Genomic DNA, 72,089 nt, shown 5'->3' on the forward strand with positions numbered 1-72,089 from the left:
CTCTTATCCCAGGACTCACTACATATTGTACCCATGATATTGACTTGGGAGACAGTACACCTGTGCAAAGTAAACTTTACAGTTTGTCTGATAAGGTGAGATCCTCTATCGAGGAAGAGGTCTCCAAGATGCTGGAGTTCGGGATTATTGAACCCTGAAACAGCCCTTGGTCCAGCCCTGCAGTGTTGGTCCCCAAGACTGCCACTCCAGGTGACACCCAAGAACTTAGGTTCGATGTGGATTATCAAGAGTTCAATGCAGTCATCAGACTGACACCCAGCCGTTCCCTGAGCTGATGAGCTCATACATCGGTTGGGAGCATTCAGGTTCCTCAGCACATTTGATTTAATGTCTGGGTACTGGCAGATTGCCTTGACCAAGGGAACCAAAGAGAGGTCTGAGTTCTCTACCCCAGAAGGGCACTTCCAGTTCCAGATGATGCCCTTTTGGTTGAAGAACGCCCCTGCCACCTTTCAGAGATTGGTCAACCAAGTCCTAGCTGGGTTGGAAAAATGTAGTGTTGTCTATGTAAATGTCATTGCAGTCTTCAGTTCTAGCTTGGAGCACTGCTTGTGCCACCTCAAGGAAGTGCTTCAGGCTCTTACAGTGCAGGCCTCACTATCAAGGCCAGTAGGTGCCTGATAGGGCAGAGTTCAGTGGTCTACTTGGGTCACCAAGGTGCAGCCTCTCCGGGCCAAGATTGAAACTATTCTGGCTTGGGGACCACCACAACCCAGACATAAGTGAGAGCCTTCTTAGGTCTCACAAGTTATTATAGGAGATTTGTCAAAGGGTATGGCACCTCTGTTGCATCCTTGACAGAGCTAACTTCTAAGAAGCAACCCAACAGGTGATATGGACAGAGGTGTGCCATAACTCTTTTGATACCCTGAAGGAGGCCATGTGCACACCTGTCCTCAAGGCCCCTGATTAATCAAAAGAATTAATTGTCCACATGCATGCCTCAGAGCAGGGTATATAGGACGTGCTCCCACAGCTAAGGGAACAAGGACAGGCCTAAAAGTGGAACCACCCTCTTGTTTTTAGTGTAGGTAACATTTAACGCATATCTTGCTATGTTAAAATGCACACGATGCAATACACTTCCATCATTAGGGTTACAGCTTTTCATATATGTATTTTAAGCTATGTTTAATGTGTTTTTGTATTTGGTATTTTTAAGTGTGTACGGTACTTGTTTTTAAGTCATAACTTGCAAGTGTTCTACTTCTTTTATTTGTTTCTGAAACTAATCTACCCTTTTCGTATTTAGTGCTCAAGATTCTCTTAGCCCATACCCCCTTGCATTTCTCAACCTGCATTGTGCTTGGCTACACATTTGTAGTATGCAAAATGTTTGAAAGAGAATACACCTGACCATCTGCCTTTTGTGTGTAATTCATATGCATATTGATATGGTTAGGCTGCTTTTTTGTTCATTTGTGAAATCCCTATATTTCGTTTTTTATGCCGTGCATGTCATTGCTATTCTTACAGATTTTGGACATTCTGAAATAATATAGATTGCAGAACCTTAAATATTCACCTACAGTGTTTCTATATTTCAAATCAGAATATGTTTTCTCTTTTCTGAATTTCTGAAATATTACTGCGTTTCTGTTTATGAAGTACAATTCTGTGTTTATTTCCACAGCTAAAACCCAGTTTTGATGGTAACTAAATATTTTCCTAAGTTGTTGTATGCAACTTGCTATTGTATAAAACTTTGTTAAATAAAATACGACTATTAAAAATAAATAATACATATTATAATGCATCAACCATCATTAAGCAGTGCACAAAGTACCGCTGACACTTAAATATTGCTGCCAAAATAGTCTTTATGATCCAGTCAAAGATGTTTGGTGTTGTTTGAAGCTTGTGATACTGCTCATATTTGAGGTCTAAGGATACAATATCCTGGTACCTATAAGCCTCTGTGCTAGGGCAACAAATTACAAAGGAACAAAGTAATACATTTATTGTAACATATCGTCCCTAAGCTAGCTACCAAAATAATGATGACCAACTGGGAAAAGGTCAATTTCATACCGATACTGTCATAGTGTGCTTGATTGGACTCTGTGAGTAGGTAAGGTGCCTGGAAACATGGATCAGCGTGAACACTCAAATTCAACAGGTCAAATTTTACATGTTTATAGATCTTAGGGTCTGATTACAACTTTGGGGCAGCGGCGACGGTGCAATGCCACCTCCGCTGCGCCAAAGTCCAGCGAGCACCACCGACCGTATTACGCAAATTTTCAACTCATAATGCGGTTGACGGTCCTTTGGCCTTTTCCATGGCGATGCCTTGAAAACAAGCACCGCAATAGGAACAGCCAAAAGGTTCCAGAGCGGCATGGACGTTGACGTCCATGCCATGCTAGAACTGTGTTGTGCCTCCCTGAATGTATCCCCATGGCAAGGGGGACATGGGGGCCCTGTAGGACCTCCTTTGTTCTTGCACCACCAGCTATTTCATGGCGTGGCTCAAAATATGCAGAGCGGGACTGCGTTGTAGCGCTCCTGTTCCTCGCCAAGAGGTGACTGTTCCCTGGCGCATCAGGCGTACCACTGCCAATATTGCTTTGTAAATCATAATCGGCAATATGGTGGACCTCCACTCCTGCGCCACCATGAGTCTGGCGGTCGCAAGACCGCCAGACTCATAATCAGGCCCTTAGCTCCACGTGAATGGTTCTAGCAAGAGCCCTGGTCAGTTGTAATGCCAATTGTCTTTTTGATCTTTATCTTTGCTGCCTATTTTGAATTAAATACAATTTGGACTTTCGGCTTCCCAATGTGTTGTGCTTTATTTTTTACACATCCCTCACTAAAACATTGCATGTGAGATGTAGCGAAAGAAAGACTTTCATATGGGCAGAAAAATAACTTAAAACATTTCAATGATGGCTGCAAGAAATTTAACAATACGCAATTTGTAGGCCAAAAAGAGATGTTGAGACATAAAAAGAAGGATTTAATGAGAAATAGACATGCCTTAAAGCATATTGTACTTTTAGTACTTCTGGGGTTAGTCAAAAATAAGCTTACCTTTTACAAGATTTTACAAACCCTGGTGTGCAAACATACTTTCAGGTTTACCATAGAATGAAACATGTATCACTCATTACGACAGCATGATGTTCTGTTTATTCTCTGATGAGTTGAACTTGGCAACATTTTCACACATACTTAAACAATAAAAAGATTTTTCTTAACTAAGCCACTTATTAAAGGTGAACAATTCTTAGGATGCAAACTGTTGTCAATAAAAGGTGCCTCTATTTTTATACAAAGCATTGTTAACAATTAATGGAATTAACACAAGTAAATTAATACTAGTCTTTATTCTCAATTCTGATACCAGTGATACTATCTGATTATTTCAATAGTTCCATTTCTGCTTCACAGACCCGCATTTGGAGTCCTTGAAACCGATAAGTATGATGTGTTTCTCCAAAAGTTCTAAAATGCATGTGTACACATGTGTGGCACTCTAGAACACAGTAATTATTTCTATCGCAGTTTATGATGAGACTTCTAACAACTTGTGTTGACAGAACAATGGATGGCGAAATAAAGAGGTTTAATATGGCATCAACATGACATGAAAAGAAACCAAGAATAAAGGGACATTGCATGAGAAAATCTGCATATGTATTGCATTGTAAAGTTTTACAAACAAATTTACATCAAGTACATAATAAATATATTATAGAACACTTATTTTTAAAGACAACTAATTATGTTTTTTCTGTACAGAGAGGGTGGTGCATGTTGGTGAGGGGCATGGTCTTTCAGGAGGAGTATTCATATTCTTCAGCACTGCGGCGTCCAAAATCCATCCAGCCCATGTAGTCTCTGTCATTTATCCGGTGGGTGGGGTCGATGATAGGCCGGTTTTGCACAATTGCATATCTACCAGATGGGCCACCTAAGAAACATAAAGACAGGCATCATGAACAATTGCAAAGCAAGATGAAAGCTACTGGCATGTCACAATGTCATTTGTGAATGCCAATGAATACTCTGGGCCTAATTCCCCGAGTCATATACAATTTTGAGTCAACATTTATGGCTGCAAATGGCTCCATTGATGCCTGCCAACTGTCCCCAAAGGATACCTGACAGGTATAAATGGTTTTATACTGCTAAACTATATGCCCGAAACTGTGTACAATAACACAGTAGTAAATTCCCACACAAAATGTGAGAAATGGTAGTTTCAAGGCAATCCTGCTTTGAGAGTTTGTGAACATCCACAAATGCAAGAGCTTGTCATGATTTACAAACTATCCTTCTCTCTCTTCCTATCCTGGAAATAGCTATAGATTTACTCCAACAAAGAGGTGGAGAAACTCCTTTTCCAGTGTGTGAAGGCAACAGAACACCATCAAAGTTTATCGCGTTGTAGTGAACAGGCTTTATCCACAGGGGGGAAATGTTTTGGGTGTGAAGAAAATGAATCTTCATTTGCATGTTGGATTGCCTTTACACAGTGTTCAATTATAAACTATGTACAATTACACATTGGTGAAACAGCAGCCTTCAAAAAAATCTAATGATTCACCTAATAATACATATTAAAAAGTGCAACCAACACAGACGTTGATGCGCAGTACTGCTGATTTGTGGGAGAAAGGAAAAATCGCAAATCAGGGTCTGTGAGAAATAGCACTTTTACAAGTGCAGATTTACGATTCAGTTTATGAGCAATTCCTGCAGGATGTTCTGCAGATATTGTAGTTTGTCTCACTAGGTATTCCCAGTGTTTTGCAAAGTACTTTCCTGCCCTCCAGGTATAGGCCTTCACAATAAAATATATCTCAATTAAACTGAAAAAATAAAACAAGGATCAAAATTACTGTTGCTGTGACAACCATCAGACGTCTCTGCATGCGAGAATTAGGACATTTTATAAATTCCATGTTAACATTGGGCTACCGTTTCCTGTCTTGCTATTTCCAAGGAAACAATTTAACAAACATCGCAATCTAAACCAACTGCCAGACTTGTTGCGTAAAAATGCTGAATTATAATAATGATACTTCACTAGTGCATATTCATTCTCTATGCAAGTTTCGTGCAAGTGTTTGTGTAGCTTTTCACAGATCCAGTGCAAGACACACTGTGGGCACAGTATGCAGCAGTAACACGGTCTCCACCCAAAGTTACTTTGTGGACACTTTACATTACATTTGATTCTGTTTTAGTGATCCTGTAAACCTGGATAGTTGTTGTTGAAATCTGATGCAACACAGCACAACAACCAAAGGTGCTACGCTGGGTTTTGGCAAAGGGAGAGTGAAAGACAGTGTCATATATATTAAGATTTGTAACTGACATGTTCTCCCCAGCACTGGTGCACTTTAGGTTGCCATTCACCAACGCATACCCCTGCACATTTGTGCAAGGGTGTATGCGTTCTGTCAAGCATAGTTTTTGTACTGGTAAAGGCACCTTCCAGTACAAAAACTTAAGTTTAACACTGTTCGCACTTTTTATGTGTGCTGTGCAATGCAACACACATGCAATGTTTAAAAAATATGAAGAAATGAAAACATTTTTCCTCTGTTATACCTGCCTCAATGAGATGTAAGGTTTTGGAGCAAATCGCTGTCTCCAATTGTTAGTAAGTAGAGATTTGTGTGAAAACGCATGGGTGGTTACATTGTAACACAATCTACGACCCATGAAATACCCACTGGTTTTAGCTTGAAAGTAAATACTGCCACAATAATTTGCACTGGGTTTACATTATAAAAGTAATTCAAACCCAGGGGGAAATGTTAGTTAATATGTGCCCTAGAGTTGGTTCTGCTACAGTGTTTTGTGCCTTTTGTAGTCATTCATTTAAGATTTCAAGTACACTACAAAAAGCATTGGCAATGTACAATCTGCTTTGAACTAACATCACACAATGGAAGTGAATGTTTTAATATATGGTTGAAGGGATGACTATATTGAAAATACCTGCCAAAGGAAATGTTAGACCTGTCCACCTTTGGCATGGTATTCTTTTTGCCTTCACTACCCTGTTTTTTCTGAACCCCTTTTTGTTGACATTAGGAATCTACACCCTTTACTGCCGCTAAACAGTGGTAAAGTGCTTGTGCTCTCTCCCTTAAACATGATAAAGTTGGCCTGCCCATAATTAGCACATTTAATTTACTTAGAAGTCCCTAGTATATGGTAACACCTGTATTGAGTACTGTAAATAGAATTCTACTATTGAGCTGCAGCTCTCATTGAGCCACCCACTACAGTAGCCCTATAAAACATGTCTCAGGCCTGCCACTGCAGCCTATAGTGCAGTGCAAAACTGCCATTTTGCCGAGCCAAAAAAAACCTTTTGCCAGGCCTAAAACTTCCTTTTTAAGACGGACAAGTTACCCCTATGGTAGGCCCTAAAGGCTCACAGGGCAGGATGCATGGAATATAAATAGTAGTGCATGTGTACTGACGTATTTTATGTATTGGCAGTGAAAAACACCCAAAGTTGTTTTTCACTGTAAAAAGCCTAACTCCCACAGACAATAACACTGTGTTACCTTATTACACTTAATTGCTCTTCTGTGGTGTGATGTGCAGTCCTCTCAGATAGGAGACAAAAGGGCCTTAGGTGTGGAGAAGAGCATTCCTCTCCTGAGCAGCATGGCCTGAGGGTTTGTTTTCAGCCCTTCCTGAGCTTCTAAGAGCAGCCTAAGGGTTGTGCTCACCAAATTCCTGACTTCTGTAGCTGCTTGCCCTGTCACTGGCAAATGTAGTTCACACCTGGGCCTGTCTGCACTTTGTTACCCTAGACAGGTTTGAGCCACACACAGGTGAAAGGGAAGAAATGACGACAACTAGTTAGGGTTAGATAAAGTGGGTGACACCCAGAGACAGGCTGGCACTGACTATAAAAGTGGCACCCTCAGAACCACTTATCAGAGCAATCCTGGACCTGAGAAGATTCAGAAGAATACTTGCTCTGCTGTCTGAAGAAGGAACACTGGACTTGCTTGCCTTGAACTCAGGATCCAAGAAGTGACTCCAAGGGTCCGTTGGCTGACCTTCTGTTTGAGCTACAGGGGCACAAAAATCTTCCAGAGACTTTGCCTGCAACTGGCCAGCACCAACTGGACTTGCCTGAGCCCTTCTCCTGTAGTGAGTTCTGACCCTTAAGAGGCACCTCCCCAGGTCCTCAACCCTTGACTGGTGCCAAAGTGTATTCTTCCAACCTGTAAACTGCAAGAATTGATCTCCAGGTGAAAATCCAGAGGTTCTGGCCTCTTTGCATAGATAAAGAACTGCTACTGTTCTCCAAACAAAGGCGTGCGCACCTAACGGAGGCCAATGTGGACATGCATCCAGCGTAAACGCATCCTACTTGGCTACTGACTCTGGACTTCATCTGTGCAGTGCTCTTCACATCAACAACAACCACCCTATGTTTCTCACCAACTCAAACCTCCGACTGACACCCAGCTCTTAGCACCGACAATGACCTCACCACCAGAGCGAAGATCTGACTTAGGCTCCACATGTGGAACTAGACTAAGTTAGAATGTAAACTCTCCACTGGCATGCACTTGGTTCCTGTATCTGACAAACGTTCCATTGCAGTCTGCCTGACTGTAGGCTTTGACCTGCTCTAGATTTGACCAAATAACCTTGATTAGTGCTTTGTGTTGCTATTTTCAAATTCAAACTTTATGAATTAACATCTCTGGTTCGACGCATTTTTGATTTTGTCATTTTGGTGTCATTTTATTTATTAAAATGTATTCTATTTTTCTAAATTGGTTTGAATTTTTTCTTTTGTTGTGTTTTCATTGCATTAATGTTTGAGTGCTGCATAAATACTTCACACATTGCCTCTAAGTTTACCCTGACTGCTTTGTGCTAAGCTTCCAGGAGTTTAAACATGGGTTTATTTTGTGACTAGTGATTCACCCTGAAAAGAATTGTGATTATTATCTTAAATCAGTCTTCGGCACGTAATACTCCAATTTTCTTCGACTACCCAACCCTGAGCCAGTAAAAAAACCTACTATTCCTTATCACTACCCATCCATGAACCTTAAATATTCCTACCTACCTCTTACCAGTACGCATCCCTGAACCCTGAAAATCCATTACTAACTCTTACCACTATCTTACCTAAACCTTAGAACCCCCTAATACCCTTTACCACCACCTATCCAGGAACCTGAAAAAATCCTCAACTACTCAATGATACTACCCCTCATTGAACCCTAAAATAACTTTACTACCTCTTACCTCTAAAGATCTCTGAACCCTAAAAACCCCTTTTACCCCTTACCACTACCCATGCCTGATCCCTAAAAGCCCCTCTAAACACCACCAACCACCATTAAACCCACCCACCCTTAATCCTTAATTACGTTTTAACTGTAATGTGTTGCAACTTATTTTATTGTAATTTACTGCGGTGTAGAAATAAATGTGTTGTAGTGCTTGGCATGCAGTGGCCTCTCATTATCTGGATGCGTTATAAAGGTGGGCTACAAGCTATACTCATATGTTGCAATTTCTCCTGTCTCAGTAAGTATTATAATATTTTCACCTTTAAAGTGTAAAAAATGTTTTGTCCTATGATCACTACCACTTGCATGTATTATCCTTCTTTTTTTCATCAGCTTAGTAACTCTCTTTGAGATGGTCTGCTTTTTTATTTGACAGATAAGGAAGAATTTCAGGATATACAGTTTTAAAAGGTAATTCATGTTATGATGGATAGAATGATTTATGAGATAATACCAATGTCCAATCTTAGGGATTATTGGTAGTGTTGTGGACCGTAGAAGTCAGAAAATGAGTGTCATAAAAAAAATTAAAGACCCAAACTTGGTATCTTTACACACTGTAGTAGACACATCAGTTTTTACTCTCAATGTGTGGTACCACATTTCTAACAGTGAGCACAGGATTCTCATCCAATGTGGACGGATGTTCTCATACTCTAGACCAGATATTCATGGTCCCTCTGATGTGGCTCATTAAGGGTCATTGTCTGATAAATCAACTAAATGCTGATGATATGAAGACTATTCTAGATCTCCAAGAAGACTGTGCTGACACTCAACCATTTCAACCCCCCTATTATCCATAAAAGAGTGGATAACAAACAACTACTTATTCCTATTGGCTAACAAAACTGCGATTGCTGGGTCGCTTCAGAATGTATAAAAATAATGCAGAAACTTGTTGTTATGTTTGTCTTCGGTCCGCAAGTCTTTGTAACAATGTAATAGGCCTGATATTATCTGCATGACGTATCTAAAATGTGTCCATTGCTTGGTACCACCCACTGCATCATATGGATCTAAATAATAATGTTCTCTGTGCTTTTCTGTTGCTCATTTCTATATCTGAATATGTCACAAATACTAATGGTTAAACTGAGTGCAAAAAATAGATTGATTAGATTTGTATATACCCTGAGAGGCCACAACCATGTTCCAAATATATGGCTGTTTGTTGGCTGGATGAGCCAGGTTAGAAGACCATATTAAAATCAATGTGATCAGTGGTATCTGAAAGGGTATTCTACAAGAATATCAGTTTTTACATATCATCTTACAGTAATAGTGTAGCAAGAACATCAACCACCACAATGTTGTGGCGGTCAGAATCTATACGTAAGTATAGATTCACTATTCTCAACTCCACTTATATGAACTGTGACATGAGATATCTAGTTATGCAGATGTGGCTTTAAGAATACAAAATCTGTATTTACCTGTGAATCCTTATTGGAGCTAATCAATATTCTGGCTACTACATTTTTGTAGTATGATATTTTTTCACTCAATATTCTAACCATGCAACCTCTGGAATATCATGTATTGCCTGAGACCTAATTACCAAACTTGTATTTGGCTTCCAGTTTGTTAAAGCTCGGATAAACCTGACTGTCAGTTAGTAATAGGAGTAAAACATGTCTCTGTCTTCCAACTTCGCTGAAAGCCCATGTTGGCAGGAGCATTGCTTTCTTAGAAGAAGTAAGACAGCTGCTTAGCTACTAGTTTCTGAAAGAAGTTGAACGCAGGCGTATAAGGCAATCGGTTTTTGCCTCTCCTGCATCCATGTTGAATTTGTTTGTGAAGGGAGCAAATTGTTCTTCCTTCCACTTAGGAACCACCCTAGAGAGTAAGGATAATAAACCTGGTGACCTAATCTGTAATAGCCAGAGTTGAAGACCCAAAAACTGTCTCCAGATAGAATGTTTCTGATGATCAAGATTTAATAACAACAGCAACAAGAAGACCAACCCGTTCCCCAGTAAAGAGTGTAGACGCAAGCCAATCCAGTCCCACCCTGGGAAGCAGGGAAGGGTGCAGTCTTACTTCCTGAGGACTATGGTTGAGGTTTATTCTTGCAACAACAGATTTAGGTTTATCTATGAAAAAGCTAGCGAGAAAGTCACACAATCTTTGGAAAATTGGACCATTACTTGAATGTCAGTGTAGATTAAGGAAGTTGTTGACTTCAAACAGCTGACATGCAGAACTTTGGCTTTGATTACATATGAATTGATACAGATGGTATTGGCTACCTTCAGAGCTATTTTGGAGGTTTATAATTGTTGCTTGTAAATGCAGCATTTGGACGCAGAATATGTATTTCCCCGTCTTCCCTGTGTTTTACTTGTGCTTAGTTGCTCAGTTTTCACAGCATCATTAAACTAACGTTTTGAGGTTCTGTTTGCTTTCTAACCAATTTCCTTTAACTCTATCTCTCGATCACGAGCTTCTCATACACACTCGCCCAGCAATCGAAAAGGGTTGGATATCAGGGCTCTATTGAACATGCAATGATATGTAGAAGTGAAGAGAGAAGGTTATGCCAATTGAGAGTCCTGAATGTGTCACAATCGTATTGTTTGTTGCTTTTATCAGGCATATGAAGTAAATGTTGGAAAACATCAGAATAGCTGAAACATTTAAGAACTGGTGCCACTATTGATGTACAAACAAGCATCCTGTCCCTTCTCCTTGACCTTCGCGGTGCCTCATTACTTGAATCGTTCTCATGATCTCCTTTACCTGAGCCTCTCGCACCCCATGTACTTCTCACTTCCCTTATCATATACATGTAACAACTAAAAAACAATCTCCTCCATAGTAGAATAATCATACATTTCTAATGACGGCTTCCCTAACACTGTCACTGTCCTTGCTGAAATATAAGGTATTTTGTTTTCCTATTTTAGTTCTACACATTTTTCTGGTCGGAATTAGAACTGACCTGACAGCGCATCTGTCTGTAAGGTGTAGTGTTACTCATTCTTTAAATAATATTGTCAAAAAGGGGGTTTGACCTCTCTGATCTTGTGCTGTTGGCTTTTTGTTATATCATTCTGCTTTCCAGGAAGAGCGACCGTGGAATGCATGAGGGACTATTTTACATCTGAAAAGTACACTCAATCATCACATTGTTAAATTATTTTCTTCATCTGCTATATGCATTCTCTGCAGAAAGCAATCTATTTTGGTACTTTTCCCCAGCATTGGAAAAGTCACTAGAATAGGTTTTACTGGGATAAACAGCCTTTGTGAATGCAACACATGTAAACTGCATATATGAATGCTCGAGTTTATGTGCCTTGGCACATTTAAGCCAGTCCTATTGACTTTGTTGGTGTTTATTTTACGTAGTTCCTGTGAAACATAACATAACTAGTTTTTCCTGCCAATGCGCTATGCAACACCCCCATATTTCTCAATAATGTCTATGGGTATGCCATGGTTAGGCTGGTTAGCATGTATGCTTACTTGACCTTGCAGTGACATTCATTTCCCCCACAAATTCATTTCCACTGCAACCTTTAATGAAAGAGTACATTATTTGTACCTTCTATTCCATCATTAGGCACACACACACATACACACGTCATCCCACCTAGAGCGAGCACACTTTTTATCAGCTATAAATGATATGTGAAACATTTGAAAGTAAGACGTGGTTCCTATGCTAGCAAAACTATCGCGTCACCTTGCTACAGGGCGGGGTTGATTCAAGATTATTTAGAGAAAAAAAGTGCCCCCCAAGCATATATATAGAGACATGAGAAAGGGTCTTCTTAGGAACAAATAAAATAGATTAAATCAAAACTAACTGGTCGCCGCACGTTTTGATCGACCTTCTATAGTGTTTGTGTATTCAGAAGTACGGGCATATTCAAATAGTGTTTTGTTCCCAGAAAAGGGCACTTATGAGTTGAGAACCCATGCACTGTATTAGTTTTTAATTATTGTTCTATTTATTTCGCATACTTTTACAAACCATTATTCTTTATATGCCACACAGAAACACTCATAATTACCATCTACTTAGCCTGAAACGTGAATTAGCACAGCTTACTCCGAAATTACATATGCAAATGCTTACCTGAAATGTTCTATCATCAAAGCACACGATGATGTCTCTGGGACACTTGATAAGTTGAAAGGAGGACTGACAAAGGTAGAATGTTTCAGATAGTCGGAAAGTATCTAATGAAAACACTAGATTTGTAAGTTTACACTATAAAAGTTTGTTTTCGGAAAATAGAAAAAATCACGAATGAACCGAGGGAAACGTGAAAACACAGCAATGAAACACCAAGGAATCGTGTTTTGAAATTCTAATCTTAGTTAATTGTTGTAATTATGCAAGAAATTGATTCTACTAAAATGTATCGTTCCTGAGTATAGTCGCTGGAGTACATTTTGGGAATTCACCAAAACACTGCACATCAGGATTCAAATCACGTTTCCAGCTAATATAGCATTTACGGTACCAGAGCTCATGTCACCGCTGCATCAGCCGAAGGATAAAAAATTCAACTAAAGAAAGTAAGACTCTTTGCCTCGGGCGAAAAAATGCACGCAGGAGAACCACTCACATGAATATATCTCTAAATAATAAATATGCTCCAAAAATCGGACGGTGCCAGGCAGTCTGCGTAAGTGGAAAATGTGAAGCGCAAACAATATCTGCCTGGAAAACGAGAGGCGCGTGCATGACAGGTGAACAAATGACATGCTTTCAATGAAATAATAACAACAAACAAAAACGCATATCTCCTCAAAGCACTGCCTAAGCCGTACCAAGTTTTTTACGCTATTACAATATTGTGTGCAGTGCATCTAAATCGAGATTGTATTCTTTCTAGCGCACGAGTAATCCAGACCCCGTTTAATCCAAATGTACATCATCATTCTGAGTTGGAAGGTGTTCCTAAAAGCATAAACTAATCGCAATACATCCTTTTAATAAGGAATGAGTACAACTGCAGCCCCAGTGCCGTAGATACTGCTGCACAGTCCGTGCTTAATTTGAGCAGGTGGTTGCCAGTGGGGACCACCGGAACTTATTTTACCTGATCGTACGTTTCCGAGAGCATGAGAGAAAAACAGGCAGAAAGGAAGGGAGGAGGAAGAGAAAGACAGAAAACCCGTCACACAGGGAGAAAGAAGGAACCTGCAAAGTTAGGTAATGGGGAAGTCTGGTAGTGGATTAAAGAGGTATAAAGTGGATTGAAGACTATACATCCTTGGTGTTCCCCGCACAGACATGTAATACGCCGGCAAGGACTTCAGAACAGAGCTTTGGGCACCAGCAATGATTCTCCTACAGATGAAGCACTGACTGCGCTCCAGTTGGATAACCAAGAGCTAGCTCTCTTTGTATTCCATGCTCAATAATAGAAGATTGAGGTCACATTAAAGGCTTACCGCAGGAGGTGTTGGTAGCCCTCAAAATCAGGTTCAGTGCTGTGGAAAGGCACAACAATCACACACGATTAAATCACAGCCCAATTAGACGTATTACTTATGAAAACACAAGATCTGTGCTGTTGATAGCAGTTCAATTTGGAAAAATCACTAAACATCAGAAGGTCTGAATACATTCAGGGGCTGCAATATGGATCAAAACGTTCATTCAGATCCTTGTCAAATGGGGACATTTTGTAACGAGGGAAGCATTGGTAGACTCAATGTACACACTGGATTGGTTATAGCCCAGCATGGGACAGTAGGGACCTTAGATTCGTTTTGGTGTGAAACCAGACATCCCAACCAGAATACCTCAGGAATTGTAAGGCATACAACAGAGGTGTCGAAGGTTCTCCGCACAGTACACATACAGTCCCATGAACACACAGCACAGCTAAATGGTGCAACGGCGAAAACTTAAAATTGCTATTGGTCTTAGAAGAGGGCAATATAGCATTCCACCTTCGCCAGACCACTCTCCTGTCACTCATTTATAGACCCTGGGGATCAATATTGGCTGATACAGTAGGTTTCTTGTTAGGAGAAAGAGAGGTTCATAAGCAGAGCACTTATCAGTTGTCTCATGACACAGATTACCATTTTGCTACATGTTCAGCACAAGCACTAGCTGTGATGGGCTTGAGATGTTCAGTCAGATTAGCTTTATTCGATTTTGGTTTAAAAATCATAAAAGCAGCAACAATACAAAAATAAATACCTTAACATTTCATTACAAACATTAATTAAAACAGGATTAAATGGATATGACAAAACAGCTAATCAAAAAAGGACATTTCATAAGAGGTCTAAATAAAAAACGGGTCATGTATACAGTGCCACAGAATAGCTAATGTTAAGAGGAAGAGCGTTGGGTAAACCTATATCGATGTTTTACTTATTAATTGCTTACATCCGTGTCAAATCAGCTTTACTCATGAGTGGCCTCTTAAAAAAAAAAAAATTTGTGATCAGAAAATACAATTTTTAAGCCGAGGTACAAATCTGTTAAAGGCTAGGTGGTTAGTGGCGCTAGATGCACAGGGTCCCCTACCCCAGAGGTAGCGTTTCTTTGTCATTAATCTGGGTAACGGAAAGTATAGGGTACTTGGGTAAAAGTCATGCAAGTCACAAATGCAGATAGGGCAATCTCCTTCCTTGGGCTGGTAAGATCGTAGATATGGGGTGGTGTTCTTATTCTTAAATTTAATTAACACCAGGTCCCCAGAGATGTTTTTGGGCAACGTGCCCATCCACCCCACCCTCCTGACGCTCAAGATTCCACCATCTAGATCAGGTGGCAAAGGTCTTTTATTCTGTAGCCATGAAATAGTCTTATTTAGCAGGTCCTGGTATGTTTCAAGATTTCCCTGGCTAAGTGGGGGAACCCCAGAGAGGACAGTCACGTATGGGGCTGCATCAGGGGGTAGGTTAATGTGTGGCGTTCTTGCTGGATCTGCTCTGGCCACTGTATAGTTAGTTAACAATGGTTTCAATGCCACTTTGGGGCCTATTACGGTGGGTGAATTAGGCGGAAGTATGTTGGTTTGAACAATCTTGCGAGTGGTTGAGTTGAGCTTAACCGGGGTAATAGGAAGATTAGGGTGGATGGGCAATACCAGCTTCTTGGTTGGTGAAGAATTCCTTTTCATTTGTTTCTCAATACTAGTCAGCCTGTCCCCCAAGTCATTAAGTTTTGTAACCAAAGGTGAAATAACAGATAGAAACAATTGTTCGAGCTGCGCCAGCAAAGTCAGTTGGGTGGTTGGTACAGGGTCGTCTGTTATGTCCACATCCATAACCGCCTTAGGTGTGGTTGGATTAAAGGGGGATGAAATGGGGCTGGTGTATAACTTTTGGGTTTTAGGTGGGTTCTCATTGGCCTTTGCCCCATCATGCTTCCTTTTACTATTGGAACCCCGAGACAGAGCAATGGACTCGTTTAGGTCTTTGTTTAAGGGTAAGGGTGGGTCCCGCGAAGTGCCGTTTACATAGTCAAAGTTATTGGCAGCGACTGTAATGCTTGGGAGGGGTGATGCATCCGGTACATACTTGGTACCACACAAGGCGTTAAGCTCCTCCCAAACGGACATATTTAATATACGTTCCCCTGCAGTAACAACACTAAGCAGTACTAGGCAAGTCAAAACGTAAACGTAAAGTGCATCTCAGTACCTCATCCAGTGAACAGATCCAGTGGGGTAGCCCGTCCCGGCCTCCTCTGGCCTCTGAGGGCCCGCCCTTTGCCCGGGCTTAGCCAGGCGCTCCCGCGACGCGGAGGGCAGTCCTTCTTTTTAAGCGCCTCCGGGCGCTCCCTGGTTACTGGAGGCGGCGTCCAGCCGCTAAGGATCCTGGGGAATGTAGTTCCCTGCCCCGGCGGCCGCGCTGCGGTGTCCTGGCAGCTTCGGCGATGGCGGGGACAGAGGGTCGCTGGGTTGAGGAGTGCGAGCAGGTGAGGGACAGCACAATGGCCCCACGGTTTCAAACAGGAAAGCCTCCCCTTGAGATGTTTCTGGGCATATCCGGGAGGAGAACAGACCGGGCAGCAAAACCTAATTAAGCCAGAGCATTGTTGTTTCAAGACAGGGCTCTGGGTTATTGTGCATTCCAGGCCAACAAACAAATAGATGTGGAGCTCCAATGTGACCTCTGATGTGCATGTTCCAGAGTCATCCCCATAGGAGAGTAACTTCTGATGCTTGGAACCATTATCTTGAGTGACATGTAATGTGACCTCACGGATAATACCGTTATCTAGTACAAAGTGTCGATGCATAACATGCATAAGCACAATCACAAACATACACTTATAGGTAACTGAATGACCGCTGTTATGTGAGACTAATATTATGTTATGCATATATTATGTTATGTTATATTGATATTTCTTGAGGGGATTGGTAGATTATCTTCCAGGAGTACAGGTTAAAGGCCTGTGCCACTCCGTCCTTAATCTGTTTCCACTAGCTGCCTGTCCCCATGGTTTGGTGAGAGGGGATTACTTATCTTGCATTATGCGTGCTGATGGTCCACTTGGATTCACTCCATTCAAGCAGAGACTGGTACTTCCTTGAAGAGCACACAAACACAAGTGATACACCACAAGGGAGCTTCACATCCACTATAAGAAAACCATAAGGGAAGCAAACAAGCCTTAATAGGTGTAGAATGGTGCAGTCCTTCACACAGTGTGATGACTTTCATTGCTAGAAACAACATGAGTACAATAAGTTACCCCTGTTAGTCTCCTTCATCCCAAGCAGATGATAACAAATGAATGGGTTTATCAGTCTCCAATTTAAACAAACCAAGCACAAACAACTAACACTGCAAACATATCCTAACAACAACCTAGCGCACACCTGTGCACAAATAACATGCAGTGTATGTTGACATATTTCCAGTCACCCAAGAAGTCTGTGAAACAGGCACAATAGTTAGGAATCCATCCACGCACCCTAAAGATGTTTGCAAATAATAGGAGTCATATGTCTTTTATTGGCAGTATCACCACCAATACACATATCATATGAGGATGAGGCCTAACGGCAAGAGTGGTCGACCATGAAACTGGAGAACGGTGTTCGAGTCTTGGCAGGGACGCTCAACATGCTATGATTCTAGGCAAATGACTTACTCTACCTGTGCCTACAAAATAAATGTATCTGTCTGTAACACAGCTGGTGCTCATGTAAAGCGCTCTGATGCCTTCGGGTCGAGTTCCCGCCATATAAAATTCCCCCCAAAAAACATGACGGCTGCTGCTGAATATTTTATTTATTTAATTGGACGTTTTTTAGTGCACTAGACGTCCTGGTGAAGCTACTTAAAAGTGCACTACAATGAAAAATAAAGCTGTGGATTCAGAGGAAATGTGAATTTGGAGCAGAACGAGTCCAATTAGGCACCCTTTATACTCCAAGCTGATATTATGCAGCCATGGACTCGGCACCAGATAAAAGTCACACAACATGACAGTGGCCGCGGTACTCGCCATGTACCATCTTGAGACCTTAAATGACATCATAGGTGCAAACCAGCCAAATATTGATATCTATACTTCCAACCCTCTGATGGCCACATTGCTAATGAGACTCCCTTTCTAGATGCCTCTCGTATTCCAGCACACAGTGTCCATGGCACATGGGTTATCATTACCTACGGTTTCAGAAATAATCATGGTCACACTTCTGTTGCATGTTGACCTGTAACTTATATTTCTCATTGATTGTCAGACAGTCTGGATAAATGCTTACATTATGCTAACCTCTCAAATTACTGCATCCACATCACGCTTGTCTCCCCAAAGTCTACCCTAATCCTCTACCCTGAATACGTTGTTGACTTGCGATGAGATCTCTTCACAACACACTGCAGTGACATATCCCTGTATTCATGAATGCTTTGCTCCAAAAATAGTTCCCCCAAGTTTATGTCAAACAACATGTTTATCTCTTGGATTAGGAATTAAATCAAGCCCCAGACTAGTGGAAAAGTTTTACGTTAGACATCTTGGTTTAATGAGTCTTCCCTAATGTTTATGTGATGATGGAGGGATTACAATGTCTCAATTCACCTCCAGAGCCATTTCCCAAAAAAACATAGGGTCATATTTACGAGATACTGTCAGAGTGCGGAGCTGTGCCAAATTTGGTAGCACCACGCGTCAGCATTTTCAAAATGCAGGGATGCGCAGTTTTCACAAGTATACAGTGCACCCCTGTGTTTTCCCTGGCACTGGTGGTATATTTAAATGCATTGCACCAATGCAAGCACCCTAGCACTATAGTGCAACGGTGCCTGTGTTACAGGGAATTATTGTTTAAGTGCAGGCTGGTGTCTCTTCCTGCGCATAAACAATCACTAATGGTGATGTTTTACTTCTGTAGCAAATCGCCATTATTTAATGAGTGTTTATGTGCTGTAAGGGACACCTTCCTACACATAAACAATCATTCATGGCATTTTACTCTTTCTATGCGTGTTGCAAAATGCAGCACAAATAGAAAGAGGAGAAATAAAAGTATTTCTCCTTGTTTCACCATTCTAACGCCTGCTCCTGCATGGCGTTAGTTTTTGGCACTGCCTCAGATTCACACCTCCTTGCAAATCTGGGGCAGTATCACAAATAATGGGTGTTGTGGTGGAATGCCCACAGCAACAGCCATTGCATGCCCTTTTCATGCTAAGTGATGCATATAAAGGGGCATTATTTACAAGGAGGTATTAAGCCGCAAAAAGTGGCTTAATGCTGCTTTGTAAATATGGAGAGGGGCATATTGCCACCAGAACATCGCTAAAAATGATGTTCTGGTGGCGATATCCCCTTGTAAATATGTCCCAGAATTTGTTAAATAACACACTCTGGGCCCAATTCACAAAGAATTTGCTTTGACGTACTCTTTGATTAGTCCTGGGATACATCAAAACTCCTTTTGTAAATCAGGATTACTCCTGGTTTACTCTTGGAATTCAGTTGTAAAATAGGAGTACTGCAAAAGTAAATTAATCCCACTCCTAGAAAAATCTTTGTAAATCAAGCCCACATTGTGCCCTTCTCTGTGACAGAGGGCTAGCAGTGAGAAACGTTTGTAGCATGTATCAAGAGGCCCCCTATTTGTCTTTAGGCAGACATGCTTTGAATTCCAATGCCAATAAACATTTGAGGTCAAGACAGCCATTAGTAACTTCTTGGTTGAAGACTATGGCCCTAATTTTGAGTTTTTAGGGGGAAAGCATTCCACCACAAACATGACAGATATCCAGTCCTGTTTATTACAAGTGCCATAGGGTTAATACACTTCCAAATAAGGTGGGTGGGAAATCCGTCTGTAACCTCTCTGCCAAACGTTACATCAAGTCCAAGTTTGAATTTCAAGAAACTCTAGTAAGGCATTTCACTAACGTTTCAGACTTATTGTACAATTATCCCTGTAAAATGGTTTTTAGGAAATCTTTTGCTCCAATACTGATAGAAATCAGATCCTTTGTTAATGGTGTCTGCTGGAGTTTCAACCATGGACCATGTGCCCTACTGCACCTGTTTTTGTCCTCCAAGAAAGTCTCTGGTTTCAGGAAACAGTCCACCCAGAACCTAGGATCACTACTGGTCTTGAAGTACAGAATTCCACTGCTCCAACTTTTTACATCAAGACGCACCCCTATCCTTTGTGCACATTAATATATAAAGCTAATTTAGCATAAATCATAAGAATGGAAAAGTATTATTTTTATGATTGTAGGTAGTTTCATTGTATGGCATTCCGTTGATTAGATTATTAGCTAAAACGTCCACACAAAAGTGAGGGGCATAGACTTTTTTCAAACCTCAAATACAGTGAGGGACACGTGTGTATGTATACATGTGTATTGGGGCATGGGCATAAATAGCTGGTATGTTCTTTCTACTTTATGGTTTTCATTAATGCAATGCCCTGGGTCGTCTCGTCATTAAATTGTTATACATTTTTAAAAGAGGAAGAAAAATTTTAAATAAATGCAACCACCCATAAATTTGTATTTCATCTTAATTAAATATAATAAATTACACGGTGGTAGAAGAAAGGTGTTTAATCTATTTGTTTTTATTGCTGATAAAAGGTTTAGCCATGCAAATCTTGGGAAAATTACTACCTCAGGAAAACATTAGGATATCAAATAAGTTAGCTTGACTGGTGCATTATCTCTACTCCAGGTCTTTTTTATTTGAGAGGAAACTGGATAATAAATCACCAAATTCTGGGAAGTTTAGTTAGGGTGAATCTAAAATAATTCAATTATATTTGATACTGGTCAACATCTCGTCGTAATTTTGGGATGTATAAATATAACAGGAGTAATTCTGGCTTACTTTTGAAATTCATGAGCAAGCAAGGATTACTACAAGAGTAAGTCACACCTACTCAAAAATAATTCTTTGAGAATAAAGTCAAATGTTCAGAACCCAGAATCCCATTCAAATAGTCCCTCAAATCTCAGTCGATGCAGTGACTGCACTTTTTTCTCTTCATAAAATGTATTTATTAATACTAATGATGTATAGGGCATCAACTGTTAGGCAAAAGGGTACAGTCAATGGCAACAGCTACGAACAAAAAACAAATACATATTTAACAGGTTGCTTATCCATGTTAGTTAACATATCCCTATCCCCTCAGCTCTTGATAACATAGCAACAAAGTCAAGTGCATAGTAGATCTTTGGTCCCATTCTTAAAATGCAGAAACTAAGTTGAACGCAATCTCTCAGTAAACTAAATTAAGGAATCCGTCAAATGAGCTGTGGAAAGTTACAGTTTGTGATCTTTTTACTACATACCCTCATAAGCCTTATCTGTAAGAAACATTCCAGAATGGGATATTGCACCAGAATATTGTAGTCAGAATACTGTCTGAAGTACTTCTGGCTCTAAATGTTGCCCCCTTTGAATTAGTAATAGAAAATCTACACCTGTAGTACAATATTGTTGTGAACAATATTTTTATATGATATTCCGACATGTAATCCCCTGAAGGTAAAAGGTGTAGGCTCAATCAACACACTGGGTACAAGTGGGGGTCAGTTTCCCTCATAGGTATAAATTGCTCCATGAAACACTCAGTCCTGTCCATGGACAGACAAAGTACACAAGGGTATTAAATATCATTACTCCCATGCAATCTAATGTGGCTTCTGACAGACAAATGGAAAAATTAAACTATTTGAGTGTCTTATCCATGGAGTGTGAGTTCACTCCTCCAGGTATGCAACCCTATCATCTTAACGCTGGGACAATGAGTATGTACACAATTCCTTAGTTAAGAGGGTTCCTTCACTATGCATCAAGGTTGAAATATGGAATTGCTTGGTAGGAGCCATAGCCAAGAGATTGAAGTTATGAATATTGAGTAGAAAATATCTAGATACCAGAATATAATAGCCAAAAAACTGAAGATCAAAATATCAAGATGTATATATATTTGCGTTGGTATGGGTTTAGTATACTAAACTCCACATTTACCTACCATGATGATATACGTACTGTCAATGTGAGTAGATGTGGAGTTAGGAATTTTAAATCTATCTTTACCTATATGCATTTACCACCTCAATATTTGGGTCTTCAATATTTTGGCCACGGTATTCTGGTAACTCACCATTCCTTATTGAACACATCAAGAGATTCAAAGTATTAAACTAGCACATTACAATTGGACTTCTTGAGAAAGTATGGTTGCCTCACTATTATAACGCTACACTTCGCAGAAGTTATCATCGGATCTTAAGCAGTACAAAAACCGATGACTAAATGAATAAGACTGATGACTGTCTCCGTTTTTTCCACGAAGGCTACATTGTGTGATAATCAATGGGACAGTCTTAGCTTAAACCCTACTCACATCTGCTCCAACAACCACCACTACCTATGTAGACTAGGGCCACAGGTCTGTTAACTAACATTGATATCTAACATTCAATATTTGTATGTGCAGACTCTTAGATAAGCCTACCACTGCTCTGTTTGTCTTGTGGTGTGCTACCTTGCTCGAAGTGATCTTATTGTTATGTTATTGTACCACAATATTGTGGACAAAAAAGTCTGACAAAAATATTGTGTCTACAATATTGTTCATATAAATATCAGCCAGTAGAGCTAATAATAGAAAACTTACATCCAATTGACAATATTTTTGTGAACAATATGTAGTACACAATATAACCATTATAGGGTTAGTGTTTAGTGGTTTGACAACAAAGAGGTGTTTATATATTGGATGAGGTGTGACAGCTCTTTTATATAAGTGTAAAAAGTGGGTTAGTAGGTGAGAAGGATGTGAGTCCCTCAAAATTGAAAAGTCTGCAACTCCATCTTTACTGGGAAATAAGTGCTCTGTTGTAGCACATGACTCTCTCAGGGTAGTGAAGCAGAGCAGTTCAAGGCCTTCTTAGGGGAGGTGGCTTGAGCTAGTAACCCCAGCTTGTTGGTGAACAATAACAACTCTCAATAAATAATTATCCAGTCAGTTCTTTTTCTCATAAAATGGAAAACTACGTCTATCATACACACACAATACCAAATGCCATGAATTAATTGTAAATATATACAATCAGGTAGATAGAAAGCATTTGGCAGTAATCTCAGAAGAGTTCAGACCCCTAGCTAGCCCTGAACCCATAAGCACCATTCCCCCACCTATACTAGATATATATGACAATATAAGGAGGTGTCAATATGAATAAGGTAGGTATACTGACTTTGTCAGGGTGTCATCACATTACTAAAAAAGAAAACATTATAATCTACCATTGCAACAACTGAAATCAATGAGGATAGTACCAACACTAACTATTATTTATTCTAGTATAAAACTTGGCATTGTCAATACAGCATTGTGTTCAATAACACATCCTAAAGTCGTATTGTACCTTTTCTATGCTGTTACAGCAGCTTGAGAACTTTTGAACCAACCAACAGGAATCCCTACACTCCAGAGGCCAAGTACAAAAGTACAGGCTCAGGGAGCACTTAAAATGAACCCAACCAAAGAAACAAAGGGCACCTTTTGACAAAGCGTTTGTGGGACTCTAGAGAGGGCTTCTGCACTCCTGGATGCACCCAAAATATTTCATTAAACATTGGTTGTGCTTCTGTCATTTCTGGGGCACCACAATAAAGGAATTTGAAAATTCTAAGGCCTTCTCTGGGGTTTTAGGAGGCTCTTTCAGCTGGTACTTGAGATTGAAATGAGTGGCTTCTCTGCTCTTTCAGAAATGCTTTTTTCAGACTTGCAGCACACTTTTTAAAAAAATAAAAAATACCGGGTACAAATTTCCGCTAGGCAACCAGGTGCTGCCATTTTGTTGGGGCATCACTGGGAACCCACCTCCGTTCTGCCCAGCTGTCTCCCGTCTCAGTCCACCCTGTGCTGTTGCATTCTTTCTCCATTGCGTGCTGACCACAGGTGGGTTGGTTCAGGGCTGCACCTCTCAGCTTCACCCAGACAAGGGGAGTGGGAGGCGGCACAGTCAGGAGGTCATAGAGCGGTAGTGCTCATCTTGGTGTCTCCTGTTGCCGCGGGAGGATGGTCCTCTGGTACAGTTTCACTTGTGTTGGACCACAGTGTATGGGAAGGGAGCTCCATGACTGCCCCCATCCTATTTAAAAGTAAAAAATGACATTGCGCTGACCCCCGGGGGCTTAGCCTTGCCAGGGTGCAAATCAAATATTTGCAGTGGAGTGCTACTTGCTTCATTTCTCTCTTTGCCCTCCCCACCTGGGAGAATGCGCAGCAGATACTTGTTTCTCCTGCCCTACAGGACCAATTTCCTTCATTTGTGTGCAATTTGCTCCTTATGGTGAGATCTAGCCTCCAGGAGCAGGAGGCCAGGAGGTCTTCTGGCCTCCAAATGGTATTCTTGTTGGTGAGCTTAGTTTTGCTGCTCCTGTGCCAGACCTGTCTTTTGCCTGGTCTCCTGATGCCCTCTCCTGTTTGGGAGTATCTTCCACAGCCCCTCCACAGGCAAACAGCTGAACACCCCCTGGGTTGCACTTCTCAGTCCCTACAGTTTCATGGCTGCTTGAAGGGCCTCTTTGTGTCAGTGGAGTCAAAGGTCAGTTCACAGATGTCACGGGAGAACCATCCAGGGTCCTCCAGCAGGCCCATTCTCTCAACTATTACTCAGGGGGCACAAAGGGCCAACAGCACTGGATCTGGGGAGATACATCCCAGTCCCGGTGCCAGTTGGAGTTAAGGTCCATCTGTCCATTTTCTCAGTGGGGCCTGGTGGCTCCTCCTTCGAGCTGGGCATTCTTTTACGGTCATCGCTACCAGATCCAGTGTCTTTTTAAGTGTTTCTCCCTTGTGCAGGGGATTTTAAGTGTGGGTGGATGGTTCTGTGGGGTAGACATCTATGCCCAAGGGTGTCACATAATTTCTCCAACCCTGCCACAACCCTCTGGCACATCCTTCTTGGACATTTAGAGATTGCGAGTTCAAGTGGTCTGTAAAAAGGCCTCCCCTCCATCCACAACTGACACAGCTGACAGATCCCTTCCCAATTAAACTTCAAACTTTTTGACCTTTGTTTCTGTGGGCTTGGGTGGCTTGCTCAAGTCAGATGCACATGCAGAGTTCCTCCCCACCCCTCCCTTTCTGAGAAACTGGGCCAAACACTGTTAATGGCTCTATTGTGTAAAGAGGCCTTTGATCATCCTGCTGGCCAGCAGACTAATTAACTTGCCCATTAGGGGGGACACAGGCCTAGAATATGACAACGTCTGAGTCAGGGAAATATGGAAAATTCTCAAAGTACTATAAGGAGTACATCTATCACAAAAGTGACAGTGGATCTGCACTCCATATACATGATAACTATAAAGTTGAAAGCTGACCGGTATGTCTAGGCCTAAATATGGTGAAACTGTGGGGGCACACATTTTGAGCATAAGATATAATGCTGTGAGCACAAAGGCTTTCCAGAAACCACTACAGACCTACACTATGAATGCTTACTTGCATTATAAGATCTACACCAGGCCGGCACCATTCCCTGAAGGGTCCCCTCTACAACAGGCATGTGGGCACATCTGTGCTCACGTGTTGGCACGTAACCAGTCCAGATTCTCTTAGGCTAGCTGTGCAGCAGTAGCCTTACCTTAAACGGCAGACACTAGTGGTCATCACTGCCAGTCCAGTTCCACAAATTTAACGTGAGTGAGACTCAGTTGATGAGACTCGCAAAGAGTAAAGGTCTAAAATTGTGCCATAAAAAAGGAAAAACCCCAGTGGGATTTAATGGGTGGAAGCCACAGTGCTACAATACATAGCTTTATTACTAGAGGCGTTTCTATTAGTGATTTAAGTACTGTGGCTGCTATGAGTAACACAATTACTATGGTTGTTTTTTAGTTGATTTCATGTAATTTTAATTATTATATATGTGTACGACTCATGCCCATTGATAGCCTCTTGAAAGCGGATCACCAACAGAATATCGAAACCAAAAACATTGTGTGGCCAGAATATAGTCGAAAACACATTGAGGACCACAATATCAAGAAGGTAAGTGCAGATAGGTAAGTATAGATTTACTAATCTGAACTCCACATCTGCATACCTTGAAGGTATATATATTGTAATAGTACATTTATGTGGAGTAATATATATATATATATATATAATAAAACTTTACTTACCTATAGAAACTCACCTTCACAATATTTTTGTCCTAGATATTCTTGACACAATATTTTGTCCCACAATATTTTCGTTTCGATATTCTGTCTAAACACCCTTAAAAGCATCCTAAAGATATCTTATCAGTCTGCTCTTTAAGAAAGAAGATAGGCAGGAACAGGGAACACCTCAATGTATTTATGTGTGGTGATGAATTTTACTGTTAGGGTTTCAAAGTTGTTAAAGATTGAAAGAGATATTGAGCCTTGTGAGCTTTAAAAAAAAAGAGGGCTGCAAACATTTTATAATACAAACGAGCCAGTAATATGTGCTTAAAAATCTGTCTCCAATATCCTTATTATAGAAGGATTCTGACATCTTTGGTCATCTGTATTAAAGAAATGGCATAGCTGCTTAACTATATTAAGTACTGTTTAGTTCTCATGTTACAATGCCTGCTATCAGAGCCACAGTAGAAACGTTGAAAGGCAGACCACAAAGCATAATTAAAGCTCAAGTGTAAACAAGAAAACTAGCCTTTTCTGGTTCTGATCTGTTTTTCTAAAACATCAGTGTTCCTCAAAAAGGAGATTTTTATGGTATCAGGATAACTTTTTGCATGCTGTAGGTCATTAAACGAAAGCCACAATCACTCTGCATGTTTCTACACATTCTGAGATACATGTTTTAGTCTGATTTATATAAAAAGCATTCTAATATCTACTTGCAAAAATACCAACTACTTTTTGGCATGTGTAATTTCACAATACAGATCCTGCTTTTATTATTCATGTCTTGAATGAAAACGAAAGCAAGACACCAATGATTTAATGGGTTTGTGGAAAGGGAGATGATGTGGCCATGTATTATTAGGAATAAAATACACTCTTCTGTACATTAAAAGGATATTGCAAGCCATCTCTAAATTCCGTGACTTTATAAAGGAATTTGGCCTCCCACCTCGTAAACTCTTTGGTGACTCCCAATATCTTTGTAATGTATGGCATGGGTTACTTTATCCCATATATTAGATTTGCTATAATCTATTACATTTGTTTTGAGGTCGGCTAGTGCTGCAGTAATGTTTTCTATGGTATTATTGATTTTTTTTGTAGAGTTTAGCTCAACAATTTTTGTACTTAGAAAATTGCTGACCGTATTTGAGGTTTGACATTATTACCTGTGTTATGATATGTTGTTCTGGTATTTTAAGATATATGATGTTATGCTAAATGAACTTTCCCATAGTGTGACTAGTGTCAACAAGTAGGCTCTTGGTACTGCTCCTAAACAGTTTTTGTTACTAGCAAGAACATGATAGAGTTAAGCATGCACAGCAGTATTTTTAATACTTCACTTACGCGGCAAAGGGCAAACTTTGAGTACTTTCCGATTGGTGCATGTTCAATTTTTCTGAAGGTTATTGGCAAAATATCTGAAGGCATCGAATGCATAACTGAATATGTATAGCCTCTTTTTGGGCTTTCCTGAAAATTCTGAATGTCACTTTCAGCAAGTTTGCAGAATGTACCGATCAAGCACTGTATACTTGGAATCCAAGTAATGATTGCTGTGAAGCTCCCTCATACAATCTGATTTCTTTATTGGTTGAATGTGTAAACCGCTCCCCTTTAGCTTAGCTTCCCATTGAAGGAAATGAAGAATACTTTATATGATAAAAGCAAACTAAATATGGTAATGACTATTTACAAATGTAAGTTACACTTGTGAGCAACTTAATGGTGTAACATTACTGTTACTACTTTTGGCTAGTCATAAAATCTGAGTGTAAAGCTACTCAAAAGGGTAGACTTACATGCCTCTACCCCCTGAAAAGGGTTATGGGGCCAAATGTATGAGGGTAAGTTACTGCTAAAGGGGAAAACAGTAGTAAGTCCAGCACCACACATTTCCAACCACTGGTACTGCAACACGTTCACACAGAAAAAATAAGATCAGATACTTAAATATGAGCCCTATAGAATTTTGTTTAATAAATTAAATAATGTAAATAACAAACACATATAAATGAATACAACCTTATGTAAAATATTTTATAAAAGCAATGTAATTATAAATATTTTAATAATCTTTTTTACTAAAAAAAATAATGTAGCAATAAATGTTATTAAAATAAAATTACATTATTTTTAACTAACTGTATGCAGAACTTGTAATACTTATTAATGCATATATATATATATTTTTACTTTAGTTGTGAATTTATTTTTTAATTTAAACTTAAGAACAATGTTTTGAGCGTACTTTGAAAATCAAATAGCCACATATCTCAGGTTTAAGGAGTAATTTTTAAATGCAAATATTATATATTAAATTAAAAATATTTACTTTTTAAATATATTTTTAACATTAAATTAGGTTTAGTGATATGTTTAACTATTTTATGTTACTTAATTTAAGTTAAGATGATTTCCTTTGGGGTTTTATTTTAAGTCCCTACCTCTATTACTGTGGCAGGCTGTTGAAGTACTAGTGGTTGGTCCTGTGTGGTGCTGGACTTATTTCAGCCTTGAGCTGGAGTAATTTACAACCATTCTGGGTCTCTATTTGAAGGTCGAAACTTTAGAATGGCAATTGGTGAATAGCAATGAGCTTACTCTTTTGTAGGTAGATACACATCCCTCCATCCCTTAACCCCGCCTTACTCTTCCCTAAATCCTCCCCCCTCCTAACTTCTCCCTAAAAAGTTATAGTCCTAAAATCATGTTTCCCAAAGTAATCATTTTAAGGTCTATAGCTAAGTATATATTTACTGTTGCTTACTCTAGTGGTAGTTGATATAGTGGATGAAATATTTTATAGGTCCATATCTTAACCCCCATATGTCGTACATTTCACAAGTTCACAAAAGTTCAGCCTGACACATTTAGAGAATGGCTACCGCTGCTAATATTCTCTGCCCTGGTCTGTCATATGAGGCAAGGTGGACCCAGGTAGGGAAAACAATCAATGACTCTGACACAAAGAGAAATACCCCCCTCTGCATCAGGATCATTGTTTTATTTTTATGTTACTCAAACAAGCTTATGCTTTGAGAATTTGTTGCAGAGAAGTAAAACTTGATGCTGAACGGACCTAACAAACATGGTGCGTGCTTGGCTTTCATCTGCAAACCCAAACAAGTGGGGACTTCCAAATAAGGCATCAGTCACATACTGGTGCATGGAGGCCATGACCACTGCCTACCCAACGGCTAATGGTCTATCTGTAACGGTCTAAAGAGCCCCTTAAATTTGTCTTACATGTTCTTAAGTTAATTGATCTCTTCCAACATGTTTTATCAATCTATAGGTATTTATATCAGTGCTTTGTAGAGCACAATACATGTTGCCCCTCTTTGCCATTTTGAAAATAAACAGCTTGCCTGTTTTTTATTAGCAGTAGTTTGATGCTATTTCGGAGCAGAGTCAAATGTTATTAATGGCCACACAAAAAAAACAATTTAGTTCACGTTCCTGTAACCCCATGGGTGGAAATTTTGTTGCTGAATGAGGGCCAGATTGAGTCTGCATTTAGTGGTAAGTCGGTTTATGCATCCAAGCTGCTGTGTTGTCACAACTGTTAAAGGAATTTGTTTTTGAGGAAGCTCTCTTCCATTAACTCACATTTTTTTTTAGTTTATACTTCAGTTTCTTGCTACTGTAAACTCAATTCAAATTCTGTGATAATATTAGAAGTGGACTTGTTTATTACATGGTTTGTGAATATTTGTACACTAAAACCCATTAAGATCGAATCGGGGTGACATGTGCATCCTATCGCCTCTTGGACACTCCACCATTTAATTTCTAGATCACTTTTTGGGCTATATGGTTCACAATAATTTGATGAATCATAAACTTCTCATTAGCTGAGTTTGACATCTGAATTCAATGTAATAACAAATTTACTGAGCTTACTTGGCCACCCACTTATTACTTTCATATCTTATTTGCTTTCAGCTTGCTTTTACACCCGGCATTATTCTAGATTGTGTACCTTTCTCTTCAAATTTGCAAGTTTTGGGTTGAATTTGGAAGCTGACTTTTACTTCTTCAGGAAAAGATGCATGACTGAGTTCGGCGCTGTGTTTTCTAAGAGACCACTCTTCTGTTTGGCTTAGAAATCATGGGAGTGTATTCAGGACTTGACATTGCACAATATTGTCATCTCGGATTACAATGGTTTGGATTCAGTATTGCAAAATAAATATCAGGTTGAAAAAATAAGTATAGTCAACAGAGATAGAAGATCTTAGATGCTGATAGTAATTCATGCTCTGTACACAAGGAGTTATGTTTTACCTTTCCTCTGCTGCAGATATTTGGCCATTAAAGCCTGAACGTTGGGCTTTTGGTCAATGCTTCTGTCCATTCTCTGAAAGGGTTTCAGCTGACCGGAAGAGGAGGGCATGCGGACGGGCCGGTGGTGGTCTGTCAGGCTTTTTTCAATTTCAGCTGCCACTTGCTCCTCATAATTAGACCTTGCTGTCTGCTGCCCCGAAGAGCTCATGGAGAGCACAGCAAGTAACACGCAAACACAGATTCCTCTGTACATAGCTATGGGCAAGAAGAAACACTTGTTAGTGTTGTGACAAACAAGTTTACACCTGCACATTTATGAATGCTATATAGTAGTTAACTCGTACCCAAACTCACCCACCCAATATGTTTCTTTAACAACCCGCTCTCACGAAGCAGAATCACATCAAACTCCCTCTTAAGGCTTTCCATTGGCTCCTGATACTAGAATTCAATGCATGCTCTTGTGCACAGTCCGCCAAGTATCCTGGGTCAACGTTTCAGCCTATCTGTAGAACCTGACACCTCACTCTTACCCACTAGAGAACCATGTTGATTGTCTGTTCAGTGGATCAACCAATTATCATCCGTCTACACTGTCATTGGCGGGCTGTGTTGAGATACTACCCCACGCTCACCCACAAGAGGAGCCTCACGGCCCTTTCTCTTCAATATCCTTACCATCCTAGCCCTTTTTGGTGCCCCCTTGTTTTCACACCACGTCCTGATGAAGACCCCACTGTAAGATGCTACCGAACCTACACAAAACAGGGGTCGAAACATCGACTGTCTTTTTTGTAACCTACCCATTCTCAACAATGTATTAATACTGTGTTAGAACATATGGGATAGGACCGAACGTAGGTTTATCAATGTATGAGGTTACAAATTATTTTTTTGCACCCATGTGATTTCAACCAGTTGAATGTTGTTTGATCACATGCAACTACTATAAACTGTCAATTCACTACCTTGATACTCACAAACCTTCTCCCAATTTCCCTCCCCCCCTTCTTCCTTTCTTTTACGGGCACATATGTAAATATTGAATATGCATTATACATAGAATGTATGATAACGAGGATGTGAATAAATAACATCTCTCTTAAAATCATGGTACGAGTAATATGTCTGACTTTGTGAATTTCTCTGTACATACGAATGCTACATAGTCTGGGACCCTTATCTATGTACCACTTGACACCCAGGTCCCAGTACCATTGGGTCAACCCTTCAATTGTAACTTTTTCTGCGAAGATTAAAGAGCACTATGATGAGGAAGCATGAAAAAAAGCAGCATTCCTCTTTTTTCATGAAAATATTTCTCTTCCTTGAATTACCCTTGGCCACACATTACATGAGGAGTCAATGCCAAGGCATCCTGATATGTTGGAAAGCAGGATCATGGCGATTGCCAATGAATAATTCTTGTCCAGAGAAGGGTAAGAAACAAATTGAGAAACTTGAAAACCCAGAGCATCATATTCTTTATCAGAGGATAACATAGCATCACCCGCTCCCAGGTCAAGGAGGAGTTACGGCAATACCAAAGGGGAAATACATTTAAAAAAATCAAATGCTGCAGTTGAAGGCATATTTCAGCAGCAAAATTCTCGTTCAGGGCTATCAGACCCATCTAAGGAGCCTCTCCTACACCAGTTCCAACAGTCTCAAAGTGCAGGCTTCCTCTTCTTGAGCTGGTAAAAGAGGGATCCCTAAGGGAATTGAGAAAAGCAGCAAAAATATAATTAATATACGTAATATGTGTAAATGCTGCATTCCTTACTGAGAAAGGAGGGGACAGAGGTACAGGAAGTTCATTCATTGCTGTCCAGTCCAGACCATCAAAGGCTTGCAGAAGATGCCGTGTCCACAAAATAGAAGTGATGAAACAACTGAAAGTAAATGTTATGCTAGCCATTACATGTAAATACATCTGCAGCCTATGTCACGTATTCTCTTCTATATTATTTTATGCCACTATTCAAAATACTGGAAGATCGTTTGGTATCATTCTGAGCACTCTGTGTGAATATGGAAAAAACTGCCCTAGTTCATGCCCAACCTAGTGCATGATGGAGTGAGAGCATCAGCATTAGTTGTTGAAGTATCCTTCACAGCCAAACATCATCCATCTTTTGGGGTGCAATAACAGCTTAGTAGAATGTGGCTTCAATAATTCTGTTGCAAAGGGTGAATCTACTCTGTAATCAGCAGGAAGGTAAAGTTCACAAAATCACAGGGTTCCCGAATCCCATGTTGTGGGGGTCAGGTGTGATGTGGCTGATGCTAACAAAAAACCTGTTTTATGTATTTCAAGACTCAAGTTTGTCTAGAGAGCTAGCTTAGGAGGTCCAGGCACGTTATAGGCTACTATCTTCTGGGCCTACAATAAACAATTTTCTTTTTTTCAAATGTTGTGTCACTAGGGGTAAATGTACTCCTGCAAATTGGTGATTCTGCAGTTCTTAAGGGATGTACATGTAAATGTAAATGTGTGTATACTTGTAAAGCGCACTATCATCTGAAAGGTATCTTGGCGCTGTATACCGCTGTGGAACCCTTCCTGGCTTTCCCTGTGAGATGCCCCCTGGCTGTGAAGTGATCGGTTTCAATGTTAAGTCTTTAGCGTGTATTGCTAAATGTGTTTGAGGAACACTCGGGTGGAGGTGGGTCTCTTAGAGGAAACACCTTATTTTTCAGATTTTAAGGGTATTATGAATGAACAATAACCAGGTAGACTGATAAAGCCACCTAAGATCGCCCTCTAGTTCCAGCAGCCCTCCAAGGTTACCATTTTGAGACTCGAATTCTTGAACATAAAAACTGGGTTTTCATTGCCAAAATCAGTATCAATGCTAGGGAACAATTGTTCTTTGTTATAGTTGTTAAAGAGAAAAGATTGCCTTTATTGGCTGTGCACAGAGTGTTGTTGAGATATTTTGGAAGAACTGAAGGTTTACAGATGACATTGAGTGTATTTGCAATTTTGACATAACACATCATTAGAAGGCTTCTACCTTTACCTTTACATTGGCGAGATTGATTAGCACCTCAATCATTTTAGAAGCATCGTTCGTATTATGGGAATCACTCACAGTGAGAGACAAACAAGTTTCTCAGGATGAATTGTCATGCAAAGCTGCTGTCCAAGCTCCTCTTTATAAAATGGTAAGGTTGGTTGACATTATTGATAGATGGTGTCAAACGTGACACTTTGCTATTGAGGGTTCTACAACCGTCAGAAAGTAAATATAGGTATTTCTATTTTACACAAATTCAAATTCTGCAGCAGCAGATTCTGGTTCTGTGAGCTGATCTTTCAGTGTTTTGCTAGTGGTAGCACTTGTGTTGACAAACAAGGGGCAAGAGGAGTAATAATTAGATCATATCTGTAATCTTCAGTTATCCTAGTCGGGCACTGCCCTGCCACAGTCCTAACGACTCACCCTCATTTCTGAACGAAAAATGGCTTTGGACATTGGGAGAATCGGAATGAACAGGGGAATGTTGAAAACTTGTGTTTTCAGGCTATCTTCTGGAAGGGATGGACATTGAAAACAAGACTTCAGGTTACTCAGCAGCAAGGTTCCTGTCAGAGAGATATGTACTCATTTTAATAGATGTTTTAGCTACATTTGATATTACAAACAAAACAATATTACTTAACTCCCTTTCCCTTTTCAGCATTATTAGTCTAGTCAGGGAAATGGGCTCGTTGTACCTGTCACACTGCTCTTTCTCTAATTCTTGGTTCATATCTTAGTCCTCACCTCTATGCATGGGTATCCACAACAGTTCACTCCTGGGTCAGCTGATATTTTTACTATGTCTCTTTGTAAGGTACTAAGGCATTCTCCAAAGTGGTCTTACACCATCTTCTGATTATAACCAAATCGTCTTCTTCTCTTCAACTCCTCCATTTATCAGTATTCTTCCTTTTTCTACATCCGCTACTTCAATTGCACCCATTTCTTTCCTCCCCAACATGCTCTCAGCCTCTCCAAGGCAGGAACATTCACTGTGATATTCGGTGCTCAATATAGCCACAGTAATTACTTATCAGTTACTTAATACAAATGGGATCCTCACCTAAAATTTAACAAGTACGTCTAGTCATGAGCTGACCAAATTAAGATACCTCTCACTAGTAGTGTTCCCAAAATATGATTTCTTGCTTTGAAAAGTTATCAACGTTGTCTACCAGGTTTTGTTCTCTCTCCCTTCATATCTCCTTTCACTAGATTTGGTGGGAAATGGGTAGCTGTTGTTTCACTTGTTAGTACTGTTTGTGCTGGGTCCGATTCAGTGGCCAGTGCAAGGGGTTTGCCTCCAAAGAGAAAATTGTGGTTCTAGTCTTTTGTAGAGTTCCAAGGAAGGTTTGATATAATCCACTGCTAGGTGCAGCCAAAAATGTTTTTCTCATGTATTTTTTTCTGGTGCGATTTCAGTGGATCTGAGCCATTGACTTGGCTGAAATCTCACTTTTCTATTCAGTTGCAGTAGGTCACATGAGCTTTGTGAGATCCCTAGTCCATTTAATTAATCAGTGTTATGCATTGTAAACTTTGGGCCTGATTCACAAAGGGCCTCCGCACTGGTGGTTGGTGCCCCGTCGTTGTGGGGGAGTATCCGCACTCTGGGCGGATCTAAACAACGAGAATCCTCATTGTGGACATTCTGCCCCAGTGCGGAGACTCCCCCACGACTGCGGGGCGTCCACCAGGAGTGCGGTGGCCCTTTGCGAATCAGGCCCAATGAGAGGAAAGACGTGGGTGATATAAGTTTCGGATAATAATAGCTGTGTTTTACTGTGCCTCCCTGACTGTTCCTGGAGTGCCCCTCCGAAAGCATGTACATTGAACCTTGATAGGAGAAGAGAAGCGTTTATGAAAAATCAGCCTAAGATATCCAGTATTGTCAGTTATCCATAGCAAACCCTATGAAAGAAAGCTGTGTTACAGGTCAAGCAACATAGCAAGATGTGCTTAGACCACTTCTATGGGGCGTTCAGGGGCGTTCAAGAGCGTTCAGGGGCGCAAATGAATAGAGTAGAGCTATGTGTTTGTTCCGGAGGGCTGGAACATTGCAGAGATGTTGGACTAATACTTTTGTGAAATACTCCAAATGGAATTTGTGTTCAATTGTACAAAAAGGAAAGTAGTGGACAAAGCATAGTCCTTAATGTAATGCGACTCACAGAATTGTAGGAGCTGCCTTCGATAAAGGGATGCGTGGAAGTGCGCTAGCTTTCTACCCGTCGCTATTCCTGTCATAGTACTGTATTTTTTAAGACGACTGTTCTATGCCATATTGTGGTGATATCCCTCAGTCATTTCTATTCTGTGCAAAATGTTACCTTACACAAAACAAGTTATTACGTAACTAATGAAATAATTAATAAAAATAAATTGCTAAACTCATACTTCAGTGTGGAATAACAGCCTTCACTCGTTATGTTTTTCCTTCTGATTTCAAACATGTCTAATATGTAGGTTTGCCCAGTAGATAGCACATATTTGATCAACCCACACAACACAGACATGGCATTTACATGTTATCAGTGCTGATATCATTACTCATGAATCCACACCTTTAATTTGAAGTAGAAAATGTAGATAAAATGGTGTCAGCGTACCCAGTATAGCGCAAGAAACGACCTCTCACAATTTGCTGCACCATTCATCTTTAAAACTGTTTTTCAGAAGAGCATTGGGCTAGAGCTGTGTTGAACAGAACGTTTTAATTTCTCTGTTCTTTTTGCATTAATACAGCTCTGCAAATCTGGATATGATCATACCTTCCAACCGCTCTTTGTGCTACTATTTATAAATATGTATCACTGGACCAGTGACTCTGGGAATGCCCGAGACAAAAGTTCAAACACTGCTGTACGCCTCATGATCTAAAGTGTGACCTGAGCCCTAATGTTACACCACAGTAGTAGCATGCTGTGTACCTAACGTTCCACAGTTGAGCACCAATCATTCTAAAATATTGGCCTCTCAATTCTCATTTTGCTCTAAATTGGAAGATAATACCAAGAGGCAAACATTTTTACTTTGCAGTATTTCCACCTACCATAGGTTTTGAGCCCCTGGAATGGGATACAGAAATAGCCCACTCGTTAAAGTGCAATTTAGCTTTGTTTTTCTCACATTGTAAATACTTGCTTTTAGCTGATGCTAAGGAAGTGCTAGAATTATAGAATTCCAAATATTGTTGAACATTCTTTGCATAGCTCTGAAAAAATGCACTGCACCAAAATGGGCCATAAATCAGTTTCTGCAGAGCATTGAGATTTGCACCAGATTCTAAATGAGCCACAATGAAGGAAGCAATGAAGTATCCAAGTTACATATCACTCATCTTGATTACTCTTATCCCAGTGCTTCCTCATAACAGTCTTTGCTATTGAGGTGGATCCTACCACTGGGAGAGGATAATCAGTTCTTGATCATTCTGAAGGATCAGCCCTGGTCACCTATCATAGGATCTGTAACAGAGTAAGGTATCTCATGAGCTCCACGACCATTCTGAAGTCTCCACTAGGGCAAAGGCACGGTTTAAGGGTGGGTAGGGTACAAGGACAGTGATAGGAAAGAACCGGTTCAAAAGTAATGAAGAATATTGGTACTTTTTCTCAATATTACATTCATTATTTTCCTTCTTTAAGTTTTACTATTGTGGAGAATCCATTAATACTTTTTTTCACTTAGATTAGGGAAATGAAGAAGACAATCTATTGGTGGACATACTGAAACACCAGAAGGCCTTTAATTGTACTTGTATAAGCAGTGATATTCACATGGAAACAAACTTCATTACACTAGCCAAAAAAACTGAAGCTCTTGGGTCTTCCTTTTTTAACTACTATTGTGTGTGGAAGTATGAGCTGCAAAATGTTCAACTTATAGAACTGCAGATATCTGACAGAGAGGTTCCTTAATTCCAGCCCAAGAAACAGTTACAACCCTCTGGAATGTTCCTGAATAAAAGAAAAGGTGAAGGTGGATCCGGTAATGAACATATTAGAACCATATCCACTCCTACCAGATGCCGAAGAAGTTAGAAATCTCACAGCCTACATAATCTGGACCTCACAATGCTTAGGAAAACGTCCATACAGATCCCCAGCAAATATTACTAATTTCCCTTGTTAAAAGCTTCTTAGTGCAAAAATGATTATCATATAATTTTTTACGTTTGATCTAAACTTAGATAAGAAGGCTGAAACTGGAAAAAATGTACAGGCATCTGGATGGCTAACCAAGAACAACTCACTGCAAAGGAGAGAATTTCATTCTTGCGGGAAAGCTGTTTTAAAATTGTAGTTACTAGAAATACACTCTTACATGGGGGAACTAAAGATCTAATCATTGGACTTACTGTGTAGGAAAAATGCAATCTCCCTAAGCCAAGATTCTCACTTTGTTCAATTCCCTGCTAATGTACTAGAAAGGCATTGATAATCTCTGACTGCACAGTGAGTGTACTCATCAAATAACAAAGAGCTAGCACATCATGAAAGCCAGATAAACAAGGGAAGAAGCACCTTGTCTGTGTAGCTCTTCTGGAAGATCACTCAGTAATTTATTTTAGCATTTCCGAATTAGTAAATACCCCTGATGGGAGATGTATGTAGGCTTAGCAAATAGTTCTTACTCAAGAACCCGTTTGGTGATGTCAAGCTGGTTGGAGCCTTAGATGGCCTCCCATCTCCCTAAATAGGTTGATGTATGACAATGTTGCAGCATTGTCCATTGTAACTCGCACCCTCCTCTCCATGATCAGACCACCGTTGGAGCTGAGTATGGAAAACTAGCTCGAGCAAGTGGGGGATTTGAAACGTGAGAATTGAGAGAAGAAACGCGGAAGTGCAAAAGAGGCCAGATATCTACCTAGGTACAATCCAGTAATCGGGTGCCCGGATGCCTCGAAAGGTCGGGCCTCTCGGAGAGCTGGCGAGCTCAGTAGGGTGAGGCCCGAGTAATTCAAGCACTCAAGGTGGAAGCCCGACTGGCAATCTTCCCGGGCTACCTGTACGTCATTGGAGGCTGGAGGTAAGGCATGGTGTAAAGTGAGCGGTGAATGAATGCTCGCCACTGCTATCTTACCACCCATCTGCCCTACGTCCACTCTTGCGGCCCCCCTCCTCAATGTACCCTTGTTGCCTGCACATTCCAAAACACCCGGTTTTTTACCTGCAGGGCTCCCCATTAAGCCCTTAATTACCTTGATTTCTCCTGTACATTGCTTGCTCACCTTAAAATCACACTAACTCTTCAAGTTAACTTGGTCTTTCGCACTCAGTGGTAGGCTTGTTGAATTACTCAAAGATAGGGTGAGAAGGTATAGGAGCCAAGGAGCAGTGAAGCCTGCGTCTTGGCTGTCAGTAATTTAGTTGGCACATGCACTGTGAGGCCCGCCGCTTCAATCTTCAAGAATTGCTGCAGATAAGTGACTGTGGGCGTCCTGCATGATCGATGAGTGGTGAGCGTGGCTACGGCATTAGAACCGTTGCCCCAGGGTTGAGCGGAGTGGTGCAGTGCGGCTTGTATCACTCCGAGTGCTCCTGCGCCCTCATTTTGACCCCACCTGGTGTACCTTTGGAGTGTCCGTGGGCCCCCCCTCAAGCAGCCTCAGTCTTATCTACAGCGATTTTACTATCTACTGCACCCCAGCTACTTACTACTCTCCCCTCAGCTTCCCCAAAACTGTAATTAACACCACCCTATTTAGCACTGTAACAGAGACCGTGTTAAAAACCGCCGGCAATATCTCTTACATAACGAGGTCAGACAGACCGAGGGGCAACCCCACCTAGGTCCAAACCAAAAATAAAGGCCAAAAAGTCACTGACACAGATCTTCAAGTCTCTAACCTCACTCAAAACAGTTCTTCATCTCCACCTTCAACGGTCGACCTATTTGTGTCACTGTTTACCTCATATTCGACCAGCATGTTCGACCAGCATGTTCGACTCATGGCCTAAGGTCCGTAAAAACAATACATCGAAATTTTCAATCATGAAAAATGAAGGTGCCATTTGATATCCATCTTTGAAGGAGGTTAATGGGGCAGTCCCAGCACCACAACCCCCATGATCCTCTACCTGGCCCGTCAGACAATGATGCAGGCACTTTCCAGCAAATGCAATTCAATGACTTGACCGTTCAGCACCCCTTGCTCAGCCCCACTTACACCTCATCAAGCCCTTTTCCAGAGCAACAACAGGTTAGGTCTTCTCCTGGTTTCTCAATGCAAAAAGTAAACACTGAACAAGACAAATTGTCAGAGGAGATAAAATTACGTACAACACCAGATCGGGTCCCACTCATAGCCATAAATGGTACAACGCACAACAGCTATGATGCATCTGAAGACATTCTCATTTCGCAACATCAAATCCTTCAACCCAAGCAGGACACATCTTCACAAATTCTGGGCCCTCTCTCAGGTTGTGAGATAAAACAAAACAACGGATCTGGATGGGGTTATCAACATACCCCATTACCTGCCAAAGACATTGTAAGCATGTCGTCCACACATTAATCAACATTTATCAGCATCTTTTAAGTTGAGTCTTCAATTCTAAACTGTTGCATAAATACGCCTATTGATATAAGGACTCGGCAACAACTAATCAAAACTCTTGACACAACTTCTAAGGCATTGGAATATCAATCAAGCAAGTTTTGACATCCAAATTTCAATATTACACTTGTTAGCCCAATTCACGCCATGCATTGACTCTCTCTTCGAATGCCTCAATGCCACCATGAAAAACGGTAATGAGGGTGTGGGGAGCACTCAAGGCCACCATGAGCAGCTTACTTTTAGACGCCCGCCCATAATCCACCAGCCCACCATCCACCAAGGCCGGCTGTGCCAGGCATACAAGAGTGCATCTGCTCAAGCTTGATGGACAAACTACTCGCTTTACCCTTTATAGTGGGCAACCTACTCCAGAAAGTAAAACTGATAGGAAAAGCCCAGCCTTCACAGACCTACTCTCAAATCACTCTGTCTTCAAATGCCCGGTCATGCACTACTGCACAACTACCAATGCTGGCATCAGCAGAGCTCCCTACAAGAGCCCTGGTCCCGAATAATGATATGTGCAGATACATCCCCTTCCAGCGAACCACGAAAGACTGTATAATAACAACTCAGTACCCAATACAGTACATTTTATTGTGATACCCATTGTTGCAACTAATTCACTAATAAATCTTGAGAATGCCACTTGCAGTTCATCTAGCACTGCCCCCCTCATCAGTCCAGGCGCAAGAAAAAGCGACTCAGGAAAACGAATAAAAAACAAGGTAAGATCATGTGAGCTGCAAACAAGGTTTCCACAATCAATGTTGTATCGTGAGAATGCAGACATTGGAACACTCTCTTAAGTGTTTCATCATTTCCTCAACAAACAACAGAATGCAAAGTCCTGTAAGGTCGAAGATCATGAATACAGACGCCACCAGCCTACAGCCACATTCTGCACAGAAAGTACAATCTAAATCAGTTTCACCACTAAGTGAGGCAGTTCCTGCGTTCTTTCTTGAAACAGGCTATGCTCAAGCCCCAAATGGGTATGACACCACCAGGAACTCAGGCTCCTTACCATCAAAAGAACTAAACTGCAGACAGCTAGCACCGTCAAGGCTGTATTCCAATGCTGTGTTCACCTCAGACCACTACTTGACCAATAGAGCAGCTGGGTACACTTCCATCCCCCAGACAAGAGCTGGGACCCCCAATTAACAATTGCATGGGCCTCCGGTGCTTTTGAACCACCCGGGGAAACTTCAATGCATAATAATAAATCTCAAGACGCCTCCACTTTAATGACATAATCTGGTAAACCTTCCAAAGCAATAATGATATACTGAATCGAGGAACTCTTGGCCTCTCACCCAAACCTCTGTAAATAAAAAACTAATAACTTAACGGCTTTACACTTCATTCCCTCAAACATACTGCTCCACAAGGAAGAAACTGCAGTGACTTGGTCCACTGAATCCACAGTCAACACAATCTGTGCAAATTGCAAAATTTAGAAGAGTGGGGCATAATAATAACACTGCCAACAAAGCCCCGATACCCAACAGCTCCTACTCAGGACACCGTGCAAGCCTGTTGTCAGCCCTCCGTTAACCTGGAAAAAAATCAAAGTTTCAATGGAGTTGATAAACTGCCGCTAGACAGTTCAACAAGGGCAAAAGAATTGGATACCCTGTCCATCTTTCTACCATCCTGTTGGGATTTTTCTGTGTGGAAGTCAAAAACTGGAACCACAACTTCATAAAGAGCAACCTGTTCTTGCTAAATATGTACATTCACCGCACAGCCCTAGGGAAAAAGCAAAAGGTGAAGGAGGTGGAGCGTTTAATTTCAGACATCAGGTTCAATCACCCCAAAGCCCATCTCCTTCAAACCAGAGATTTTAACCTAAATCTGCTTTGCAACCCTCTTTACAACCCCTTTGATGAAATAGCAGACTCTCTGTGGCTGTTTTCATCGTAATTCACAAAGAACAGACTCCACTGGACACACTCTGATAGGTGCCTTAGAGGGGAGGTCCCTATGGGCATTGGTTGGACCCTTTCTGGAAGTGCAACCATTTAATTTCACTCATTTCTGCCTGAAAAGATCAGCTCTTTTAGAATACACCTTCTGCTCAACTTCATAGTTCAAGGCGATTAAGACTTTCTCTATAACCGTGCACTGCGAAAGCGATCTTATACCACGGAGTCTACTTAAAAAAAACTGCAGCAACAAGCACAACATTTTACGAACTGTCAGTTTAAATTGCAAATGAATAAAATAGGAATTAGAATTTGCAATGAGTCACACTTCCTGCAAAACAACTTTTCTTAATCACAGCACACCTTTACGGCAAATTATTCACATCTGGAAACCCTTTGTGCAACACCTTCTCTTTGCCTTTGCCAGCATCTACCACTACCGCCCAACCTCAAAGTCATCCAGACATGCTCCATCACAATCTTGGTTTTCAAAGAGCTTAAAATGTTGAAAAGATCTCCTAACAAAATGATTAGATTGCTGAAAACTGTGTCCAGTAACTTATCTCATGTGGAACTACACATCTTATGCCTTAACTACAAAAAACTATTCTGGCAAGCAAAACCGAGATACGAGCAAGCACGGCAGATTGAGCTTTTTCTGGGCATCAAGTCTAAAAACTCAAAGGAGTTCTGGCTCATCATCAATCATCTTAGCAGTGATACGGAAATTATTAAATGGGAATAATGTCACTTCTGAAAATTGGACCACACACATCAGCACACTTTATAAAACTAAACCAGAAAGCCTCAGCCAACAACTCAGCCACTGCAAGTCCAGTCTTTAATATGAAAAATCAAAGGCAACAGAAGCACAAATCAATCAATATGTGCCGAGCATCATGACCAAAAGAATAGTAACTTTGATCCAGAAAAGCAGAGCCAATGGTGCCCCCGGTCCAAATTGTATCCCTGCCTCAGTATATAAACAAGACGCTTAGATCTGGTCCCTGCTAATGGAAAAATAGTTTATAACCTGCCTCATCACTAATTCTGTCCCCTTGTCCTGGCAATGATCGATGCTGCATTTGATCCACAAAAAGGAACCAGTGGTGAGCCCCGACAGCTATTGTCTCATTGCTCTTATGGATGTTGAAGCCAAATATTTTGCCTCCCTACTACCGTAAGATCTGGAAGTATGGGCAACTTGGAAAAACTTGATTCCTTTCAACCAAACCGGTTTAAGGCTTATTTTGGGCACCACAGACAACCTTGTGGCCATGAAGATGCTGGTGGCAAAGCAGATAAGGAAAAAGCTGCTTCCTTATTGTTTCTTGGTGGATTATAGAAAGGTGTTCGATCATGTCATCCGCCAGCTGCTCTGGTCCAAGCTCAGAGCCTTGGACACTGGAGTAGTTTGGCTCACTGGTTAGAGGCGGCAGTCCCGAGAGCAGAAGTCGGCCCGGGACCAGGGTTCAATTCCCGACGCGGCAGGGTCGTGGACCTTGGTCAGCGGACTCGATAATTTCCGCTTCGGTGCTTACTCTAATCAGGGGTTCCACTCGGCAACTCTGGGCATTAGCTTGCCTAATCTCCACAACGGCCCCACCAATTCCGGGGATGCCTGGATCCACCTTGGGGACTCCCAGCAAGGGACCATCCCACAGGGAAAGCCAGGACGGGTTCCCCGGAGTTATACAGCGCCAGGAGACCTATGGACAGGTAGCAGTGCGCTTTACAAGCTCAAAATACATTTACATCCCTGACGCATTACTTCGCGGCATCCAATTACTTTACTCGGACACTTGGGCCAGAGTAAAACTGGGCATTATTACAGCAGTCTGTGAAAAGATAAAAATTTAACCAGGTGTCTAACAAGGGTAGGTTATAGCCCCGGCCTTCTTTAATTAACTTATGTGCGACCTGGCACCTGCACTGGATTCTGCAATCAGTGATGCACCAAAACTGGTAAACTGCCCTATTACCTAGGATTTTAAATTCAAATCCATGATCAAATGAATGATGTACCTATAGCACTGAAGACCCTCTGCCAGTTCCGTTCAATTTGAGTAATAAGCCATTTCATGACTTGACCTGAGTAACATGTGCTTTTGCCCTTAGGCTGCCCTGGAACCGAGAGCAATGCGCCAACCTAAGGCCACTGGTGTGTGACATGATCACTTGGAGCAGGTTTCTTAATGATATTCCCAAGCTGAGATTCTCAGGGCTCAGCCACCAACAGAACATGTTCGACTGATCTTAGATACTGGAAATGTGACTTTAGTGACTCTTGTGATCTCAGGGGCCAGAAAGCATTGAAATATGACATACAAATAATTGGTAAAGGGCACAGAAATGATAAACACATACATTCCAGTATTTATTTATTTTTAAAACAAGGACTCATACAACAGAGAAGAAAGAGGTGTCTTTAAACAGTTAGAAAGGAACAAGGCAAATATTGAACTGAGTGAACACCTAAACATAAGAGTCAGTTCCAAGGTGCATGTGAAAGGGACACTCAGCTTAGTTTGGCCATGTTAGGCAAAGGTGGAATTTGAGGGAGAGCTTGTGAGGCTGAAGGGAGCAAAGGAAAGCACAGAAGGATGGTCAGAATTGTTGAAACAATACTTGCATTTGGTGAAAAAGCAATAATGAAGGACCGCAGAGGATTGCTCTGATTACTTACAAGTAATCGTTATGATATCAAGTCTAAGCCTTCTTCATCACAGTTAATTATCCACGGGAGTGACTCCTCACCTTGCAGACAACTGTGAAGTCAACTTTCCTCTTCAGGGAGCCATGATTCCTTGTAATTTGCCTGAGTTAATGTCTCTCCCTCTTTAAAAAGCCTCTGGCACACCCACATGGTATAATTAACCTCTGTACTCGCTCCAAAGTTATAATATGCTCGGTAGGAAGGCCAGCATGGACCACTGACGGGGAAGCAAAGGACTGAGCTGATAAAGACTTGGACTAGGACTAAATAAGATTACTGGTAATTAATCAGGCTACTAACACATTGTCTGTTGTCTCCATCACAATGCTAACTCCATGAGGATATAACACACAACACCGGATGACAACAGTGTGTCCAAGAAAAAATATTCTGGGCGCAGACATAACTGCACTATTTTACTGGAAATAGCTATTACAATATTTACAAGGAAATAATGCTCAGGCTATCTGTGCGGCAAGTGGATACTATGCACCATCCAACACAAAAAAGTATTATGCTGGATAAATTTGTAGGGAGATGTCCGTATGGATGCATTACAAATCTCTTAAAATGTGCCCCAGGTCTTAGCCCATGATTTTTTTACGCTCACTAAATGAGACATGCTCTAAATGAGAAAGATGGATTCTGAAATTCAAGGGGACCTAGTTAAATCTCCATTAACTGTCATCCTGGTATTTACAAGTTCCCTCCCAATGGAGCCGTGGACTGTAAAAGAAGTCAGAGGCATAATGTCTACCTTCAAAAGAAACTTAGAAACCACCTTGAGATGAGCCCAGCACAGTCTGCAAAATTGTCCTGTTAGTGGACACCCAGGGGTTAGGCTCACAGAATATTAGGATACCCAGTACACAAATCATATGGGTGAATGTTTTGGTAAACCAGAAAGCAACCGTTGATGTAGGAGCAACCTTCTTAAATTGTTGTAAATGTAGATTATATAGGATATTCCTAAATATGTTCAAGTGATTATGAAACTGTTGAGAAACCAATTTACAACTCACTTTAAGACTTGTAATAGACATGAAATCACATGGCTGGAAGAAAATGGATCTACAGTACACCCACCCTAAAATAAGTGTCGCTTTAAGAACTTGATGATTCCATGTGGCTTAATAATTTGTTTCATCGATTTTTGACAAATGATGTTGCTTAATGGACTTGTTCTTAAAGTTACTTATCACACATCTCTGGCAAATGAAAAGCCGAAAAGTCTATCTACTTAGAGAAACAAAGAGTGAAAATACCACAGTCTCTCTAAGAAACTGTGCAAGGATCCTCTCAAGCAGATAAATAATAAAGACTATGATCTAATAATCCAATTAGATAACGCAGTGCACAGTAATATCCAAACAAGTGATGCTCTAAGCAACGCAAGGATTAGAGAATGCTCAAAATATAGGTGTGTTGAGCGAAAAAAGAAAATGCACAGAGGAAAGGAAATACGTTGAATTAATGGATCTGTCAGAACTGCCTGGGAGGGTGCACAGATTTGGAGAAGGAAGTGAGGCCAAGAATGTAGTTGAAAGACAAAACAAAAAAGTAGATTAGAAGAGAGAGATAAATAACCCCCCAGGATATCAGGCAGAATTCAGCGCCAAACTGATCACACAGCTATTTCCAGCCTGCATAAAATACAAAAATGACTTGGTCATCGGAGACTTCGACGTGCATTTTGAAAAAAAACAACAACACGGCGATAACCCATTTAGAGCATGACATGCTTATCCTTCAACTAAAACAATGGATTAAGGGTCCCAATCATAATGCAGGGCACACATTGGATCTAATGTTTTCCAACATAGAATCCACCTTAGTTAACCCCTTCGACGCTGATGACGAGCTCAGCTCGTCATGAGGTACACCTCTCGTACGCTGATGATGAGCTGAGCTCGTCATGAACCGCGGGTTTTTCAAAAAGTCAGCGCACAGCGGGAAAATGCGCAGCGCCGTTGGTGTTAAGGAGATGAAACCAGTCACATGGACTGACCATTCATTAATTAGCTTCTCATTCTCCGCATCCGCGATATCAGCAAGAGTCACCAAACCCACACTTGGGACCTATAGAGCCTGGAAATTAGTCACGCCTGACTCATTTCATCTCCACTTCGCTTCTAATGATCTAGCAACTCTGGGAACACTACCCACTAATAAAGGTGCAGTAAACCTTGAAACAGAGATCACTAAGACGCTTGACCAATGCGCACCAAAACTCAAATCTAAATCTAGAAACACAGTATCCGAAAAGTGGTATACAGTAGAACTTAAAGCACTGAAAAAAAAGTGCAAAACAATGGAACACAACTGGCGATTGTCCAGAACGGACCTGGATAAATCGGCGTATAGAACAGAACTTAGGAGCTACACTCACGCGATTAAGAAGGCAAAAAGGGCATACTTTGCACAATGAATACATGAGAATGCAAACTCAGCAAACGAGTTATACAAAATAGTGCGCGAACTATGCAAACCGACTTGTATGTCCCAAACTTTGCATCCTTCAGCAAAAAGTTGTGAAAAAATCAGCTAATTTTTTATGGACAAAATAGGCACAATCTACTTGTCATTTAACACCATCACCCCAGTGAACTTCATCAACTGGGAAAGCAGGGACCCTCACCCCGACACCCTCACACGTCTAGGCAGCTTTGTCCCTTTCACAGAAAAAAGAGGTGGCTAAGGCAATGGGGGAAGTCAAATAGGGGTCCCCTCTCGACCCCTGCCCACATTTTATTTTTTCACAAATCATACCTACCCTGTGCCCCCATATCACACAGCTGTTTAACCAATCTCTGACACCAATCTCTGACAGCAGTCTTCCCAGAGATTTGGAAACAAGCTATAGTGACCCCCTTATTGAAAAAGATAGGTTCAGATATAAACAACCCAGCCAACCGTAGGCCAATTTACCAGCTTCCTATCTCTCCAAGGTCCTGGAAAATCTAGTCAATAGACAACTATCTAACTATTTAAAATCTAACAAGTTGCTGGACCCCTCACAAACAGGTTTCAGGGCTACAAATAGCACAGAGGACACTCTCTTGGCTGTCCTAGATAACATAAGATCATTGATGGACAAGGGAAAGGCAGTAGCCCTGATCCTGCTAGACCTGTCAGCGGCTTTCGACACGGTCTCTCACCAAATATTATTGGAAAATTTGCACCAAAAAGGGATACATGCAAAAGCCCTTCAATGGCTCAGTTAATTTCTGTGTAACAGAACTCAAACTGTGCAACTAGGTGCCTTCTCATTTACCTCAAAAAACCCTCAGCTGTGGCGTCCCGCAGGGAGCATCCCTGAGCCCCACTCTATTTAATGCCTATGTATCATCTTTGGCAAAAATTGGTACAAAATGGCGCTTTGGGATTTGCTCCTATGCCTATGATACGCAACTGACAATAGCCATCGAAAACAGGTGTGATGACATCAGAGCCAACCTCAACAACTGTCTCATTGAAATGGCAACTTGGATGTCAATGCACTGCCTAAAGCTCAACGCCGAGAAATCTGAAATCCTGCTTCTCGGTGGAGCCAACCACATCTGGGATGCGTCATGGTGGCCCCACTCTCTGGGCGTGGCCCCAGCACCAAAACATTGTGTAAAAAATGTGGGCATCACCATTGATGACACCCTATCAATGCAGGACCACATGCGGATCCTGTGTGGCAGAAGCTTCGCCACACTGAAGCCATTAAAAATACTTTTTCCCCTGGATTCCAATAGAAAGCAGGAGGACAGTCACACAAGCCCTGCTTGTCAGTAGGCTGGACTATGGAAATGCACTGTTTGTTGGCATGCCAGAATACCTTTTTAAACGTCTGCAAGTGATACAGAATGCAGCGGCCAAACTAGTGTGCAACCAGGATAGATATAGCTCTGTGATGGAATGCCTGAGGCAACTCCACTGGCTGGCCATGTGCCAAAGAGCAAGATTTAAACTCTTAGGACATGCGCACAGGGCACTCCATCGTACAGGCCCCAAGATTCTTCAGAATAGAATCAAATTCTGCGTTCTGCCCAGGTGCTTAAGGTCACACACTCTAGCATTAGCGGAGACTAAAAGAATCAATAGGAGCAGGGCAGGTGGACGCTCCTTTTCGCACCTTGTAGCGTTACATTGGAACGAGCTTCCCCTGGAACTACGGTTAACGGAAGACAATATGACATTTAGGAAGAAACTTAAAACCTATCTATTTCCTTAGAACTGCTGCCACTGACCTCAATTAGACCAACTCAACTGACCACCCGCTACATTAGCGCTGTGATATCCCAATGGGATGAATGTCACGCTTTATAAATAAATAAATAAATAAAGAGTCAGCAGAAGGAATATGTGGAAGGGTGTAAAGTCAGGGGAGTAACGAATTCTGAGGATCAGACAGACAGCAAGCATTCAGAATAATTAGGAGCAGAGAAGGAGTCAAAAATTGAGACTTAATGGAGACAGGCATCCTAGTCGAAGTGTGATTTGAAAAGACAGGGAATAATTATTTGTGCCTTGGGAAATGAGTAGGGTGCCAATCTGGTAAACGTTAAAGGAATGGATAGAAAAAAGTGTGGTTTCCAAAAGAGATGGTAGTAAAGATGATGCCCAGTGTACGGATAGCAGTGTTTACTGAAGCCTCATAGTGAGGTATTGATTATCTGTGTTTAACGACACTCTTCATTTGAGGAAATAAGAACAGCAGTTCATTTAGACATGCCTCGGTGCAGACTGTGATCCGTTTATCCACTGGTAATGACTTTTTGTTAAAAAATTGCTATTGAAAATTGCTTAATTTTAAAACTCACATCATTTGCAGGTAATGTATTCCAATCCGGAGATCGCTCCTTTTCTACACCTTGTCAACAGAGCACTAACTCTTGTCGTCACAAAAAACAAACCTTTCCCTTAAAAAGTAATGACGCACTTTGAAAATTCCGATGACATTGTATATTGGCTCCACAGTGTTTGATTGGTGTAATTGTGTCTTCACTTCAGATAAGCAAACCTTATCTGTGGAAAATAAAGGAAAAATCATATTTTCTCACCTCCTTTAACTTGTTAACAGATGTTCTGTCTTGTGTTAGTGACTGGGGCACAGTGGCCATCTGTGCGGCCTCTGTGCGCTGCTGGGGTTTGACACTACATCACCACTGCCAACCTGCACTTGGCCCTCAGAGACATACAATGTGGCTCCAGTCAAGCGGATGTGCTGAGTGTATTTATGTCACATTCTACTTTAGCCAATCTGCCCCCGATTGAGCCCGCATTAGGGCCCCTGCTCAGAATGTCTTCGAGCACATTCAGTGATTATTGGTTTGCTTTTGATCTCATTATAAGCAAATCAGAATCTGGATTAAAAGTTTTTTATTCTAAACATGTGTATGTCGTTTCTAATAAAAAATCAAATAAAACGGATGGATGGACGGAGGGACGGACGCGTGGGTGGATGAATGGATATTGGACATATTTATGCAAATGTAAGTGTTTGGCTTTTGTTTGTGTGTGTGTGCATGTGTACCTTTGTGTGGGTTTGCGTGTGCGTGTGTCTGCATGTCTGTAAAGGAGAGTGTGAAGGTGATTGTGTAAATGTTAGAGTATGCTTGCGGCTGTGTGTGTCCTATCTAGCGCACCTGTGTGGGTGCATGCTAGTTATGTGTGCGGGTATGTGGCAGGGACAGTCCTCATCACGCACCAGGTAGGCTAGAAACAATACACTGACAACCCCATCTGACCATTGCGCGTGACCCTGGAGCGAGCTGCCAAAGAACACACGAACTATCTGCACTTTTCTGCTGCTTCGCCTCCTGTAAAGTCGCCGGCTGTAAAACGGCACTTCTTGGCGTGCAAGACTATTTGCCAAATTAAATGAACTAATTAAATTTGCTGTAAATTCTGTATTTAAAGGTCGAAATGAGTAATTATGGTGTTGCTTAAACCCGTTGAGGTCGCATTGGCTTTTCTTTAATGAGCCCCGAGAGTCGCGTCCAAAGTGGACTCCGCTGACTTCCCTTCATCAATTTTTAATAGGACATTTGGTATCAGAGGTGTCTAATGAGTGCAGCTCGAGGGCCCATTCATTAAAGGCTGGTGACGGAGGTCACGCTTACGCCCCTGAGAGCTGATACTGGGAGTGTTCACTTTGCATTTCTAGGTATTTAAGGGAAGCTTAGCCTCCCTGGTCTCGAAGCGTCTCTTTGCTGTGCGCTCTATCGGCATTTAGGCAACGCTTTGATTGACCACAGTCCTTCGCAGCTGCAGCGCCTCCGCATACAATTGCATGAATGCAAAAGGATGTAGGCGCATGCGTGAAAGAACTTCATACATGCCAACACCCAATGTCCTGTTTGTTGCACATCAGGGGCTTAGCTTCCATTAGTGCAGCAGGTGCTGTGGCACCGGCGCCCAGAGGCTCGAGGAGCCCAACAAATCATAGTTATTGCTGCATTTTACAATTATAACAGCAGCCACATGACCTCACGCCTTCCTTTGCTAGGGCTCATGACACACTGGCTACTCCACTGTTGCACACAGGGTTCTGTGAGCTGCCTTGGACTGCACTGCCCGCAAAAGGGACGCGGCAAGGAATCTGACAAGGGGCGCACAGGGTGCAGGGAAGGTGACTGAGCACTGATCACACTGAGACTAGGGTTTGAAATCATGACCTTGAGCACCGAATCTACATTCTGCCAGCCCTGTGCGTATTGAGCCGGCCCTGCATCGTCTATCTAACCCTTGTCACGTTATGCAAACTTCCTCTAACCCTGTATGTGTCATCAGTACGCTTCTTATGTATGCCCATTTATAGTAATGCTATGCATTTTATGTGAACCTAAATTAGCCGTATAAACTGACCCCACACCCTTCTCTGTATATGTGACATGATATTAACCCTTGCTAAGTGTGTGAACTTACACTGACCGTATACTCCAACCCTACCATGTAAGGTATGTGACCTTACCCTAAACGTAGACAGCAGCGATCTGCCCATTTATGTCTGAACTTGCACTAAACCTATATGCTAACCCTTTTCCTTGTGATTTTAAGTGAGCTTAAACTAACCCTATATTCTAATCCTATACTTTATGTTCTATAGGAACTTACACTAAACCTATTCAAATACACTGTACCATTCTCATTTTATATGAACTTGCACTAAGCCCATGCCCTAAACCTGTAGCCACAATTGTTTGTGAACTTACATCACCCTATACATCCTTCTTATGATTTGTCAAGTTGTGCAACTCAACTATACGCTAACCTATACCCTTCTCATTTTATGTACCCTTTGTAAGCAAATAACATGTGTTGCTCACTCTCTTTTTCGCACTTCTCTTGCCATGACAAGTACTCCACCACCACAGGTCAGACAGGACCCAGGGAGCAAAAAGAAATACAATTAATGAGAATTGGCGGGAGGACTCTTCCTTGCAAAGGACCATATTTCCTTTTTATGACGTTTTCACATCAAACAAGTGTACTCGCGGATGTTACTACCGGTTTCATTTACGTGAAGCAATCACATAAAAGCACTACACTCGATCATGCACATGGCCAGGTGTTTCTCAAGTGCCGGATTGCATTTAGAAATGGATATATATGTATAATAAGCATTACTGAAACAGTACATTTAAAGAAATGTAAGTAACGTCGAAAGCAGACGACGAGATGGATTCTAGGGGCTAAGTGTATGTCTTAAAACCAACAAAGCTGGTTTCTAATCATGGCTTTCCCATTTGAATTAAAGGTTGTGATCTTGGGCAAGTGACTGTAACTGTCGGATACCTCCTTTGCCAAACCCCAAAGCACACAAACACAACCTGATCATAAATATTAAGTGTTATATATATTACAAGGAAGTAGGTTTCTCTGTTTAGGCGGGAAGCTCCAAGAAACGATAGAGCTTGTGCAAGTCTGCAGTCTCACCCAGAAGCTTCAATTGAGCAAGGAGACAAAAGTTTTCTGGTGATGTTTGAAAGACGGAAATCCTATGGAAACACATCACTTTTAATACATCTTTCCAATTGAAACTAATTAACATAATTGTGCGAATTACCCTTACATATTTAACCCTGATAAGGAGTTCTAGGACAGTCTATTCAACAAGTGGACACCTTCTCAATACACAAGAGAACAGACAAAAAATATGGCAAGTTTAGAACAATGAAAGATGAGTACCTTATGACAACCCTGTTACTGACTTTCTGTTCGCCCTGGTGAAAATCAATAAAGTATTTGAATTAAAAAAAATATATATGCCAAGTGCCATGCTGCTCCGGATACATTAAAGAGTGTGTGTTGGGGGGAAGAGGGTGTGTGTGTGGGGAGAGGGTGGGGCTTTCATTGCAATACATTTTGCACCAAGTTTCTAAATGTCACTGACGGCTGTGGTTATTTCTCATTGAGTTAGGTATTCCCTTCTGACATATTCTGTGACCTGTAGGTCACAGGCGCTAATCTCAGCAGGTCCAACTCCATAAATGAGGTATTGTATTACCTCGCTAAATACAGAAAATATACACAAATGTATAGTAATTAAAGCATGCTTGTATGTTAACCAAACGTATATAGTATCGTGTGAGAGGTTTTCTATTCCGTGACTCTTCACTGCAATTTCTATAAAATGTCTTCAATATTTGCGGTGCGCAAACAAAGATTTTCAAAAAAGAGCTAAAACCTATCCGGTTAATGGTCTGCTAGGAGTACTACCTACTCGAGTAGGGCAGGGTTTACATATAAGTAACGCCTGCTTGATACTTTTGTAACAAAATAGTGCAACTGTTACACTCAGATAATTGCGGACCATGTGTTTTTCTACGTTAAGTAGTGTTTTAAAGAGGAACTAGTGACATGACATTTCATTTATCTAGAAAGGCAAACAGGAGACTTCACGTGCAAGCATCTATTTTCTGTAACGACATATGCCACTGAAAAAAATCTTAAAACACGAGCAATTTATTCAGCAAAATGACCTGTCACGGGACGACACGCAAAGGGTTAGAAAACACCACAGAAAACTGCTGTGGAGCAGTGCAAGGTGGTCCCTGTCGGAAGGCAGACATCGTATTGAACTTAGAGCAAGAAAAGCAGCGTGCACAGAACAGCGCAATAAAAAGCAGGTCTGAGGCATGGCTTGCCCTGGGTTGCACAAGCATCAGCAGCAAACAGCGAGACCGCTGAGCAGCGCCCCTTACCTGTAACGTGCGCGCCGGTTTCGCGGTGAACTCCGGGAGGTGAGTGCCCGCGCTGCAGTCAGAAGTTCCCATACTTGGCAGCGCTGCAGCTGCTTAAATAGGCGCGCGCGGCGCTGTCGAACTGTCATCTGTTTGCACAGCACTGACGCAGGCGGGGGATCTTCGCGCGCTCGGCCCAGCGCGAGCACATCATAACGAATTCATTCACCTCCGGGGGAAGAAGGGTCCGAAGCCTTTCCCGGCAAAGACGTCTGCTGTTAACCCGTTCACCCCTGGCCTGCTCCCACAAGCCCCATGACTTTTCCATTATCAGCAATCATAAACTATCACCGCCGTGTCTCAGGAGTTTCGGAGCCAGCAGGTGTTGGGTGGAAGGCTTGCCTCGTAAAAGGAAAGGCTTTTTTTCTCTTTAATTTGCCCTCTTTCAGTCATGATGTTTCCCCAATGCACACATGCTTTTGCAAGGGAAGCACCCGCACACACTTAAAGGATTTCAGGTAAAGGTTGTGAATGTATATGACGTGATTAGTGTTCGGGACACATAAACAAACACACACGCTCCAGAATTACACCCTAAAACATATATATATACATAAACGGATGAGAAATGAGTCAATATTGCTCAAGGTGTCAGGCAACACAACTTTGCCCTAATTTACTGGTGTGACCCACGAACAAAGGGAGTGTACTCCCTCTGACATTCCCCAACTTCCTCAGTCAAAAATCGCCTTCAACCCATTTTTGCTTCGTTTATGGTTCCTAGCGCTTCATTCCGAGTAGCCCGCAAATTACGTAGTATCTGGGGCACAAATAAAGCACCTGGTGCGGTACCTTCTGCCGCTGTGGTATTATAAGAGTGCGCATTTCGCGTCCCATTCGACTATATAAGCATCTTGGAATTAGGGATGATATGCTTACACCATCTGGTACTTTAAAGTCCGTTGGCTCAATGAACTTCCAAAACGGGCTATTTGCTTGCACGAATTGTGTCAGTTTTTACTTATGAAAATCATGTGGGCAAAGAAACCAAAATATGCGCAACTTGCGCCTGGACTACAATCGTGAGTCATGTCCTCTAGCGATTGCACATGAATCGAATTTAGTGCCCACACTGGAAAGAAGGCTGCGGAAGGCAGGTCTCGGTATTTGGCACATACACACGTCATACACCATCCGACAGACACCGTGCAGAGGATCCGCATAGGACACGGCTAGGACTTCATTCTGCCTACCCCGCAAATAACCTAATCTCAAGGGGCAAAAAGGGCACCTGTAAACATTCTGCCGGTGTGGTCTGCCTGACAGATGACACGAATGTCGTGAATAGACATGTTTTGAAGGGTTTTACAAAGATTCTAATAGTCCGTGTGCGTAGAACAATTGGCAACTTATTCTAGTATGTATTGTTAAGAAAAAAATAAATTTCCCCACAGCCGAGAAAGAGAAGAAGTTTTTAAAGCTAATCTGGGAAAATACAGTTTAAACTTGTATTGAAGAACATCGAGGACATCTTCACAGATTGCACAATGACAACTATATACAACTTTAGTTACACGTTTATCAACCAGTAGTTAAATGAATGATTTCCCTAAAGATCTTGAGAAGATGAAGCAGGGCACAGTCATTTGGACTATTATATTTCTTTACCTAATTCCTCTTATTCTGAGGTTTCTATGGAAGATCCAGCAGGTGAGGAGGGAGCTAATGTTCTTCAGCCCTCCGTTGCCTTTGCTGATTCAGGTGGCATTGCTTTCCGAGTTTTATTGCTTCTGGTCAATGCTCTCAACCTCCTGATCTGTGCTAGTCTTGCCTGATTGCATAGAGGTTGAGCAGCCGTGGTTACAAAGAGTAAGATGTTCCAGAGGTCCCCCAAGTTGGCAAGATTGTTTTATCGTCTGGCTTGTCAGCACAGCTGCACCAGACAATTATGTGGGCATCACTAAAAAGGGGCTTTGACTCCACCCACATATTGGGAGGCAGGAGTGCATGATGTGATTGGGCAGAGGGTGTGTGCTTCCACAACCGACGTGCTTACCCTCCATGTAGCTGTGATCATCTTGATTATTTATCCAGCTGCCTACGTTTGAACTTTCAGGGGCACAGACATTACATCACAATGCTATTAAAGTGTCTTAGATACTAGACAATTTATGATGTTTTGCTCTGGCAGCAGCACATATGGGAGAAGGGCAGCCACTAACCCACAACAATTTTTAGGTCTGGCTTGACAGTTTAAGTGTCACCTGACCTTTTAACCTACATCAATATTACTGTACAGTTCTTTGCTTCGACACAAATGCACATCTATGTCCATGCTGTTTACTTCTAATGCTTCACAGTGCCATACAACATTCCTTTTAACCACTTCCGCGCTGCGCGAATTTTCACGCTCTGCTGGTGTTTTAATGAGTGGGCATGGTTTGGATGGCCCCCGGCCATCCTCTGCACACGCCCACTGTGACGTCGGATGGCCGGGGGCCGTCCAACGCATGGAAGGGGTTAAGCCAGACTTATTGACATTGCCAATGTTTTTTTTTCGTTCACGAAGGGGCAAGGCAGCACCGACTGCAGAGTCACATGGTGCATCTTTGAGTAACATCTGTAGGGAATCCCCATGAGCATTTGTGTAACACAATAGATTGCGTTCGGAAATTAATCTTTTATGTTTATGTTTGTATTGTGTAACTGGTATGTCATTGTTTTTGCTCTGTTTTATTGCACAGGTAAAAATGTTTATAAAATAATTTGCACAGCCACAAATCTTGGAACAGATGTTGTGCGTAAAATAAATAATGTTTGTATTGATCACATCCTGTAATAGAATTTTATATTCTAATGAATATGTCATGCAAATGTTCAGTAAACCTAACCAAAAGGCAAAGGAGTGCTGTGCAGGGTCAAAGACAAGTATATAGTCAATAATTGACAGCTAGGTTATGGATGGTTAATGCATTGTGAAGTAGTATTATTGAAAGAGGTGAGACTTCAACTCATTCCCAATTGGACAGCGTTGGGAATGTCCTGGTCAATACTGGGATGTTGTTCTAGATCCTATGTGCATAAATGGAAAAGACCTGATGTCTTATATTTTCTTTTTTACACTTCTTAGTCTGAAGTCTGATTGTTTCCTAGATGCAGTTATACTAGGAGCCACCAGGGATAGTGAGTTTGTCTCGATGATAGGCATGGGTGTTGACTGGCATGTCTTTGTAAATGATGCAGCTGGTTTTGAAGGTGTGCTAGCAGGCAAGGGGACTCAATAGAGTTCTATCAGACTGGGGGTGATGTGATCATTTTTCTTCAGGCCCTGAATGAGGCAAGCTGCAGCATGGAGGATGCACTTAAGGGATGTCAGTGTGGAGACTGGAAAACCATGTACAAGGGCATTGTCACCCTCCACATGCAAGAGTACCAGAGCAATGTGTTCTTTTAGGGTAAGGTTGATGGCCAGGATGAATCGTAGTGACTTGGCATTCGGTAAAAGTTGGAGTTTGAAGCTGTCAAAGATCATGTCTTTGGGCAAGGTTTGTACTGTTTCTTGATAGTAATCCTGTCTTGGCTGGGTTGAGCTTCAGGTAGGACTCGACATCCAGGTCTGGATGTTGTGCAGGGCAATTTTTTAGGTGTTGGATGTCTGAAGCAGAAGAAACTTTCAAGTAGAGGTGTGTATCATCACAATATCAGTGAATCTTGATGCTGATATTGCTGATATCAGTGAGTAGAGCACCAAGTAATCCTATGTAGAGGTTGAAGATGACAAGAGGTGATATGGAATCAGAGCCAGGATACCATTTGGAAAATTGTGCAGTTTATGGACTGGGCATTTTTTAATTCATGTAGTCACTGGAAAGATATGAAAGTTTTCCACCAGGACTTTGGAGCCACATTCTTTGTACTAAAGCATGGAAGGATGGCATCCCACCCAGATATAAACAGGTTAAACCAAAAGTGCATAAAGTTTTGAAGCACTAGCTAAATGATGCAAAAACAGACACCAATAGAGAACCGAAAACGTGAAGTCCTGAATGAGCTTTCCCTAATGACCATTTTCCATCCATGTACAACTAGCCACAGCAAGCAGAAAACTGTCTTGAATCTCTGCAGAGACAGGTGAAGAGAGCTATATACAACAGTCCTAGCCAGATTGTCTCCATTATGGTTCACATAGATTTGCCCACCTAGCTGTCCATTCTGGATGGTCCTGCGGGAAGGGGGCAAATGAGAGAAGATCAAGAAAATTGATTCTTAATTTTTCCCAATTCAACATGTGAACTGCATCCAGTAGAGACCGCAACCATGAAGAGGTTGGCCTTTAATACTGATATTTGCAATCAGGACATCTGGCAGAAGCAGAAGTAAGAAAATCTCATGCAACTTTTTTTGCTCTCTAAAGTTCTCCTGCCATTGGGACAAGCGATTCATAGTCCACATGTCTGTCCAGTCAACAAATGCCAAAACAGAGGTTCTAAATGTTGTCAAGTATGGGAAAGAAAAGATGACGTATCTGTCAAATAACCTAACCAAACCTGTCTCCCATGAAAAATTGGAAACAGGTGTCTAGGTAATCTCGTAGGCTATTCATAGAATTCATAGACCATAGAGGGAAGGAAACCTATTTTAAAAATAGGCAATTCTTTAGGCTACTAAGTGAAATAATTCTATTTTGAAAGGGGGTAAGTGGGGTGGCTGCCTCCATGATGTTATCATAACTCATAGATTAATAGTTGAGGCAGGAAGATAAAAACAGTGTTAATTCTAAAAATATACGAAGATCTTTGTGCTGCAGATTACATTTCAAAGCGTGAAGAATTAGGTAACAGTCAGGAGAGCACTCTAGGGCTGTGATTTGACATGGGCAACTTATCTTTTTCAGTGTGAATATTTATAGAAATACTATAGACTTAGGCGCTGATTACGACTTTTTGGCAGATCGGTGGCTCAGCTGTGCACCGCGCCACCTCTCTGCTGAAGGTTGCCGCGCCCACCAGTGTATGACTTTCCAGTAGTCTAGCAGGCAGGCAGCGTGGCTGTCCCATGACAGTGCCTCTTTTAAAGGCTGCAGTGGCATTTTAATGGGACCGCACTGCAAGGTTCCTGTACGGCATGGACTTGAAAGTCAATGCAGTGCAGGAACTTATGTGCCTGCACACAGGGGGGCGTGTACATGTGGTTAAAGCATTTGTCTCCTCTCCTCCAAGGTTTACATGAAGGAAGAACCTCCATGTAAACCATGGAAGAGAGGAAACTCGTAATATGCTTGGTGAGACAGTGGCTGTCCCGCCAAGCATATTGCGGCCTCTGACCGCTGCTTCAATGCCAGTGAGCAGCAGTTCCCTGAAGGAGCCAGCGGTCCCACGGCGGTCCGACTGCCCAAGTCATAACCAGGCAGTCAGACCGCCGTTGTGGCGGTGGCTGGATTTGCCACCGTTGCGCCACCTCTGACGGTCTTCATGACCGCCAAACTCGTAATTGTACCCTAAGTGCCTAGGGAGTGACGTCCAGAATATTCCAGTCAGCAGTTATCCCAGGAAGGTCCCAGGATCCGAAGTTGTGTCTTGTCTCTCCCACCCACCCCACCTTCCCCATTTGGTTTCAGCTGCCTTAATTATTAATAACCTGGATGGGCTACTTGTAACTTTATCCCAGTTGGGAAGAAAGTAATTAGCATCACGTGTCCAGCTCACTCCTGTGGCAACATCTGTTGAGTGCATTAAACTCAGGACTGCATTCCAAATTCACTGTTAGCTCTGTGGAGAAACAACAGGGCCCGAATTAATAATTCTGGACGGTATTTCCCCATGAGTTAACAGGGATAACAGGTTGAAATCTCCAGTATTTATTTGGGAATAACCTGACATATCTTTATTTACTTGGTCCGTTAACACAGCTTTTCTCTGACTCCAGGGAGTTTCACACTTATACATAAGCTCGTTGGATGAGAGGCAATAGACATGCAGACACAGTTTGTACAGAAAAAAGCACATTAAAAATAGAACGTCAGCAGAGAATCGTTTCTGGTCTTTTATTTCCAGATATACTTGATATGCAAATGATGGAACCAGCCAACATTCTAAATTATACCCTATTGTATGCCATTACAGCCCTGAAGAAGCCCATGTTTGGGCGAAACCCGTTAGCTGGATCCATCATTTGCATATCAAGTATTTACTTTTTATGGTCTACAAGCAGCAGATCATTTGAGGTGGGCAATATCAATTTTTGACGTAGTGACTAGACCAGGTGGTGCAGTCTTCTAAGACCCAGCGGCTTTCCTTTTTTATAGTTTCACACTTATATGTACCACCTACTTTGAGCAGGTGGTAAATATCTGCAGGGTGTGGTGTTCGATGGGGGCGGGTATTGCATCTGTGGGGTATGAAGTCTGTGGCCTCACTGTTAAAAACATTGTTTTCTTTATTGTGGTGCTGGAATGGGCATGCAGGCATTGCCTCTGTCCTCAGCGTCTCATCCCTTTCCACCCTTGGTTTTATCAAGTGAGGACAGCTGTAGCAGAGAGCAAAAAGTACTTCAGAAATTAAAATGGGGAAATGTTGCTTTTTTTAAAACTTGTATTTATTTAATGACAATGCCCTTTTAGGTGTCCTTTCTTACTGGTATAAATATTGAGACATCATCAGAGCTGGTGTGTAAGATATGGTTTGCCAGGCTATTTCACAAGTTATGGAAGGTGAAGCTAACCTTAAGCGAAGAATTTCAGTGTTTTTCCAGGTTTAAATCGTAACTGGAACTGTACCTTAATTGTGGTGTTACAGTTAATTTCGTTTTTTCAAGCGTTCCTTACTTCACTTTAATTGTATTTTTGTCAGTGAATTGCTTTTTATGATATTCTATATTCAACATCTATGACCGCGTTCCCCTGTCCTACTGTGCTCGTCCTTCGGCCATGACCCTGATGGTGCCCAACAAAAAACTGGGCACCACCTTTTGTCCCTTTATTTATTATTACAATATTATTATTTAATTTTTGTTTTTTTGTTTTGAAGTGTTTGAAAGTCTGTAAAACATTAGTGCCTCATAGCGCCTTGTTGGGGTCCCACAGATTTTGCAAACTCAATACCGAGAAGGTGAGCCCTGACTGAGGGCACTCAAACCATATATTTTTTTTTATCTTTGGAGCTAATGGGGTACTTATAGGGGCCCCCTACCACAGGTCCCGTGGGGTTAAGGTAAAACAGAAGAGCAAGAGCCCTAAGGCTTCCATTCCCATGAGGCCAGTCAAAATTCTTTGTGCTTTATTCTGAGTCTGGCGATATGACCTCAGTGCTGTGGCGGAGTAGAGGCCACAATATGCTTGGCGGGGCTGCTGCCAGTCCGCCAAACATATTACGAGTTTCCTCACCGCCACACTTTTCATGGTGGTACGACCACCATAAAAAATGTGTTGGTGAGGATACAAAGAAAAGAGGGCCCCCTTGTGCCCATGCAATGTAGGTGCACAGAGGGTGGCACGTCATGTGCCCTTTTGTGTGCATGCATCCCCAGTACCTGCACAGCATGGACTGCAGCAGTCCATGCCTTGCAGGTACTGCCTTTGTCATTCCCATTGCGTTTCCTATTTCATAGGCACCACTCTGGAAATGCCAAATAACTCCTAATATGGTGTGCGGTTCAAACATGGGTTTGGTGGTGCAGGAGCGGAGCAGTCCCGCTCTCACATTGCCAAACTCATAATAAGATCCTGTGTCTTTTAAATGTTTCTTTCAGGTCTAGCAATGTTTGGAGGAACTGGTTGTGGGTTGCTGGTGACTAGAGATTTCGCTATGCTTCAGATCTACAGAATTCCCTTCAAACCTCACCCTCTTGTTTAGCACTTCCTATCTTACTTGATTTCAAACCTTCCCAGAGACCTGTGTCTTACTTGGTGGAAACCAGGATCTCTGAGTCTCCACTCCCAGATACTGTCATGTGTAAATAAGGCACCACTGAGATTCATGATTTGGGAAGACCTCCCCCTCCTGCTGTAGGGTAGAGATGAATGACTGGCCCTTCAACAGCAGACCACATCTCCCTGAAGCCTCTGCTACTTTGAGAAGGACCACCTCAATTTTTCCACCATTTCTCAGCCACCAGCCCCTCTTTAGAGGGCTCCAGTATTGCGGGACTATGCTAATCCTCCACCAGCAGACTCCATCTCACAGCAGCCTCCGTTACTGGGAACAGGACCACCTCAGTTTTCCCACCATTTCTCTGCCCCAGCCCTGTTTAGAGGGCGTCCACTCATGGATTATGGTACACGCGTGGGTGGTGCCTGGACAAAACCCAGGCCAAGGGCAGGCCCCTCGGCGCTGGCCCGAGCCCAGAGGAGGCTAGGTTGGACCACCCCTATTTCTCCTGACCACCAGTTGAAGGTGCTTTGTACACTGCTCCTGCGCTGCCTGCTGTCCCTGTGCTGCCAGCTGTTACTCTGACTCTGTGCTGCCTACTGTCCCTGTCCCTATGCTGCCTGCTTTTCCTGCGCTCTCTGCTGTCCCTAGGCTGCCTGCTGTCCCTCACCCGGGCTGCCAGCCCATGTGCTGTCTGCCTTCCCTGACCTGTGCTGCCCGTTCCAGGTCCCTACTTGGCACCCAAGACCTCTAAAGACACCACCAGGACCACTATTGAGGCCACGCATTGCCATGCAGCAGATACATGCAGCGGGCACACCACCAGCACACTGCCAATGGGACAACGCACAGCCCCAGGATCCTTGGCCCTCCTGCCACCCAATGGTACACTGCCAAGGAACTCCTGGGCCTGGAATCCAGATGCTGAAACAACAGCTGAGTCTCATCCTCCCCACGATCCACCAAAGGACCCTTCACCTGCTGACATTACCTCTTCTCCTGCGACACAATCTACAAAAGATTCTAAACTACTCTTGCCCACAAGACCAAGAACACTACAACCTCTCCATTGTATCCTGCTCAATGCCCACTCACTCTGCAAACATGCCAAGGAAATCTGGGACACCATCACCACCCTCTCTATGGTGTTGCCTTCATCACTGAAATGTGGCTCAACCCCTCCTCAAATCCTGACATCACCACTGCCTCTTGCGAAGGCTACAAGATGATACACCGAGACCGTGCCAACAAACAAGGTAGAAGTATAGCCATCATTTTTAAGGGAACAATCAGATGCACCATCACCAACGACAACCCCACACCTCTTATGGAACACCTCAACTTCCTACTACAAACTGACGCAAAGACCACAATAAGAGGCACCCTCGCCTACAGACCCCTGGGGCCCGAGCAACATTCTGTGACGTCGTCCCCAACCTCAGTGATCACTGGCCCTCACCACCTCCTAATCAGAGGCCTCAACAGACCTCGACCACGCCATTCAGAACTTCGCTACCTGGATCATTGACAGCACCGACTGAGTCGCCCCCCTGAAACCTACAAAATCCAACAACACCTCCAAATATGTTAGCTGGCACACACCAGAACTCAGGACCACAAAGCGTAACTGCCACCAACTGGACAAACGATGGTGCGCCCCCAAGAACACAGCCGACAGAGCAACTCACAAAACAGCCCTCAGTAACTATCAACAAAGCCAGGAAAGCAGCCAACACCACCCATATCAACTCTGCAGCCAACCACAAAAGGAATTCTTCCAAATAGTCAAAGAATTCTCCAACCCGACAACCTTAGAGAACACCATCCAACCCTCCCAAGAAGTCTGCGACACCCTATCAGGCTACTTCCACAGCAGGATCACCAACATCTCCAACAATTTCGAACAACAACCTGCCACCCTCCACCGCGACGATCTCAACCAACCAACAAACACCAACCAAACCAATACCACCTGGTCACCGCTCCCTGCCCTGACCACCTCAACCGGCATGTCTTCCATCCACTCCCGGGCGCCCACTAACCCCTGCCCCTACCACATCTACAACCTTGCAACAAACCCAATCAGCACGCAACTCACCAACATCCTCAACACCTCTATATCCACAGCAAGCTTCCTGGACAGATGGAAACATGCAGATGTCAGACCCCTCCTTAAGAAATCCTCCACAACCCCAATGACATAAAAAATTACAGACCAATCTTCCTCCTACCCCACCCAGTCAAAGTACCTGAGGAAACCATCAACCAGCAGCTCACAATTTTCCTGGAACAAAACCACCTACTGGACACCTCTCAATCAGGATTCAGTTCATCCCTCAGCCCCACTCTATTGAACATCTACATGACACCCCTCGCTGATGACATTCAACTGATCCTCTCACTCACGGAGGACCCCTCCAATGCCGAAACCAACTTCTGTGACACCATGACCACCATAGCCAAATGGATGAAAGACAACTGCCTCCAACTCAACTCCAACAAAACTTAAGTACTGATTTTTGGGAAGAACACCTCTGCATGGGACCACAGCTGGTGCCCTGCAGAACTCGGACCCATGCCCACACTGAACGACCATGCTCGCAACCTCAGCATCATCCTTGACAGTGAACTGACCATGAAACAACAAGTCAATCCAGTGACCTTCTCCTGCCTCCATACACTTTGCATGCTCCTCAGAATATTCAGGTAAATCCCAACCAACACCAGAAAGACTGTCACTCAGGCTCTCGTCACCAGCCGCCTTGACTTCGGCAACTCCTTCTATGCCAGCATTTCCACCCAGCTCCTCAGAAGATTTCAGACGATACAGAACACAGCAGCCAGACTCATCCTGACCTCCCCAAACAAGTCCACATTGCCCCCCACCTGAGAGACCTCCAATGGCACCCCATCCAGAAGAGATGCCAGTTCAAGATCCTCACGCATGTCTACAAAGCCCTCAATGACCTAGGACCAGCCGACCTAAACCAGCAACTGGACTTCCACCAACCTGATAGACACCTGCGCTCCTCTTCACTCACCCTCGCACACAGCTTCCGCATCCATCGCAGAGGTGGCAGCTCCTTTTCCTACATTGCTGCCAAGACCTTGAACAACCTTCCCCTCCAGCTCTGTACAGCCGTCTCGGTGGCAGACTTCCGAAAGAGATTCAAGACCTGGAATTTTGATGGAGACACAGTGCCCATAAACCCCTAGGGGTGACAATGTTGCACTTTACTAATGCTGTTTGATTTATTGATCAAGAGACACTCCTGGAAAAAAGGCGTCTGCCACATGGGCCTGCGTGTGGCATCTTCATGTAGGCAGTGAGGCCAGTTGTTATAGTCCTTTGTGATGATATCTGTTCATTTTTTCTCCCAAATGGGCCTTACACACTAAATAGTCATAGATAGCCCCAAAATAGTTTTTCTGGCTTTAGAGGTTGGTATTTCCTAGTAGCACAACACTTCACACCTATTTGAAAGATTACTGCCGCATTGGGCAGCCAGGCCAGCAGCAGTAGTTTAATTCTACTTGGCTTTTACACAGTACAAGGTGTGTTTTTTCAGAGTTAGTTTTCTACTGGAGATATAAACAATCTAATTGTTTCAGTGAGATAGATTTTCGATAACTTAGAAAAAATTTACTTTCAAGCCAATCTCTTTCATTTTCCTAGGTGAAATTGTAAAAACAGTGAGCCAGATGTACGACCCTAAATTGCATATGCAAACTGGTTTGCGACCCGTTTGCGCATGCAAAATGGCCCAGGGCCATGCACAATTCTTAAATAGTGAGTCACAATTTATTTGCGATTTGCTATTTAGGAATTGAATTGCGAGTCGCAATTAGGAAGGGTCATTCCCTTCCTAACTGCATCCACAAATCATTGTATGAATGTTTTGTGACAGCATATGCGGTCGCAAAACACTCGCAAATTACCCCCTCTTGAAGAGGGTATTAATGCAGTTGCAATTTGGAAGGTGTCCAAAAGAAGCCCTTCCGCTTTGTGACTGTCTCTTATTCATAATCTGTCTTTCTCATGGGAAAATGCAACTTTGCCACCTACAGATTTCTGCAAAGCTTTTAATACCCATTTACTGTGGGAACATATAATTTTTTTTTATATATTTTGCACTTCTCAATTTTATACGTTACGAATGTAGCACTCTTGGCTTATAGAACACATTAATGGGTGACATAGTTAACCTATAAAAGTAAGTTTACCTACAGCCAGAGCATTTTCCTTTGACGTGTTACTTCAGCCAGTCAAGCCACAATGGTATTCCCTGGAGCATTATGAGTTTAGTCCTGCATTTGGGTGGTTTAAAATATAATGTATCCCACATATGACATTCCATTTCCACACCAAAAGATGCATTTCTTGGCCCAATGTGCCAGGGTCTTATAGAAACGTTAGAAAGCCAACTTGATCAAATGTTGCCCTATGTTGGTACGGAATGAGAACACACCCTGTGACTTTGAATGGCGGTGTCATCCACAGGCCCCCAAAAGGCAAAAACTAAAAGGAACAATGCAAAAATTGTAGAATTGCTAAAATACCGAGGGAGCTCAGCTACAGTCCCATGGTTTTTTAATGTTAGCTGTGGGTCACAGCAAGAGGGAGCTCACCAAGAGTCCTGGTAGAATATCCGGTTGACCACTAGCAAATGGTGTCCAATCGATCCAGTTACTTGCAGAATGTATTTTGGGGGTACTGTGAAAAAAAATGGATTTCAGTAATTTTTTGTCAACTTACCTTGTGTTTGTGCTCGGTGCATCTAGCCCAGTGGCCAAAAATCCACATATTGCAACTGAATTCAGTGTGAATGATTTACAAAAGGTAAAATTGGGTTACTAACTGGACTGGTCCATCGCGGAATATGATTAGTAGGATATGCACTGAGGGAGCTCACCGGCATCACATCCATGAGAACAGTCTCTTTATATTGTAAATTTACCATTAAGTACAAGGAAAGCTTTGGAAGCTGTATTTATCTTGTTTAACGTCATCCAAAATAGGAGTAGGGAAAACTCCAATGACATTTCTACCATCCCTTTCTACATGCATGCAGATATACTACCAGAGCCCTCTCCAATTGCAACCACCAGCAGGAATATTAGGATGGAGCACTTGCAATGAACTCTGCTTTCAGAGTGTAAGTGATGAGATAGCTCAATCAGCTAACTTTATAAAATGAATAGATATTTTGAACGCACTTCACAGCTGTGCAATCCAGACTGGTTCACTATTCTCATTTGCATTGTTACTGCTCCCTATCTTATTGGGACTATTTCAAATTGGTGTTGAACAACAAACTAGAGGAGATAAGTAGCACTTGGACTCAGCCTTTGAATTATAACAGAATGTAGGAAACCCTTCCAGCATAGTCAAGTGATTCTCCTTTGATTATGTGACGAGTCAAGTAGATACATTTGGAGCTATCCAACAGCATGCATCTTACAGAGAAGAAGTTCTGAGTAGCTTAAAGTTAAACGGTGAATAACTTTAAGACACTCATACTTCAACATCTGAAAATCAAACAAATTCCAGACCAAGAAGATGAAACAAATCAATATTAATTGGTTTAATAAATGTCACACTGGTTGGTGGGTAGGCCATCAGGTAGTCATGGACAATCAGAATATCATTCTACTCTTTCTTCTTTTCACCAAATGTTCACTTTGTTACGTCTGTTAAATCTCCCCAATCCACACTTATTGTTAAGTCTCTATTCCCCATGAATCTCACAGAGTAATGTGGGAAAAGAATTGATCACTTAAGCATCATCCAGCTGTTATGTAATGCGAAATGGTTGCTAGGGGGTACCCAAGCAGAGAACAAAGTGCCAGAATGACAGAAGAATCACAACAGATACATTTTAACTGGTGATAATGCTGGATCCTCTGATTTAATAGCCTTGAGTTTCAATGCCATTTTAAAGAAATAGTACAGGAGTTGGCCGAATGATGGCTGAGAGCTTCCTTGAGCAGGTAAGCCTTCAAAAACTCTTTTGAAAGCTGGTAGGTTGGTGTGGTTTCCTAGAGGAAGGCAGATAGTGTTACTCATGTTGGTGCATTGGCCTCTGATGGTTCCCAAATACATTTCCTAAGGTTGCCACTGGCTGGGAGATTAGATTTCCCATCCCAGATCTGAGATTCCAGCTCAAAGTGTGGCAGGGGCCCAACCTCTATAGATATTCCTAACCTCTAACTCTGTAGGCTTTGAAAATAGTATGCAACATCTTGAATTAAATCTTTAGATCTATTTGAGGCAGTGATGCCTTTTCTAGACTGAGGTCAAGTGGTCTGATACATTATGGATGATGCCAACCCTGGCTGCTTGACTTCGTAATCTCTGAACCTTCTTTATTTCTTTCTCAGGTGTCCTTACACAGATTCATTTTACAGAATTGAGAAAAGAAAGAACACGTGTCCTAGTAACTTCTATGTGTTCTTTTTATTGGAGCAGCAGATGTGACCTTCCCCGTGTTATGAGTTAATGATTTGTGTTTATAGTAATCACTGTTTTTTGGTGTGAAAGAGAGCTCTGAATCGAACTAGACAACAGCAGTTTTCACTGTTCGAGCTGGCAAAGGAGTTTCTCCCACCTCTCTAGTCCAGGGGAAAGGAATAGTTTTTGTGGTACAGACTCAAATAGAAAAACTCAGTCTTAACCATTGTGGCTACTTGAGCACGCATGCTCAAATTGTAATCAAAGAGAACTTCAAGACTGTGCGTGTGTCATGGGATATAGATATGTCTCAGTAATCAAAGACAGGTTAAAATCCCTATAATTCAGTTGCAGGTAACTTTCAGAATTCATGATCTTCTATTTTCCTTTGCTGTAAATAAGTCAAGCTAGTCTATCTCCACACAAAAAACATTTTCCCAAAGTTTGTTTTGGACACTGGAGGTGTGTTTGGCCACCATGAAAAGAGACACTGATAAAACCCACGTAGTAAAACAATAGTAGAATATGTCTGTCATTCATATTGAACAAGTGTTGTCAGAACACTGACTAAAGTGGAACCCCACAGAAATAGACGCAATATGCAACGTATGGGGCTCTGTGGTAACCTAGACCTGTATGACGTTGGTGACCCACAAGAAGGCAACTCCTCTAATAACTGTTCAAAGCAACGCAATGGTACAGCACCCCACACAATATATCTTTTACAATAACATTAAGTACATTCTTTGAAGAAACATTTCAGTAGGACTGGAGGTTCTTTTTTTCTTTGCTTTTATTAACAATTTTCCAATTTAAAAAGAAGAAACGTAGCCAACGCGTTTCGTCCGTAGGACTTCTTCAGGGCGGACAGTTTTTTACGAATTTCAATGTTGTCACACAAATCTTTTTATAGGGAAATTGCCATCACGGTTTTCAGTTTTGTCAGTAATGATCTTTTCATATGTAGCGGTTTTGAAAAAGAATATCTGTCTTTAATTATTGTTTTCTAGTTTGTTCAGCATCAAGGGTATACAAGGCATAAGTGGCCTCGCAAAGAAGGATGACAGTCAAATCCTTCCGTGTGCACTGAACTCTGGTCATGTGGAACGTATCTATTCAATGTCCACACCCCATCATTTTTCAATTGTGCGCTGTGTCTGCCGTCTCACTCGATACCAGGGTTCCGTGCAGAGCGTTTGGCCTGATACCCCTGCTTGGTGTTTTGTATCCTCTAATAACTGTACAGTCCCACAAAGCTATAACTGCACCCTTTCATTACAAGAATTGAAAATCGTAGATAAACACAACACGACTAGGAGTTGGCATAATTCCGTGTAGCATAATCAAGAATAATTAGCTAAGAATTCTGCGATATTATGCTTGAATTACGCAAGTAATTTTAAATTTTGTGCTATTTATTAGCGCCAAAATGGCCCCTCACATTAAAAATGGATGCAATGATGCCTTTTGCACTAAGAAATAGTGCTAAATGCAACCTAACATGAGTAGCAAATGCGAGCAGCTGCTTGTGCTGCCTGAATGTGCTATTGGGGTAGGATTGTCCCCCAATTTACGATTGGCATTTAGTGCTGTTTTCTTAGCACAAACTGCACCATTGTGTCCAAAACGGATGCGAGCATGCATTTTGTACTAGGACATAGTGCTAAATGAAAAAGCACATGATTTAGCCTCTCACACCCACCCAATGTGCTCTTGTAGTAGAATTTCCCCCCAATTTACTTCTGCCATTTTGCGGTATTTTATAGCTCAAAATGCACCCTCATGTTCAAAATGGATGTGAGGATGCGTTGTGTGCTAAAAAAATTTGCTAAATGCAGTAGAACATGAATAGTAAGTGGCCACTCTTGTTTACTAATTATGCTCTTGCATTAGAATTTTCCCCCCAAATTACTCTTAATTACGCGAGAAGCACTAATCACATGATAATCTGTAAATCAAAGAGTAATGCCGAATTACCGAAATTATTCCAATTACTATGGCTTTAACAAAATTCTGCCCAGCGTAACACAACAAAAGGTTGAATTCCAGCCGCTGGCCCTGAACATAAATATGACCTCCTTTACATGGATCGGGGCAGGTGTGATCCCATGGCCAACAAAAATGCCAGACTACGTTACATAAATAAAGTCTACACCATCCAGAAAACCCCCTGATGCTGATAAAAGATCACTTTCACAGTTGCGTGACCAAATATTGGCGGATGGAGATTGGAAAATAATTGGTTAATCTATCTACATCATGGCTCCTAGGAAGTCATGAACTCAGATGAAGAACATTTCCTCTTCTTAAGTTGCCATACTGGTGGCATTTCTTACGCTAGGTGGCACATGGGAATATAGATCATTTAACACAGCACAAGAATAGATGACATCTCATACAACCTAGCTTATTGTCTAGGTTACACTCTCTGTCGAAACAAAACTTAATAAACTAGATGTAATCTTTGAACAGCCATTGGAACCAGAACCGTGATCCCGGAAGATAATGCCTCTAGGATCGACCAACTCACACTGCTGTGAAATCCAAAGGATTTGCTTCCGATTTTTGCATAAAGATATGCTTAGAAACATCTGTAGGATTTGGGATTGAATGAGAATCGACAATTTCTCTTACTACAGGTCTACCTTTTTTAATTTAAAAGATTTGCCTTTAGATGACATCTATGCATGATGCAAGCCTTCGTTTGGATTGTGAGAGAAACACAGGAAGCTGGGAATGGCCACCTGTCACTGGCAGGTAAGAGTTACTCTTTTGTCGTACGTTCTGATAGTCCGCAACTAGTTCAGTTGTTTGCTGCAAAAAATAATTTGTCCCTCACTTTATACAAAAGTGTTGAAGCTACTTGCTTGTTTTTTGTATTTGATGCAATTGCTATGGTTGCAATTCCAAAAACCTGACTCTTTCTTTAGAATCCATTTTCTTCATTACTCACATGATTAAATAAAAATGAATGAGTTCACAGGCCTAGATTACCTCCTTCCTAATGAAAAGGGTGACATGTTTCGCATTGAAAATTGTGCACCCAAGTTTAAGCTGAAGGCCTTTCCTTCGAAGTGCTCTCACGACCTGGGCAATTAAGCATTGTGCATTTGTCATCAACATAGATGAATTTACAAGAAAATACTGGACAACTGGAGTTCCGAGCTTATTTGTTGAGCTCAACACCGACTCTAACACCTAGGGTTTCAGTCACTTTTATTGATGTGCCGCTCATATTTAATTGACATATGTGATGGATTGAGGTCTGTTCAAGAACTTTCCACTTTTGTGTTAAGCCATAATGAACAGGACGACCGTAGCTAATACTCAGTAGGAGCTAAGACTTTGGAGAAACTTTTCGAAACGCTGATAGGCTGTTTCTTCCTAGAAGCACAAGCGAATGCAGGTGAATTAGCAGTGTTTGGCCACATTAGTCTTTAATATTATATAACACACTGTATGTTGTAGTATACTTTTCAGTAAATAATTGTTCTCCTGGTTTACAGGTCAATATCAAAGCAATCAAAAAGCACAAACATTAATTTATTTTGAATTTTGTTTTTCATGTTGTTATTACAGGCACAAAGCAATACGCCCTCTTCCTGTTATAACAGCAGACCTCGAATCTAAGATTAGTAGAGCTATATCAGTAACGATGGTGCAATTGGAACTAATAAGAAAGAGCCCCTAATCCCTGGTAAAAGGAAATAACCAATACACATTTGTTTGAATAATCATTTAGGAGTTTGAATAACATGGCCAGCTATGGCTTTGAGTTAGTGTGCGCGTCGTAAGTATGGTCCGTCAGTCAGAACGTTCAGTCTGGGTTCAAGCATGATTTGGTAGGGGGGGTGCCTTAAGGACAGTGCTTTATTTGTAAAACAATAAGATCCAGGGCTCTTGTCAGGAGGCCACTGAAACTTGCAGCACACATTACCCCTGCCATGCTGCCAAAGAAAGTAACAACACAGCTACTAACCATCACACTCTACAAGTGTGACAATTCGGACTATTTTAGGCCCCGAAAGCTGTAAGAATGGTTTGGGCAGTAGGCAATAGTCATTTTAATGTATATTGAACTAATAATTCACTGCTGTTGTGGTTATCTCTAAAATAGCCAGA

The 72,089-nt window shown here is 41.8% G+C and overlaps 1 protein-coding gene across 1 annotated transcript; it reads right to left on the reverse strand.

The window, feature by feature from the left end:
- Positions 1 to 3,138: 3,138 nt before the first annotated feature.
- On the reverse strand, positions 3,139 to 53,796 carry CCK (cholecystokinin). Its single transcript, XM_078664389.1, has 3 exons — positions 53,673 to 53,796; positions 30,232 to 30,486; positions 3,139 to 3,940 (listed from the first exon to the last, which is right to left on the reverse strand). The coding sequence occupies exons 2-3, from the start codon at positions 30,482 to 30,484 to the stop codon at positions 3,804 to 3,806; spliced, it is 390 nt and encodes a 129-aa protein (XP_078520515.1). The 5' UTR covers positions 30,485 to 30,486; positions 53,673 to 53,796; the 3' UTR covers positions 3,139 to 3,803.
- Positions 53,797 to 72,089: the final 18,293 nt, after the last annotated feature.

The sequence above is a fragment of the Lissotriton helveticus genome, chromosome 10 (assembly GCF_964261635.1).
Source record: "Lissotriton helveticus chromosome 10, aLisHel1.1, whole genome shotgun sequence".
Lineage (NCBI taxonomy): Eukaryota > Metazoa > Chordata > Amphibia > Caudata > Salamandridae > Lissotriton > Lissotriton helveticus.

Coding starts and splice junctions, on each gene's coding strand:
- CCK (XM_078664389.1), bottom strand. CDS start 30,484: ATGTACAGAGGAATCTGTGTTTGCGTGTTACTTGCTGTGCTCTCCATG. Junction 3,941..30,231: donor ATATCTGCAGCAGAGGAAAG/GTAAAACATAAC, acceptor TATGTTTCTTAG/GTGGCCCATCTGGTAGATAT.